Below are 60948 nucleotides of genomic sequence, written 5' to 3' on the forward strand. Positions count from 1 at the left end.
GCTTACTTTCTCTTGCAGCTCTGCAACATAAGAGCCTGTTCTTCCCACCAGTTCCACAAGCTGCAGAGGTGCTCTCACCTGGAGCTCTTACTCAGATGAGGTTCTGAATGCTGAGAGCAACTCGTTGTGTTGTTGGGGTGGCCGCAACTAAACATCATCTGACCATTGTTTAACTCAGACACTCATAGCTTAATTTGTGATCTTACCATGTTTAAGAGGCAGTTATTCTGAGAGCAGGGAGGTGAAACTGGATAACTTTCAGAGCCTGATCCTAGCTGATACAAAACTTCCCTGCGTTCCTTGCCTCTTTGGGCAAGTTCACTAGATTTTCCTGCCTTGATTCCTCTTGGCTAAAACAAAGATGATCAAGCTCTCAAGTTCACCTCTTTCCCCACAAATCGTCTTAGAAACAGCAGTCCGTTTTACCTGGGAGCTATGGAGGTGCAAGCAGATTAATCAGTTGTCCTGAAGGATCACCCTGACAGAATGGCTGTCAGTAAAAGGATTAGCATTCAAACAGTTAGCAGCTGTCAGACTTTGTTTAAAAGACTAAGGAAGCCAAATGTCAATGTATCCAATAGGTGCAGTTGTTAAAACAGACCTATTATTCTAGTGTTTTCATCAGCTGTGCAGCAAATGGCTACTGTCTTCCTTGCTCAGTTATCCATAGTCTTCTTTTGGGATTCCCTACTGCTTACTCTAAACCAACCTATCCCCCAACTTGTTCAATTTAACATTGTGTGCATCTTTGTCGTATTGTTTAACTTCTTTTTACCCTGCTCCAGCTCAGGGAACCATGAGATCACAATTCAGCTCTTGTATTGTTTTATTTTTATTTTTATTTTTATTTTTATTTTTATTTTTATTTTTATTTTTATTTTTATTTTTATTTTTATTTTTATTTTTATTTTTATTTTTATTTTTTCTTCCTTGGTCCCTCTTTACAAGCAAACTCTTCATAGAGGGCAGGCTTCATAGTCTGTCTGCCCCGGGAGCCTACACCCTGCCAGCCCCAGGAGCACTCCGTTTCTTTCTCTAGAGCAGCGAGAACAAGGCAGGGGCATGGGTGAGGGTCCAGGAACAGACAGAACAGTTTGCAGAGGGTTGGAGGGACAAAAAGGTCTATAATCAGCAGAGCAGCCTCTTAACACCTGAAACAACCCCCTTGGGCATTAAGTCATGTCGCCTTTGCTGCTGAGACCCTCAAAACACAAAGGCCTGCCTTTAAATATATGTATAAAAAAATAAAAGTAGCTTGAGTGGTTGATGAAAAAGAAGAGCACTGAGCAGCTCTTGTTTGCCAAGCAACTCCTGCAAAATTACTGGTTGCTGGCATTAGTTGTGACCTTTTGTGCATGTGCTGCTCCCGTTGCATAACCATACGCCGTACCCAGGTAAGCTTCGTGTCAGCATTCACCTCCACACTTGTATTTTTTAGTGCACGGCCACCCAAAACGTGCAACTCATCTTTTCCTCTGTGTCATCATAGATTGCTTTCCACTGCCTATACTCTCAACCTTTGATCACCTCTCTCTCTTCCTATTTAATAATGTTAGTGCCTTTTATCATCGCAAAAGACACCAATAAAATTACCTTTACCCTTCCTGACAAGATAATCTCAAGCGAAGTTAGCAGAAAGATAAGGTGCTCACCTTACACTTATTACATTACAGCAGAAGTATAAAATGAGTTGTGAAATCTGTTATCTTCTAACTTTTGTTAAATGTTTTCATGTGCTTTAATCACAACTCATAATTGAAAACCAAGTTTTTCACTGACCTTAAAGAGGCCCTTATCAGAGCTGAGAATGGAGGAATTTCCAGCTTTCTACTTTGTTTTTTTCCATACTCGGACTGCCTGTGGTAAAACCTGAAGGTTGGTGATTTGTAATATTGTGATTTCAAGAGCACCTGAATGAATGTACTGCAGTGCAGGCCACCTGCTGCCCCAGATGCTTCCCTTGCTAGGTAGGGGCACCTACGTTACAGGGGTATTGGTCTGAGACAGAGGTGGGGCTCAGAAAAGGAAATAAATTTGTAACAATAAACCCCATACATTCTACTGCCTTTGCATAAGATGTAAGTCAGGAAACTCTTAGGCACATCTTTAGGAATGCCCAGTTCTGCTCTGAAGAGGGTTCTATGTAAGCAAGTGATTTCTGGATTGAGACCTCCACAACTGTACACAGTAAAAAGGAAAGTCTTTGCTGCTAAATCTGATGTCTGCTTGACGATCACCACCTGACGGTACATTTTATCGCACAAATATCACAATAAATATTAAGTACCCGTCCAAAAGCATACCAGCTAGTGAAACTTGAAGCTAAATCAGGCCTACATTGATGTTTGCAAGATATATTTAGTAGACATTTCAGAGACATGGCAGACCCCAGACCAAGAGCGATGGCAGAAAAGGCCTCTGTCTGGTGAACAAGTGCTCCCAAGGAAGGGTGGATGAAGACTCTCGCTGCAGCCTGCCAGCTGGACATACAAAGACCACCATTTGTCCATGTGCTCCACCTGTTTTCAAATGTGTTGTCCATGCTTTTGGCACATGGATCTGCTCTTCGTGCGACAGATCTCACTCACCAAGACATCACCTTTACAGAGCCGCTACAGAAAACATTTTCCCGCAGGGTTCATTTGCTCTAGTAATTAAAATCTTTTCCACAGCAATTGACAGAGATACCTTACCAACTCAAAATATTTTATTTTCCAGTTTTGAAGCTTCTTCGACTCACAGCCAACCATTCCCAGTGCTGTTATGAAATAAAGTCTGTGAGAGCAACATTACAAACATATCTGCAGCCTAGAATACACTGATATAAGGCAAGATTAGGAATATGCTAATAGCCATAATGTTAAATTACATTAAGAAGATTTCTCATGTTAAGAAGATATTAGTTGATCCCAGTTAATTCTCCTGTCACACTCTAGAGCAGAGTGAAAAATTATCACCTAAATTATTTTTCAAAGAAAAATGCAGATTCACTCACATTAATGGAGTTCAGAAATCTGTATTAACTTCTCTGATTGTCTGCTTAGTAAAAAGCTAGGTATAAAAATTGTTACAACCACTTCAAACCAAAAATAATTCAATTTTTTCTAGTACAATGGAATCCTATTGTTAAAGAAAATAATATTTTTTACCTCAATCAGTAAGAAAATATTTTGTTTAATTCAACCCCCTTTTCTCCTCCCAGCTTGTTGACTAGACGAGGTTTTCAGAATATTTCATTTTCCACAGCCAACTCCCAAACTGAAAGTATTTCTGGAATTCCTTATAAAATACAAATAAAGCCCCACTATCTGCCTAGCTTCGCTCTGATGTAATGTTGTATTTGATACCTTACAGGTAAAGGACGTTATTTACATCTTTTCCAACATGAAGCATTTTCCCAGTCCACCATTCTTGCTATACAGATGAAGCATTTACTTCTAGGGGTCAGATTAGATGAGGAGAGACAAGTGCTAGCATATGGTGCTGTACCTCCTTTCCCAATAAACAGCATATCCAAATGCTTACTAAACATGGTATCATATTATAAATTACAGTGAGCTAAACCAAAGCAATTGGGTTCATCCAAGAACATCAGGATCATTTGGAAAAAATAAAACTAAAACCTGTTTTCAGCAGAATGGAGCAATGGGTGTGAATTCAAAAAATCTAGTAGTACTTTAAGTCTAACTGAACACCTGGGCAGGTCAGATTTAGGGTGAAGATGTTGGGGAAATAATGTTTTGAAAGAGTCCTGTCAACAGTGTTCACCCCCACAGGCACATTGAATGCAAGGATCCTGAGTATCATAGTTCCCATTTTCTACACAGAGAACCAAAGTACAACGTAACATCACAGAGCAGTTGCAGAACGCATCTCAGACCGGCTCCTACTTTCTTTTTCCAGACCAGTGACAGAGATCTCCCTTCTCTAAGAGGAGCATCAGCTAATGACATATTTAAAAACAGCAACTGTGTATTTACCAAGTTAGGAGGTGAATTTACAGGGAATGTAAAAAGTCTTCCCATAAATAAAAATTTCCATTTATGTAGTGGAGAGCTCATGGAGGTTTTGGGATTTAAGAACAAATTTGCAAATGTATTTACTGATCAGAATTAGCTACGGTGACCTTGTGACAGAGTGAGAGCTGATAAATTTTAATGGAGGAAGGATAGGAAAATGTGGTTTGGGACATATGACAGCAATCCAGGCTACCTGAAAGAGGATTAAAAGAATTCAAAATAGATGATACAAGAATGGCTCTGGGTTAACTCTAAATCACAGCAATTCTAATAGATAAAAAAAAATAAAAATCACATTATGAGACAGTTTGGCTACCATCCAGTACTCAATCACAGAATAAAAGAACATGGTGTGAAAACATTCACACCATGTATGTATCACTGGAGAATAAATAGGGTTATCATTCCACTCATTGGTCCTTTCAGTGTAGCACACATGCATTTATGTCAGAAGTTGTTCTGACATGGACAGTGGCTATTTGTGGTGAAAGAAGCTCCTGAAGCTGAGCTTCCAGCTCCTGCAGAACAGGAGCACTGGGGGCTTCTAAAAGCCTGGCAATCCATCTTCACTAACTGCACCATTCAGGATAATCTTAGGAGTCTGCTTGCTGTCCCCATCTTCTTCACAGGCACACTCTGGAGGCTCTAGTTCGTCGTATCTTCTCCGATAGACCACCCTTGACATTAGGGTTATCAGAAACATTTCCATGACGAGGAGCTGGTGGGTTATATCTGAAGAAAAAAAGAAAAAAGACCATCGGACAAGAAATAAATACCTATCTTATTCACCACGGTCTGTGCAAAAGGAACAAATGTAACCATTCTGCCTCCATAACAGATTGTCTCTCACACTGGGCAATAAAATCAGTTACAGAGTTACAGTACTGCCCATCAATAAGCACGCAGCTAATTAGGCATCCAAAACCCAAAAGATTTAACAGTGATCATGCATGTTGATTTCTTTTTCTTCAATTTCTGATCCCAACTAATGTTTTTCTCTGCAACTATGATGGCTATAAAAGTTGTCATTGTTTTTTAAATAAAAGCTGAGATTCTCCAAAAGCTACATAATCCCAGGAAACACATATTTTGGGAAAACATCAGATATTGCAGTTAGCAACTCTGAACTGACACCTTTATAAGTCAATGAAGAGCGTCCTTCCTGACAGAACTTACATGCTCCTCTTGCTGAAGAGGAGAGTGGTGGAGCACAGGGGATAATTCTTTGCATGGCCAAGATGTTGATAATAGCTGCTTGCAGGTGGTTCAGAATCAGGACAAACTGTGCCAGAAAGAGAAAGCAGATGCCTTAGCTACCAGGAAAAGGATTATTGTTCACACAAAGATTTTGCTTTCATCATAGACCCTCTTTCACCTCATTCCTCCTTTCTTGCCCTCCCTCTCCTCCATCTACCACCAGGCCACTTGCCATTCTGCAAAATTCATCTGTAGGTCAGGAAGATATTGCTCTGAATGTGGGCATTAAATTAAATCTCTGTTCTAAAAGTGTTTTCTCAACCCTTTATTTGGGAGAGAGCTCCCAGCTGGGATTTTAAGCAATACTGAGCTCTGAGTAGTAAGCAACAATGTCTTAAAAGCTTCCTGTTAATCTAACCATGAGCTATGCTGTCCCTTAGTGGGAGGAAGCATTCAAAGAATGTTTTTTTGGGGTTGTCTCATCTTTTTGCTGCAACAGGGAGGTGCGGTGCTCCCCAAAACATACACAAGTGCCTTCTTTGCCAAAGGGGCTGGAGGATCCTGCAGCTTGGGTTCAGCAATAACCACACATCACAGTGCCTGCTATTCACTGAGCTAGGCCTTCGGTGTCTCAGAGACATCAGAGTGTCTCTCTGGTGCAGCTGCCCGAGTATAAACCCTCACCTGCACAGAGTTTGCCACCTTAAACCCGGATTCACCTTGATGCAGCTTTGCATGTGCGACTATCCTGCTGATTGCTTTTATAAGGGTTTAATGATCTACTTATCAGAGCTCTTAGTGCAGCAGCTGTGCTCTGTGTCCTGTACTGGAAGACACTGTACTACCGTTCTATAGTACCCTCTTCTCTCTTCTGGGTGACGTGGGAGAGGGTGGCCTTGTCCCTGTCCCACAGCCTATCTGGGTCTGTTCCTTACTATGTAATGAGTCCCAGCCAGTATTTTCGTTATTATCTAACTCCGTAGTGAAGAATGGCCAAGAAAAATATTGTCAAAGCAGCACATTATGACATGCCGAAACAGTTCAAACAAAAGCCACCCACACAATGCTCCACATCCTCTCCTCGTTTCTAAAAGTACACACTAGCTTTTTAACATTGTGTTTCAGGATACGGCATCGAAAAAGCTTCCTTCAAGGTGCTGTTTTGATTTCAGCTGCCCAGAGATGAATGGATTTCACAAAGCTCTCACATCTCCAGCACTCCTGAAAGACTAGAGGTAAATTGGCTCAAACTGAAACTGAACAGCAGCCAAGGAAAGTGCTTCAAGGGGATGCAGCAGCATTTAATGGAAAAAAAAATACTATAATCTTTAAGCAAAGGGTCAAGAAACAGAGAGATGGTGTTGCATCAACAGCAAGAGAAATTCTTACCAGAAATATTAAAATTCTCACCTGATAAAGAGCAAATTTAGGGATGATCTTCTTACAGTTAAGGAGAACCCTGACTTGTTGAAACATGATTCCAACTGGCCACAGAGCAATAATGGTAAGGACAGCAACGAAGCAGCTAATCCATATCGCAGCTCCTTTAGGAGACAACTGAGAAGAAAATCAAACAAACGTACCAATAAAACTTTACAGTGCAGTTGTTACTATTTCCAGGCAGAAGCTGCAAACTGGATGATGCAGGCAATAAAATGTTTGTTTCTATCTCCATGAAAGCTGATGCCAACAGCGGTCGCTGGGGCTTGCATGGGGAAGCTGCACAGCCCTGACTGGAGTGCTACCACCGTGGAGCTGTAATGGATGACAAAGCCCCTCCATCTGACCCCAGCAGCTCTTGGGGATGCTCAGCAAGCTCGTGAGAGTGTACTCAGCATGACATCTCAGAGGGGTCACTTATTTTACTACCATGAAATAACAACTGCAAAAATACTACTGCTACTCTGAATTATCCAGGAGGTGCAAAATTATTAGCAGGTACAGACCTCTCCATCAGCTTGCAGCTTACACAGTACAAAGCAGAAGTACAGTACATGCTTCAGGGCCTCAAAAGAACATGGCAAGGACACACTTGGAAATGCTCCCAAATTCCAGACTTTCATTGTAGGCTAAGATACTAAAATCAAACCAAAAGCTGTGGACTTTGTGGACCATCTCTGTTTAAAACATTTACTTACATTAGAAAGGCTGTAATTGCCATTGGTCCAAAGCACTATTGACAGAAACATGAACACGGGTCGAAAGAAAGCAAACTGGAGGGTGCCCAGCTTTAGCCAAAAGAGGGTTTGCCTGGTAAAAGATAAAAATAAAATAAAAATCACATAGGCCAAAATCTTATTAGCAACCTTAATAACATTTTTGGATGCTGTTAAGCAGTGAAACTTCTCCACTCCTACTGCACATGGCTAAAATCTGGGGAGAAACAGCTTCAAGATTAAAAACTTTCCAAGAATTACCCAGATGTCTATTTAGCAAAGTCTCTCCAAAAGCAATACTTTTCTAACCACAGCACTGGTAGTAGCATACCCAGTTTCTGAACAACGCCACTTGCTCTTGCCTTGTTGCCTTGTTATTTCAGTTCTCTGTCAAAATTGGGCAGAGCAACCTTCAGCTGAAAGGCAAAGTACTAGAGAGCTTCGATCCCTGACACAGCCAGCCTGCCTTCAGCAGTGATGCTGTCAGACTCTACCTTCCTGCTCAGACAGGCCCGGTCTGCCAGTCCTGTGGCAGATCAAGACAAGGAATCACGCAGACCTCGGTGGAAGGACTAGCAATCTTTCAGTGCCTCATGAATACTGCCATGTAAGCATCTGGTTTTTCTCCTCTGTACAGAAAGAGGAGAAAGGGGCTAACTTTCACTTGGCAAGCTGGCAAAAAGCCAGCAGCACAGCTCATGATTTCCCTACTACTGTCTCTCGGTATACAGCCCCTACACAATGACCTGGCCTGCCAATGCTAAAGGTCACCAGAAAAGGGGCAGATGCCCTCGCAAACTGAGGACATGCAAGATGACTGACACAAACTCTCCCCCAGTCTTCACAGGACAAGCTGCGGCAGCTACTGCTGCTCATGTTTTAGTCCGCCGCTATGTACTTCCCACACTGTTAACGCTGTCTTCACTGTAGCGCCTTGGTCCCTTGAGAATGCCATCAGATGTGCCTCAGCAGACAACAGGCTGCCAGTTAGTGTGCTACGGGAAACAGACACGAACCAGGAATTGCATGAATTGCTCAATTAATAGAGCTAATAACCACAGAATTATGAAGAGCACAAACACATGCGGAAGGGCCTACCACTGGCTGGCCATTTAGTGCCTGTGCCTTTTCAAAGACCCGTTACTCCCGAAGGGCTTTGAAGAATAACATGACAAAGAGTGCAGTCCCTCCAATGCCAGGAGTTGTTTTCCTTGAAAGCGCAGGTCTGCCATTTCTTTTTTTTTACCATCAGACCTCTTCTGCCACATCTCTCTGCTGGACGGCTTGTCGCTTTGCCTTATCTGTCCTCTGTACCTTGTTAGCTTTCCCAGGACTACTCAGTAGTATATGACACACGGTCTGATTTTTTGGGTGGTCTTTTGGGGACCCAGGAGTTGGACTCGATGATCCTTGTGGGTCCCTTCCAACTCAGGTATTCTCTGATTCTATGATTTCTTTTAAAGTAACGAATCCCTCCCTTGGAGTAACTCTGTCTCCCCAGAAGGTATCTATGGGAGGAATATAAGACTGATCTTTCTCTGGCATAACTTACCCATTTTACATCATTGTATCACATCTATTTCTGGAGGTACATTTTATGTGTTTTTTTTTACTACATGTTCTTCTTGGTGTCCCCTCCATGTAAATGAATACTGTTATCCCATTAAAATAAATTCATGGTAATAAGAGTTAAAATTATAATACCAAATTAGGTAGTTTAAGGAAAAATTATTACAATAAAAATGAAGATTTTATCAAAAGCATACTGTAAGTTAAATTCTTCACATATTTTTCACTGCAGCTTATGCTCCATCAGTAAACCTCCCCTTCAGTCCCTTTCCCTCAGCACTGTTTCCTGCTCGTTCCAGGATCCCTCACAAACCACCGCACTGCTTTCCGTTTGCCACTTCCTTTTAACCAGACCAAAAAGTCCCTAAGATCCCTTCTGACATGAACGTCCAGACTCTCACAGAAACGTCTCCGTGTTGCACATTCAGCCGTTGAGATTTTGCTGTTAATGGGAGAAACGTTCTCATGCTCTGCGCCAGTAGGAAAGCCCTGGAACATACGAGGCTTTCGGGCTGTGGAACAGCATGTAAATAGCAGGGTCTGAGCTCCTGCCAGAAGAGGAGCCCCACCAGGCAGGCTTTATGTTACACTTGGTGATTCCCAGAGGTGCAGCTCTCCATCCTTACCGCGCTTCTCGAAGGTGCCTTGCTATTTAGTTTGGCAGAAGAAAATATTTGGTTTTCCCTCACCAGACAACGGCATTTCACTGAGATCAAAGCTCTCCAGGAATTACATTTATTTTTGTTTAAAAAAGTATTTTAATCTGAAGTAGTTTTAAAGACCGAATCAGAAAGAAACATTTCAATTTATCAAAGCAAAAGAATTTTTCTTTCAAGACAGACTCAATTTGATGATTTTGTTTGTGAAAAATACCCAGTCTGGAGACTTTTGTTCCCTCCTGGAATGAAAAGAAACCAAAATCCCAATTATCGGGTTTTCTAGAGTGGAAATTCCTCCTCCCACATACAACTGCTTACAGTACAAATGGTTTCTTGGAAAAGAACGGGATTAGCAGGGCAGATACCACAGTGCTCAACACGACTGCAGAGTGGGAACACCGCACTGGGTTAAAGTGAGTGATGTTGTGCTCTCGCCTCTCACGTGCAGCTCCGCGTTATAAAAATGAGAGAAATTAGCGGCGGCGTACAGCCCCGAGTGACAGCGGCCGTTTAAGAGACAGCTTGAGAGTGGCTTTCGGGAAGCAGGGAGGCCCTTTGCTGTAAGCCTGGCTCGCCAAGCTGGCTGAATTCCAGCTGCGGTTTTCCAGCTGGGAAATCTTAAAGGGCAACTCACCTAGTGATGCGCACGCCGGGGAGGCAAAGGCAGCAGCAGCAGCAGGGCCCCGTGCTGATCTTGAAGCGACCATTTTCAAACCGCCTGAGGAACAGCTTTTGGCCCCCGCACTCTTTAATCATCATCATCAGGAACTTGTGGATAACTATGGCAAAAAATCTAGGAGAGGAAGAAAAAGCCAGCTTGAACGGACTTCCTGCTTGCCTCTCGCACATGCCTGCGCAGGCCAGTCCTGTCCGGGTTTTTTAAACTTTCTGTCCAGGTTGTTTAAAGTTCGTGATTTGCAATCAACAGAAAGTCTGGCGCTTGCTGTGAAAAACCTTCAGGTTTTCCCCAAGGCACGCTGGTGGCAGTCAGTATCACAGGCTTTTTAGCCCAAGTCATTGCAGCCGTATTTTTCTATCAGTTATCCAGTCCTGACTGGTGCAACCTTTTCAAAACAGGTCCTATTCCTCCTCTTAAAAAAACAATAACAATAAAACACACAAAAGAAAAAAAGCAACAACACATGGCTAGGTTTATATATGCATTTAGCCAGCATCATGTGCTGCCCCAGTCAGGGTGCGGTTCCTCTGCAGCCGAAGCAGATCCAGACAGTGTCTGCTGCAGCCCCTCCTCTCCCTCCTTCACCAGCTGCACATTCTTAGCCCTTCCCAGGAACTACAGATTGTGCAGACACCCTGTCCTCCTGGCCCCACACAGATTTAGGGAACCGATTCACTGAAATCCAGCCACACCAAATAAGAGAGGTCCTCTCCAGCTGCACTGCCTCCTTGAAGGAGCTTGCTGACCAGCTGGAGAAGTGAGAGCAATGGAGCAAGGGAAGGGAGAGGAACCTGCAGCTTGGGCAAGGGAGGAGCGCGACTGAGATAGGCTCAACGTGCCATAGGACTGGATCCTGAGAAGTTTCTTGTAGCCTGCACTACCTGCATAAACTGCAGCATGCTAGAAGTCCCACTGCTTTGCTTTCCATCTCTTTTACTCTGCTCTCTTAGCAGATGCACTGTGACACGGGGTGGGGCAATTCACAAGACCGTGATAGTGTCCCGCAGTGGGTTCCAAAACCATCCCGGCCCTCCTGGTGTGCCCGTGGCCACAGCGTGCCCCCACCAGGCTCCGCCTCGAGGGCTGCCCCATCACCTCCAGAAAGCAGGGACTGCACTTCTTCACTCTCCTCTGTGCATGTCAGAGCTGCCATGCGTGCACGGAAAGTGCTTTTATCAGGACAAGTGCAGAACATTTTTACATTGATATACTCATTGGAGGTTCACTTGCCACCATTAATAATAGACCTATAGAGCTCATCATTAATGAAAGCACAGAGAAGGAGCCACAGGTCAGAATCTCATTCCACATGACACTCAGAGAGAGAAAAGAAAAGAGTGCTACTTCAAAGCTCCCGTCAGTCAAGGCGATCAATTACGTGCAAGTCACAGTTCTTTCATACTGACGTTCCCACACTAGGGGGCTGCAGCACTGGGAACTGCTTCAGCATTTTCCACCTCCCATAAAAGAGCTGCCAAGAGATTTCAACTCAAACCAAAAATTACTAAATTGTTAAATTTACAAAATGACTGTGTTTACCAAGACTAGCAGATGTTTAAAGGGAAGAAATGCAGGGTTTGGGGCAACATCTAGAACAAGCAGAATACTCACACTGCTGCTGTGAAATCTGTAAACATTGTTGAGCGAGGAATCCACATGCCAATGCATGAGGTAGTAGCAATCACCTACAGAGAAAGGGAGGAGGGCTGTGTGAAGGGCAGAGATAAAGCAGGCTCATGCAGATTGTCAGGGAAATGCTAATTTCAACATTCAGGTTCATGTCTTTTCCATAATACTTACTGGAGCTGCAGCATTTATCCAAATTAAGATTGATCTTTTGGAGGAGGGGATTTTCCTGTAGATGTAGATCACTTCCTCTATAAATACCAGATCAGCAATTAGCGTCATCAGAGTCAAGATTGCAAAAAGAAATCTACCAGCTAGGTCAAGGCCTGCAGAAAGCGAAAAGAAAACAAACAAACAAAAAATCTGATTCATGTCATCGGCACTCCAAACGTTTAATGTAAAAGGAGCATCTTGGAGAGAGGCATCTTAGTCCTGCTCCTGCAAAGCATTGCACTGAAGGGAGGGTGCAAAGAGGACGGAGCCAGGCTCTTCTCAGTGCTGCCCAGTGCCAGGACAAGAGGCCCTGGGCACAAACTGGAGCCCAGGAGGCTCCCTCTGAGCACCAGGCAGCACTTCTGTGCTGTGCGGGTGAGGAGCCCTGGCACAGGCTGCCCAGGGAGCTGTGGGGTCTCCTCCTTGGGGATCTCCAGAAGCTGCCTGGATGTGGTCCTGGGCAGCCTGCTCTGGGTGTCCCTGCTTGGGCAGGGGTCAGAGCAGGTGGCCTCCAGGGGTCCCTGCCAGCCTCAGCCACGCTGTGGTTCTGCGTGATTCATCCTTAGCTACACACAGGGACCACTGACTCCATGGGGTGATTCAAGTACTTAAATTTAAGTTCATAAATAAATCTTCTCGGGATCCTCAGGCAGCATATGGGAGGAATATGCCTCCATGTTCCCGAAGCATTCCACAGAAGTCCCCTTCAGAAAGGGAGGGATCTAGGACCAGCGAGATCAGATGGCTATAAATAAACAGAAGACAGAAACCAGAGGATGTTCTGGGAGCTTTACCAAGCACACTACAAGCAACGGTGTATTTGCTCGGAGTTAGTTCTTTGCTGCCGTCGCAGGTTCAAAGACGTGCCTGTCCCTAACCCCCCAGGCGTGCAAACATTCTCGGAGTCAGCTTGCGGGGTGTGCAAGCTCCTGATCTTTCACGCCTGATGCACACCGGGCGTGCAGGTCGGCATTCACCCCTGGCTGGGGTGGATTCTCTCCCCAGGAAGGCGCTTGCAGCGATGGAGGAAAGCACGGCGCTGAGGTCACGCTTCATTTCGGAACCGTTTGCGGCCAACCACCACCGGCAAGGCCCACGAAGAAACAAAGGCGTGCCGCCTTCCCGGCTCTTTGACCTCCCCAGCCCCACGGCCCGAAGCCAGGACCCCCCTTCCCTGCCTCTCCCCCTGCCCCCCATGCCCGAGGAGCCGCCGTGCTGGGCGCCCCGCCTCGGGGTGGGCGCCCCCCGGGGGTCGCCCCGCGCCCCCTGCCCGCCGCCGCCCCGCTCCCTCAGCCCCGAGGGCCCCGCGGCCCCTTCCCTGCCTCCCCGCCCGCCCCCTGCCTCCCTGCCCGGCACCCCCAGGCCACAAGGCGGCGGCGGGCAGCCCCCGGCACTCACTGCCCAGCAGCTCCCAGGCGAAGGGCGGCTCGCTGGCGCCGCAGGGCGGGGGGAGGGTCGCGTTCCCCTCGCCCTCCATGGCGCCGGGAGGGGGACGGGGAGCGGGGGATGGCCGCGGGTGGGAGCCCGGCCCTGGCGAGCGGCGGCCGGGCAGGGCCGAGGGGCGGCTAATGATTAGCCCGGGCCGGCGGGCGGCCTCCGAGCCTGGCCCGGCCTCCGCGCTGCCTCACGGCGCCGGGCGGCCCCGGGCACGCGGCGCTTCCCCGCCGGGCACCCCTCCTTAGCGGGAAGGGCTTCCCCTGGAGGAGCCTCGGATCTTCTCCTCGATGAGCCCGGCTGCACGGAGATGAGGCCCGCGCCACCTCGTGTGCCAGCAGACAAGAGGGCAGGGGTGCGCGGGGGGTTCTCTGCTCCCCGTGTTCGTTTCACCCGCTGGTAGGGTCCCTGTGGGATCTTCTCCGGGGTCTGTGCTGTGCGACGTCTTCAGGCTGTTCCCTGGGAAAAGGGAACGGGTGGTGGAGCCCGATGGCGTTTGGTGACGCTGCCTCAAGGCCAGGCTGGATGGGGCTTTGGGCAACCTGGCCTGGTGGGGGTGTCCCTGCCCGTGGCAGGGGGGTTGCAGCTCGCTGGTCTTTGAGGTCCGTGCCAGCCCAAAGCACCCTGTCCTTCTGTGATACTACCGGGCTGGGGACGGTCAGAGGGAAAGGCGGCTGCAAGAAGCAGCGGGAGGGCTGGTGCAGCGCCGGGCGGCCAAGCAGCAGGTGACACTCGGTGCCAATAATAAATGCGAGGTGGTGTTCAGGGAGGGGACGACAACTAGCTGCCTACACCGTGCTTAGCTATTGCCACTCAGGAGGAAGGTCTTGGAGCCGCTGCGAGTAGTCCTCAGAAATGACAGCCGAGGAATCAGCGTGGTTGAAAACACAACGTTAGGAAGGAAACCCGGAGGTTTCACAGGAAGGACAGGTTGGACGCTGGGATGCAAGAAACGGATCTGCTCAGTGGCTAAGTGCCAGCAGGTACTAGATCCAGAAAAGGCAGAGCCCTTCCACTGTGGCAGACTGGGGAGCCAGACAGACGAGGCTACCGACAGCCTCTTCTGTTGCTGTCAGGGGGGCTTGCCTTTAGGGCAGGACGATTTATTGCGAGTCCTCCCTACCATTGCTCTCATTTTCACTGCACTGAAACGTGCTTTGTAGTTTCACCAGGCGGGCTGCAGCAGCAGCTGACTGCTAGAGCGTGGTATCTGCGCAGCCTTCACGGGCTTTCCAGAGCGTCCCACACCACGAATATCTTCTGCCGTCCAGATGCTGAAAAGATGCAGGCAACATTTGTGAAGCACAGTTCCAGCACATTCCCTGTTTAGAAGCCCGTTCACTCATCCTGAAGAGACAGTTGCTAGTGGAGGGAGAAATACCCATTAGTAACCCTTAATACGCCATACTTTTTCTCCCTAGTTTGCTTGATTTTTTTTTTTAATTTAAATGTTTGAAGCTGATCGCGTTCTGAAACGTGACTGGGAGCTCAAGTTAGCCTTTGCTGAGATGGGCTAGATGGCTGAAGGTCTTTGAAGGTTCTCCCTGAGCAGAGACAACAGGATTCCCATCTGCTGCTATTTTATTTGCCAGCTTCTCTCATTCCCTGAAAGCTAAAAATAACTATTCTTTTCCTGGGAATCCTTTTTTTGAGTGAGGCAGGTTTGTCAATGCTTTTGCTAAAGAAACTCGCACATGAAGTATGGGAGTGACAGAACTCATGGCTATTTTATCATATTTAGAAGAAACCCAGAGCTTTGACTTCACGGTTCCTTGAAGAATTCATATGGTAACAGTTTTGGATTTGACTGTCATATTTTAGTCATTCAGCAACACCAGTTTGGATCAACTACTGCAGCATACACTAAACGTGGCATTAGAGAATTTCCTCTCATGAACCTATAGGGATGTAACTGGTGTAAATATAAAGGTTAAGGATTAATTATCAACTGCTACTGTGAGAGATCCATCCTCCTCTCTTCTGCTGGAGTCTCTAACACAGGATAGAGTCTAAAAACCACATATCTTCTGTAATTTCTTCTTGTTAGAAACACCATTTGCCGTGTTTGGGTCAATCATCTCTTCTTCACATTCTGGGCTCTTTCTTAAGAGAAAGACTTGCCTGACAGACCTTAAATTTAATAAATCAGGCTGAAGAGCACACCATGAAGCCTCAGCTCCCACAGCTGGAGGTCTGCTGCTCTGTGCATACTTCCTTAGCCCCAGCGCTTCATCAGTGCCCTCTCAGCACTGGCCTCTAAGACAAATGCTGGGCCTCGAGACCAATGCAAAACCCTTCAAATCCCCTCGAGCTGAAGTACATTTTGCTCCCGGCTCCACTATTCCCATTTTGTAGTTTAACCCTTTAGTTTAGTACATGGCACTTGCCACCAAAAAAAAAAAGAAGAAAAAAACAAACAAAAAACGACTTTAATTTCAGCAGCGGAGAGGCATTTATAGATCAGTCACCTATCCATTTAGATGCATCAAGAGATAAAAACCATCTGTGAATGCAGTTCCCCGTGTCTGTTTACTGGGGGCTTTCAAGTTCTCTGTGGCTCAGCGCCCTCCCAGGCACCATACTGCTCAGATTTCTTCCTTAAGGAACATGCCCCCTCGTTGCTACCAGCCTGCTCTTCTTTCAAAGGTCGGCCCAGATGTTTATCTTTCCTCCCTTTTGATGATGACTTTCGCTTTCACCTGCCTCACAGGAATAACAGCATTCCCTCCGCTCCCCTGAGCTGAGCACATCGTCGTGATCGCTGCCCTCCCAGTGCGCGGTCCCTATTGCCACCTGTGTTTCTCCCTGCCGGAGGCACGCTGGCCTGCAGAAGCTGACACGGCCCCTTTATTGCATGTTGGTGGGCCAAGCCCGTACACAGGTGTCCTGGCTCATGAATTGACCAGCAGGAGGTCCCGCAAGCTCTCAGAGGGCAAGCTCCAGGCTCCGTCGCACAGGATGTGCAGGATAGGATAGGGGATTTTCGTAGTAATGAAATCTAGCAGATGTCATTGTCATCAGTGCAGTCAAAGACCTTTTCTGGGGGACAAATTATGTTCAGTTGAGTTCAAGCTAATAAGAAAAGTGTGCATTAGGAAAATAAATCATCAATTTTTAGTGCCATAGGACTGTGCATCAGATTTCTCCCAAGCTGGGATACCCAACCAGCCAAGAAAAGTCAGCTAAAATTTTCCAGCTTCCAAAAGCCTGGACAAAGTCTAGTAATGAAATTAAACCAAAAGTCTAGTAATGAAATTAAACCTGATTTCTCAGCTACAGTATGCTATGCAGTTGAACTTAAATGTAACTTACCCTTTTCCACTATAAAGCCATCGACTTTTCACCTCCTGCCAGTAATAAGTTGGCAATTTCAGAAGGGGTGGCTCATTAATGTGAGATAAGACCTATATCACCATTAAATAAATTAATAACAGGATTTGCTTGTTATTTGGCTCCTGGCAGCAACTGTAAAAATCAAGAAGTACAGCGACTACAATGAAATAAATCGGGATAACAAAACAAAATTGTAATTTTCATGCCTATTCAGATGGACAGATTTCCACCAAAAAAAAAAAAAAAAGGTATCAGGCGTGCCAGAAGCTTTACATCCATGCTTTTAATAGGAAAGCTTAGACAAAGACTTTTATTCTACATCAGTACAGAAGTAGTGAAAGAGGAAAGAGAGGGGCTTTCATTAGAGGTGAAGATAAACAAGAGTTTTATCTCACTTGCAAAATAGTAAATCAGTTTCTGGCAGTCAATGTAGGTGAGAAATATAAAGATGCGCAATCAAACCCTTATTTTTGTAATATGTTGCTACACTTTTTCCCAGATATAAGTAATTATTGCTGTGTCTTACCTTTTTTTAAGTAACTTATGAGCCATTGGATGTGGTGGTAGAACAAGAGAAAGGAAATTCACAGCACTTCACAGTAGAACAAAGAGCTGAAAGAACCTTATAAAATTAGGACCCTAAATTGGTGGTGAGGGCGGGTAGCCAACAATCAGCATCCTGAGGTAGAATAGAGGCAGGAAGTGCATTTTCTCTGCCGTTGCTGTGATAAAGTACATATATTTGATTGCAGAGCTTTTCAGCACTGGGAGAAGTTTTTCTCCAAAGGAGTGTTGATGAGCAGTAAGACAAGTACGTCTTAAGGACCACGTAAGTGCCACTTTGTGAGCATCTCATATGTGTCCAAGGGCAGTGATGGGTAAAGACAAACCTCACGGACCTTCAGCATCAAAGAGAATAGACGAGGATTAAGAAGTTCTTTCACTAGGTTAAGTTTCTGTAGATTTTCTCCTTCCCAGTCTTGATTTATGATCCCCAAATTCCAGATGAGAGCTGACAAGAATTTTGAGATATTTTTTTGTGTGTCAAAAATGTCAGATCATCTGAACTGAAGCTTAGGAGGTGCAATTATTAAAAGATTTCTTGATGGGAAACTATTTTTTAACCTTGGATTATGTGGAAATATTTTGACTGGACGCTTCCTACATGAGCTGTTCTGTACCTGCTGTTCAAAAACAAATTTTGAAATCTCAAACATTTTGAAACCCCTTAAAATAAAAAAGTAAAAGTGATGGAAATCAAAGTGCAATGTTTCAAAATGCACACAAATTGGTTTATTTATTTCCTGTTTATTAAAGTTTCTGCTTTTCTGCTTGATTTGGGACAGCAGACCTTAACAAAAGCTAAGGACCTCTTTATGGAACAGGTTGTGTAGCATCAACACAGCTAAGCTCAAGTTCATGTTTTACAGCTGCTTCCTGGAGGGGAAAGTAGGGGTCTTTTTGGAAGGCAGCAATGTTATTCCGACTGGAAGATGTCATCAGGCACGCTGCAGTTAATGACTAAGTCTGCTTTTACCGCAACAGTGAGGTGCTGGGCAAGATAGGTCATGCATTTCTTCCCACAGGTTGTAACATGACAGAAATGTTTTTTGCTCCTTCTGTATTGCTATTACTGGGAGGGAAAAAAAAAAAGCAAAAAGCAAAAAAAAAAACCAACAACCAGCAACCAAAGCATACACACACAACACCGAAACTGTAATATAATAATAAATGGAACAAGACAGAACAGCCTTTAAAACTACAGTTATGTTGAATTCTGTAACAAGCAGACCACACACCAGAAAACAAGGGGAGACAAATACACACGTATGAATGCAAAACGTTGTCAGCCGCTGCCAGTGAGACTGCCTGTGCCAATAGCCTAAACACAAGCAAGAGCCTGGACAGTGTACGTACAAAACCAATGCTACATCCTGAAGCTCTGGTTTTTACCTTTATATAAGCACAGCCTGTGAAATTCCGAAGCTCGGTTTGTAAGTAATGTTACAAGTAAATGTTAGGGAAATTATGTTGAGTGTTTATAGTGTCTGTTTATTCCTCCTCCAGAATGAAGAACCTTGTTGGTTTCCAAGTAGTGTTGGAGATGAGCTCATAAGTCAGAAGAAAAATACTGTTTTCAGTTCGATGTTTTTGAAAGCTACCTCAATTTTACAGCTGTCCCTACAAGCAAGGGAAGTCCGTGGTTTTAAAAGCGTTGGAAACACACGGGCAATGTCTGAGTTTGCACTGAACTGTGAAGGTAAAAGGAGAGCAGAGACATGAAGTGTTTGGACCATGCTCTCAGACACATGGTCTGAGTTTTTGGGTGGTCCTTTGGGGACCCAGGAGTTGGGCTCGATGATGCTTGTGGGTCCCTTCCAACTCGGGATATTCTATGATACTGTGTTTCAAATGGCATTCAGTTCTGAATTTTTGTCTTGCAGTTCATACACAAACTGAGCCAACAGGAGCAGCAGGGGAGATTTTGGTAGAGATGCAAGACTGTCTGGAACATGGCTTGTCTGGAAAGGAAAAGTAAAACCAGTCAAATAAACATTAGGCACACATTTGTAATAGTTGAAAGATTTACTGTCTCCAGATGAGAACTGGAACTTAGGCTTCAGTTAAAAAACAAAACTCAACGGGAACAACTGGATGGCTTGAGAAATTATGAAATAATTCAGAGATCTTGGAAAACTAGAAAAAAACTATGAAATTGTTAGTAAGCATGGGGTGAGAGGCTGTGTAGATGTCTGTAGCACAGCCCTCTTTCTTCTGTGTGCAAACGGTGTCTGCACCTCTGGTCTCTGTGTGCTGGACAAATGCCCAGGGACATCTCCTGTCTTGAGGACAGACGGTCCATCCTCTCCAGGACCTTGTCAATTCTTTGTGTTTCTACAGAACAGAAAACACACCCGAAACACCAACTTGGAAAAGACCCTGTAGCTTTCTCCAGTGTACCACTACAAGTTTTTACAATGTGCAATGAGTTGTTGCAGCACGTGAGGGGTTTCAGCGTCTGGACTCGGTGCATAGGAGAAAGCTGCAAGGCCCTTTACAAGGGGATGGCCAATTTTTGTGTTTTCCAGTGTATGACAGGAAAATATTCACATCTTATTGGTATTGCCTTGATAATGAATAACCTGTACTGTTCTTGTTTGTCGGTTGGTTTGTTTAATGATGTTTTTCTCTTAAACATCCTTTGCATTAATGGGCTTGCACGCATACACACACACACACACACACAAAGAGCTGTAAATAAAAACCTCAGTTGAGATCTCCCCTACATACAAAACAGGAGAGCTGCCACTGTGTTGAGCACTACAAGTTGTCCTTAGGAACAACAGGTTAGACTGTAAATCCTTGCAGGCAGGAAATAAGTCCACGTGTTTTGTTGCCATTGCATCTGCATTTAGACATAAATATGGGTCTCGTGAATACAGTGAAGGAGATTCTGCGGTAACTGTGGTGTCTTTTTGGTTTTGGCAAGGACTTCTTCCATCCTATTGTAGAAGTCAAACAGCCAGTCTAAGTCTCAGTCTGTGTGGTGACAAAACTGTGCTTACCTAAAGAGCAGAGCAGTGAGCTGAGGAAACCTCTCAGCTGATGTTTGCAGTGCTTTGCAAAAGGACAGGAAACATTAAAATACTTCTTGATCGCCAAACTAGCGGGCAGGTGAATTCCTTTGACACTGTTGATACTTGTAAATTTGTTGTCTTTCAATAGTTCTTTAAAAAGCAGTCACCAAATTCAAATATTTAGATTTGTTAGGCAGATTGTTATGATTTATTCCAAAGTACAGGGTTAAAGGCCTCACTTACAGAGGGAGGGAGACACTGCATATGTGCATTATCTGGTATTTATAGTAGACAAAAATGGGTTCAGATCAGCTCATTTCTTTAACATAATGAACCTCAGTGACTGTGTATCGTAGCGGCTGTCAGGGGTTACAGCAAGAAACCTGTGACTGTCCAAAGAGAAAAATGGAGTCTGAAGTAATACAAAAAGTCATCATCAAATAACTGAAAGAACAGATTGATTCATGCCAGCCTTAAAAGAAATTGCACGGTTGTAGTGGGCATATATAAATATGTAGAGAGAGAAGTTTCAGTTTCTGTGTGCTTCTGTCCTCTAAAACCTTTACCTGAAATCTAATAGCCATCTTTTCATTCCTGATGCTTTAAACAAATATGCTATAAAAATGCCACCTTCTAATGCAGTTCTGCCTAAGCAGCACTGACTTCTCCTGACTTAACTCATGATTCACGGGTACAGAAGATGATGCATTAAGGAAATTAGAGAAGACTGCTAGAAATGAAAAACTATTTGAAGTAGAATATCTGTAATGATTATTGTCCTCTAATATCTACATATCTGGATTTTGTCTGAAGGCAGGTTTCTTCCACTCCTTGTACACTTTCATGCCACTTAGTTCAAAATGTCCATTTGTCATCCCCTTTCATTCTGAATACATGCAGACACACACCGTAGTCATCCCGACTTGAGACTAAGGCTCCTGAGTGGTTGTGAATAAAGGCTCCAATTTGCAGAGCCGAGTGGGACTTTCAGGACACCATAACTCGCTTAATGCAGAAGGGCTTCCAACACCTGTCCAGCTACGTGAAACTTGGGGAGTCTTTCCATAAGGAAGGAGAAGCAGAATCTGCCAGTAGGCAGCTTGGGAGTTCATGGTTAAATCTTTCCAGTTATGACAGAAATTCACACTCTAAATGTCAGAGTTTTGGTACTCCTGCGTTTCCAGAAGTTCCGCATCTGACCTGGTGGGGAAAAAAAATAACCATAAATGGCAGATGTCTCATTGAAGTGGCATCAGCTGGCCGAGGGCAAGCTCCTAACCTACGAGGAGGACATCACCCCCACATGGCACAGCACCCCCCGAGATGATATGAACATGGTTACTCACCTCGGTACGGGTGGGACAGGAAGGCTGAAGACAAGGAGCAGGAGGAGAGATGCCTGCCGTGCTCCCAGCAAGGGCTGGGACCTCGGGGCTGCAGGACTTGCATGGGGCTTGGGGCCAGCAGCCAGCAGCTGAGGGGCGGTGGAAGACTGGTCACATCCCTCCAAAGTCTCCCTGCTTTCAGGCTACTCTGCAGTTAGCAAGCTGATTTCCGTGGCATTCTGCTTGACTGAGGATAGCTGCTGCAGCAGATCCCAGATGCCCAGCTTGTTTTCATATCGGCAAAGCCATTTTTAATGCCTGTCCCAAGGCGTTATTCTCTGATTCTCCCAGACAAACCTGTCGATGTAAATGCACACACCCTAGCAAGGTGAATTTCATCAACATCTGTTTCAGGAAGGAGGGCGATGCTCTAGAGCATCTAGAAATAGCACTGCTTAAAGCTTCGATTTTGTTTCTTGAACAATTTTCAAGACAGCTGTTACATGTCCCTCTTGCCTTTCATCATCTCACTTCAGGACATGCAATAAATATATTCCAACGTTGCTACCAGAATTCCTGAGGGGGAAAAATCATTATGAAAAGATCACTAAAAAAAATGATACAAAGGAAAGAGGAAGAAAACCAGATGTTTTGCATGCTAGTGAGGCAAGGTTTGTAGGGAAAGATAATGGATGTTATTCGCCCAACTGAGGAAGCTAGGAAAAAATACAGGAAAGCTTTCAAATGTGAGAAACCTTCAGATCTGCGACAGCAGTGTGCTGGTGACATTTTAATAAATATATTTGCTTCCACAGGAAAATTTATGGCTCAAACACAGCAACCTTAGGCAGCTGTTTAACTGCAGGTAGGCTTAAAAGGCAGAAGTATTTATAACACTCTACGAGCTGGCCACTAGAGAAACCTTTTCTTACGTCTTTCTCTTGAGTTTGATGAATTCTAAATATTTTCAGACACTGCTTACATTCCCAGTGGCCTCCTTCTGTCATACCTCCACTTGCCTCTTGTATTATCTCCTCCTGCCACCAATTTCCTCTTTCCTAGCATTTGACTAGCTGACTAGCACCTTCATAGAGCAACTATCGCAGCTCCCCCAGCATCTCTGTCAACCTTGCTGACAGCCGAATAATGTGGTATCTGTCCTGTTTCAGAAACATCATTCCCACATAATAATTTTCAGAGAATAATTTATCTCATGCCCTTTGTTTCTTTCCTCTGTCCCCCCATTCTACACCGTCAGCTTCCAGATCCTCCAGTCTTTACTCCCCAGCAGTTCATTCTGACTTTGTAAGCAGAAGCTGAATGAGTTCCACCCGAATGCTGAGCTGTGTATTTTGGAGGGGGGAGATGTTCAAGTCCCCCAACAGAAAATGGTTATCTTGTCTGACTGACAGGTAATACTTAGGGTCGGATTTCTGCAGGGCAGACATAATTGCATGGTCTGAAAATAATTTATATAAACATTTGACAACATTTGCATGGTATTTACTATGGCTGAGAACATTAGTGTCAATAAAACTAATTCAGTGACATTGTTCTCTTTCTCAGGAAAGTATGGAAACTTCATAACACTTGGCTTTGATTTTTTTTTGTCTAATTTTCTGCAAGAATCTCAGATTTTCCTCAAAATAAATTTCCACTTTAAAAACATTTTTATGAGTTAAAAATATTGCAAATGTGATCTATACACTAAAGACCAAAAAAAAAAAAAAGAATAAAATAAAACACATATATGTCTTTTAAACTCATAATTCTGTGAACCAGTCTTGTAACAGCTTAACATTGAATACTGAAGAAAATATATTCAAATCAAAACTATGCTTTTAATGATTCTTGGGAAAATTTTTCCAACATTTGACAAACCTGTTCCCTTTTTAAAAGTCAGGTATAATGCCTCTGGTGCTTAAAAATAGACATAAAGCACGGCGTTGTTACATACTCAGTACAGTTCCCAAACGCATTAATGTGCTTCTGGTTCCTGCAGCGCTGGAAGAAGGGGTGTCTCCTCACTGTTATTTGCTTGCTGCCTGCAGTTCCTGCTGCCTGCAGCAGCCTTTGTGGAAGCTGTTTCTATCCCACTGGAAAGTTACTGACCAATATGCAACAGTGTGGAGCCAGCTGAAGGCCGTCTCTGGTAAGCCATGACACAGCAAAGGCAATACCCATTTCGGGAGCTTAAAGGTGTGCCTGTGCATGGGCAACTCACTGCCTTTGCTTGCCCATGGAGGACATCTATATCTCAGCTGTGTTCCAGTGCCTGTTCTCCATCCTCTCCTTTCACCCACGTGTAGGACACCCAGAAACCAGCAAGAGACGTTTTAGGGAAACACCAAGCTGTCAGCGTGGGTCAGACAGAGCTGCAGGATGGCAGAGGTGGGAGGGCTCCTCTGGTGATGGCCCAGTCCAACCCCTGCTCAGAGCAAGGTCAGCAAGAGCAGGTTGCTCAGGGCTGTGTCCAGATGGGTTTTGAAGATCTCCACAGATGGACACTCCACAGCCTTGCTGGGCAACCTGCCCCAGTGTCTGACCACCCTCGCAGCGAAAAAATAAATAAAAAATAAAAAAATCTCCCTATGCTTAAATGAAATTTCCTGTGTTTAATTTTGTGCCCATTGCCTCTCATCCTGTCACAGGGCACCACTGGGAAGGGGCTGGCTCCATCCTCTTTACTCCTCTTTAGCCATCAGGTATTTATATACATGGAGGAGATTCCCCCCCAGCCTTCCCTTCCCCAGGCTGAACAGCCCCCCCTCTCAGCCTCTCCTTGTACACGTGCTGCAATGCATACCCGCCAACCGTTTTACATGCTCAGATCATCCCTGGAATATTCTGGTTTCTAGTTCCCTTTTTATAGAACATGGGTACTTCTCTGATTCATGAGTGTATCTCTGTATGTTTTTTATGCTCAAATAATTTTAAAATGCCACTGTGGTCTTAGCTTTACATCTACATCAGACACATACTGGTCAACAAGAAGTAGGCTACAGCAGCGGAGTCTTCCTGTGTGCCTGAGAAAGGAAAGAAAAAGGGCTCATGTTGTATTTTGTGCATTTGATACAACATCGGTGGCAGAGGTCTAAAGCAAGAGTGAACCCTTCCTTACTCCACTCAGTTCCCCGAAAGGCTTTCAGAGGGGAAGGGAAACCTAAAAAAGAGGGAGACCCAACTGATGTGCCGTGGAGAAGAGAGGAGACAGAAGGGAAAGACGAGGCAGGCCTAAAATGTGTGAGCAGTGCTGATGCTGCTTCATGAGGCCTGAGAGAGGTTTCTGTTAGGAGTTGTTCCTTAGGGTGAAGCAAAGCTTTTAAGGGTGACAGGGCCAGGAGCCAGGCCAGCTGGCAGCCTGCACACCTGGCAGGGAGGGGAGAGCCCCAGCACTAGGGCATGGCAGCCACAACCAAGGAAGGAAGGAAGGAAGGAAGGGCTGAGGAAGGCTGGGGGTGCCCCTGCCAGCTGTGAGGAAATGGGTGGTTAAGCTGCTTATGTGATCTGAAAGATGAGAGAGGAGCTGAGGGAAGGGCCCTTTGCACGGCTGGGGCCAGCACAGTGAGAGCCAGCAGTCCCAAACACCCAGGCTAGCGTTGCTCCGGAGGGCACAGGGACAGCTGCCCCGCCAGAGGGGCAAAAAAAAAAGTGTAAAATAGCTATAGATATGCTTAGGAATAAGGAACTGAATGCTATCCTTTCCATCTACCTTGCAAATGTCTTCTTTTTGGTCGTCAGCTGAAATAATGTTGTTAAGGCAACTGATTTATGTTTGAGAATGAGTTGGGAAAATGAATTCGCTGAGCTGTAGGACGTTTCCTCATGGAGGGTGAGAAGAGGAGGAAGGGAGCTGAATGACACCGTTTTAATGTGGCCCTTCTTCCTCGCAGCCAGGTCCTGGTGGAGGGCTGGGAGGGAAAAGGAGGCACCTTTAGCTTGCATATCCTCGGCTATTAGCTCCGTTTTACTTTGGCAGGTCCCTTGGGTATTACAGGATGGAACCACTCCCTGCAATCAGGGCTGCTCTGACAAAATCATCATAAAGCCATTAATTGTACAATCGAGCCTATCTACTTCTTTGGGAGCATTGTTTCCCTGCGTTAAGGACGCGTGAACAAATATTGCCTATAGGTTGCACAACCTGGGTAAAGTCTCAAAACGAAAGACATCCTGTAAGGAGCGGCGAGGCTCAAAACCGGGGCTAGCGCCGTGCCAGTTCCGCATGGGGCTGTGCCTGCCCCAGTGGGAATTAAACCTTGGCTGAGGAGAAATGTGTCCTGATGCACCGGGTAGATCAGGGATGGAGTAACTCGTGCACATGCCTGGGCTGTTGGGCTTTGAGGATGACATGGGCAGTGTGAAGTGGGCCAACCACGCCCCCTCAGCTGAAGGAAATACTGTGCCACGAGGACAAGGCAGAACAAAGGGGACATTTCTCTCCCAGAGGTGGGCCGCTGGCCCTGAGGCTGCACAAAGGCCCCGCCGCGCCCAGGCCCTACGACATGGCAGCCACTGAATGCATGCAGGCAGAGCCAGGCTGCCTCCCACAAGGGGTGGCCATCACCCTCGTCACGGTGATTACGGCTTGTCACGGTGATCCATCATCATCATCGTGGTGGATGGTGCTCATTGTCCATGACCACAGCGGGCATGGGGTGGGGACGGATGGAGACAGGGAATTCGGCACCCCGCCATCCCCGGCTTGCTCACGCGCACACACACACACAAGGCACCCAGCTCCGAGGGCCCAGCACCAGGGCCCTCTCCTACTTCTTGCTGATGGAGAGGCCCTGGGGCTCTTCTGAGAACACAGAGAGGGGAGGCTCTCGCTCCACCTAACCACAGTGAAGCCCAAGAAACAGGCACAGAAGAGTTGTCACTAGCAAGTTAGTGCCACACTGAAGATCTCCCTGGGAAACCCAGGCCCGGTTCTTGCTAACAACAGGAGTACCCTTCAGCCCGCACAGGGCCTCGATGAAGCCATGTTCACCAGCAAAGGGGAAATGCCTCACGCTATGTAGGTGTTGCCAAAGGCAGTGCTCTGCATTGCCATACACTGTTATCACTCTTTGCCTCCTGGTTTCAGTCCTATGTGCACATTTACAGAATGACAAGAGTAGCTTTTTTTTTTTTTTTTTTCACATTTCTCTCATTTTCCTTCCCCTAGTTAAGCATGTTGGCATTTCATACACCCATGCCCGTACTGCATATACTGTATGTCCTTGAAGAGTACTTCTGTCTAATCACATTTCCAAGATCTCTTTCTTCTCTAATCCAAAATTAAACCTGGACAGTAAATGTTTCTCTCTGTCTCATAAAAACGTTTTGTTATTAAAAAAAAAAAAAAGTTGTTTTTTTTCAAGCTTTAGAAAATGAATGTCTTTGAAAGCAAAGCTGAGGACAGAAAAATTAGGTAGAAGACAAGTAGGGAGAGGCTGCATGCAGGCTTTGCACAAAGCAAAAGCTACACTGAAGCTGAAAAACTGGCTTGTTCCCATGAGAAGTTTTCATTTTAACAAATGTGCAGCTTTTGTGATGACAAAATTGTTAAGTAAAATGTCCTAACCACGTGTGCCCTGGATTCCCTTGTTCTATAACTATGCTGTACCTTTATTTCATTTGTCCTCAGAATACCAGTATATTTGTCTACTTGTTCTCCCTTTCTTAAAAAAGAAATGAAGCAAAATAATATTCACAGCTCTGTAAAGAATATTACTTTTGATCCTATTCCCTTGCATATCATTTTTGTAAGGGTCAGCCATAAATCAATCTCTAGTGCTGCACTTTTTCTTTGCAGCAAAGTGGTAGGATGTGGAGTGCTTTGTAGTTAGAAAAGTAATTGTGTAGACCTGAAAATCATATCCACAACCATCATCAGGTGCTTATCTCAAGATGTGTCTCTGTGTCCTTCGGAGCAACAGCTGTAGCAACTGAGAATGGGACAGAGATGGCTTAAATGTTATGAGTCAGTTATTTCTAGCACGTCTAACACACTTCAGAGAAACCACAGTGGTCATAACATAAGGTACACTCCGATGTATTGGAGAAGCTCTAAAACCTTTAAAATAAAACCCAAACCATTAGAGCTGTTCAAATATTCTTCAACTTCTCATTTAAGACACAGACACCAAAGATTGCAGTTGTGTTACTCTGTCTGAAGTCTAGTAATTGTTTTAAAATAAAAAGGCCGTGCTGTCAGGTTGCCCCTAACATAGGAGTAAGAAAAAATCAGCTAAGTTGAGCAACATATTTTTGTGATGAGATTTAAAATATTCATACTAGTTAGTTCATTTATGATGTTAAGCCCTTTTTAAACATGAAATAGAAGTAAGTTCTTTCCTCTTGAAGCCAAAGGATTTTATTCGACTCCAAAAGATAAGAAGCATAACGTGCATGGTGAAGTTGAAGATCAGGAAGAGGTGTTTGCTGAAGGAGTGCCAGCCTGTGCCCAGCACAGGAGGAAAGGACCAGAGGTACAGGAAGACGATTTTGAGACTGGACAGGTGGGAAAGGAGAAGATGCCTGGCCAGCCTGGTACAGGCACTAACTACAGCTGCTGCACAGAGCTTACAAGGAGTGTTTTTGTTGTTGCTGTTGTTTTTAAGTAGTTTAGGAACTGGATGTAATTTTCATGTGTGGTCTGCAACATGGATGGAGTCTCTTCTCCTGCAAAATACTTTATAAAGGATTTAAAATATGTATATAAACAGAATGTGAGACACATGAAGTGCACCATACACAGCACATTTCTGAAAGGTAGCCTGTATAGCTGTAGACAAAGATCTGTATGAACACCCAATAAAGTGGACAGTTCTTACAAGCTGTCTTGAGGTGGGCAAATCAGAGTCCTTCAGGAACAGGATGAATGTCTTTTCATGGGTATATGCTGAGAAACGATGGCTTCTGCTTATGCAACACTGCCCATTTTTATGGTGGAGATAAGAGGTTTTCAAAGATGGATGGACTCCTCTGGCAGATCATTCCTTTAAGTCTCTTAATACGACAATGAAAACTGTCACACGGCATGGAAAAAAGATCCCTGAATCAGGTATTATTTTTCACTAGAAAGCTATACTGTAGTTAAAATTAGCAAGGTGTTTCTGAACCCTTATTTAAAATGTGTTTGCACTGACATCCCAAGAAAAGAGTTTCTTTATTTAATTGCACTGTCAGTGCCGATGCTTTCAGCTAAAACCATTTGGAATTAGACCTTTTAATAGAAAGTGACAATTTAAATTGCCACGATAGCAGCATAAATGGTGCTTGAAGTCATTACCGACCTGATGCTGCAGTTGGCTCCAGACCAGTTTATTAAAGCAAAAGCAAGCTGAAAAGAGTAGGAGAAGAGGAAATTAAGTGGTGAATCATTAATTCCTTTAGTACTCGCTGTAACAACATTAGCTGCGATGAACACATTTGTCTGTATGATGGAGACAATGTATAATCTCACCCTTGCTTTGCATTAACCAACATCCCTTGACAGTGAATCGGTGATCATAGGATCGTCAGGGTTGGAAAAGCCCTCCAAGCTCACCTGGTCCAACCATCGCCCTACCACCACTGTCACCCACCGAACCATGTCCCTAAGCACCACGTCCAACCTCTCCTTGAACACCCCCAGGGACGGTGACTCCACCACCTCCCTGGGCAATCCGTCCCAATGCCTGACTGCTCTTTCTGAGAAGAAATGTCTCCTCATTTCCAGCCTGAACCTCCCCTGGTGCAACTTGAGGCCGAGCTGCCACCCCCCCTCCCTCCTGCAGGCCGGGGGCACCGTGTGAGGGGCCCGAGGCCCCGGGAGGCCGCCTGCCGTCCCCGGCCCTGCCCGGCATTGCCACCTAGCGATGAGGCCTCCCCGGGCCGGCTGGGGGCCGGGGGGACCGCTGGGGGTCCGGGTCCTGGTCCGGAGCCAGAAGCGCCCGGGGGTGGGCAGGCACCGGGCTGGAGGCAGGGCGGGGCGGGGGGACACAGCCCAGCCGGGAGACCCCCGAGCCGCAGCCCCCGCCCCAGCGAGACCACCGCCGCCCCTGCGGGTGCTCGCCGTGCCCTTCGGCGGTGATTGCGGGGCTTGTGCTGCCGGAGAGCCCGGGGGGGCTGCCGGGGCTCCGGGAGCAGCAGCAGCAGCAGCAGGAGCAGGAGGAGCTGCTCCTGCGAGCTCTGCGGGCAGGGGGCCCCCCAGCGCCGCTGAAGCGGTGCCCGCGTCCCTGGATCCCACAGCCCTGCCTCCGCCGGGGGGACAGGGCCCGAGCCCAGCCTGGACGAGGTGGGCGATGATTTCTCCAGGCGACTCCTCGCTTTCAGTAAAGGTGTGTTGTTTTTTTCCCCTGAGAGCAGCCCCTGGGTGTGATCGGGGGGCAGGGTGCCTCAGGCAGGGCTGGGTGAGGAGGCGCTTCCCACAGCAAGAGCCTGGTGGGTCGGGAGCACCACCAGCTTCTGGGTGCACGTCTGCTAGGAGTGCTGGACCATTTGCTTGTTTGGGGTCGCTCCTCAACACCTTTCCCCAGAGATTTCAAAGTATCGGGGTGAGGAGAGGGGGTTTGGTTGGTTGGTTTGGTGTTCAGACCTCGTCCCTGCAGCCAGAAACTTCACACACCTGTGGCAAGGGAAGCAGAGTTGTGCACTCCTCAGAAAGCTCAGTTGTGTCATCATTTGGTCAGTCACCAGGGTTTAGCCTGACTTTTGCCAGGCAAACTGAAAAATGAAGAGATAACAGCCCCTAGTGATTTCTGTCTGTCCCTTGAACCAAGCAGTGCTAACAGACAACAGGGCTCCTGAGGCTCAAGGAAGCTGCAAGACCCCCCCCCAAAAAAACACAAAGCGGTTCAGCCTCCCCTCAGAGCTGCTTTCCAAAGCCAGCAGGGCTCCTGCAGCAGGGGTGTCCCCTCTGGGGAGACCCCACCTCAGTGGCACAGCCTCCCTTACCCCAAGGCCACAGCTCTGCCACACGTTCAGCTCTTCCTACGGCCATGTTTCCCTGAGCCAGCTCCCTCAGGGCCACGCTGCAAGCAATCACACCAGTCACGGCTGCAGGGACAAGGCTACAGGACACCAGCTCTTTTCCTACAAGGAACATCCTCTCCCTGACACAGTCACTAAGCACTTGCCACTGCTGGTCCCACTAAAGGGATCACCAATTAAGGGCTCTCAAGCCTCTTAGTGCTAACGAGCTAAGCATGGTTAGGTCTGATGAGGATTTGGATACAGGAATTTACTTAAGCCTGAGATGGGGAAGAAAAGCCTAATGTGTGTGCCTAGGGATTGCTGGCACAGCATACAGCATGTGGCTCTGGATTCCCCTCTTCGTGAGGTTTCAGGGGCAGAAGAGGTGTCCCCAGCTCTGCAGGCTGGGCAGGGGCTTTTGCAGTGAGTCCCCCACACCCCCAGCACCTCGCCCAGCTCCTGCGGCTGCTTTCGCAGCACCAGAGCCGAGGCCTGCCAGGGAAAAGCGAACCTGGAAGGCGCAGACTAGGGGTGACCCTGACGGGCATCCAGGCTGAAAAGTACAAAACCCGTTAAACTGAGTACAGGGTGGACACTGCACCCTCACCACTGACCTTTTGCCTTTGCAGGTCCACTTGTAGCAACCCAGCCTGCTGGTTAAGGTAGGTAGAGCCTTTAGGACTAGTTACATGGTACCTGCCATATGCATTACTGTAGCTCATTGTAGGGTCTTCAAAAAATTAAAATAAAAAGGAAAAGAAATGCTATTTTTAGGCACTTGAATCTCAAATCTAAGAAGCTCCTGTCTAAGCCAAAATTGTTTTCATGTTTCAGAGTCTAGATCAAGTTAGTTTAATTTTCTTTCAAGTAAACTCTGTGACACACTGAACAGACCTGACTTGCTAATTTTTTATTTTTTTAACCTCAAACACTGATGTGTTTCATGGGATTGTGTGTGCTCTAAGGGACATCTCTTTTGCCTCTTGTGTGAATTTATAGAGGCAGAGAGTCAAGCCCTTCCCCTCTCCGGAGAGCTGAGGGAGGTTTCTCTGTGCTGGGAATGCACCTTCTGTGCCGGGAAATGCAGTGCAGCTGGTGCCTAATTGCTGATTTCCCCTCCCAAGCCACTGTCTCCTTGTTTGCCTACAGCAGGAAGGAAATCTCCCTTATCCCTGTGGGTGCCCAAGTAGATCCTTACATTGCATTAATTTGCCTGCAGGTCATTTCAGAAGCTCTCAATGGCAAAAGGGACATATAGTGAAACAAGGGATTGCCCTTCAGCTTTCTAATTCTTCCTGTCTTCGTGCCAGCCCTGTAGCTGTCCTTCCAGGCCAGAGCAGGGGATCAGGCTAGTTCTTTCCCCACAAGCGGCCATCAGGAGGGCCCACCACCTGGCACAGCCATTGCGACAAGTGGGACCGTGGCCAAGCGGGGATCCTGCTTGCTGGCTGCACCGCAGCAGGCGTTTCACACCCACGTTATGGGGCAGGTTTGGGTCCGCCTCTGTGGATGAGACTGCACCAGATTGCTGGTGCCTATTTACAAGGTATACATTGGATGATGCAAAGGTCTGTTGAATGGCCACGTAGATGTATATGTTTCCCACGTACGTGTCAGCTTTATTGTGATACTGTTGAAGTGCCCAGTGAGGTGCCAGCTTTGGGTGCTGCTGAAAGGGGGCTCAGTGGGACTGGTCAAGTACCAGCATTGCTCCCAGTGGCCACAAAGAATTCGAACCTTGTCAGAGGCTGGCTAACAGCTAAGGAAAAATACTCTGTTAGTAGGTCCATGATAGATATGCAAAATGGTATTCATAATACCATAATTATGGTTTAAAGTATGGTAAAAATATATTGTACACATAAATTTCCTCAGGTTCAAGTATTTCTTTCCTCTTCAGTCTCTCTGCCTCTGCCAATCATTTGACCTGCTGTAATACCCCAGCTCCCATACCTGTGAGTACTTGTTGAGAATGATTCATCATTTCTGACGGATATAATCCTCACATTCCTTGCTTTCCTGGGCTATGTCAGACATAACTTGTCCCAGTTTTCTTAAAGCTACCTTGACAGTATCAGCTTTAACAAAGTTCTTGATTCATGCCAGTGCAAGAGAAAAATGAGGTCTGTTATCTTGTCTTTGGCATGCCATCTAAGTGTCACTTCATCCATACGTTTTTCAAAGGACTCATCTTGCCATCAGATGTGAGTCGGAAACATCACTGGAATGTGTGGCTACACTGCCGTAAGCTCCACATGCGGTGGGAGGAGGTCTGGCTCCCGGCCACCATGCCGCCTGGGTGCTGGTCTCCCCTGGGTCCTGCACAGCACCCAGCCGCCCCGTGTCACCATACATGTAGGGTGTTCCCTGAGCTTCCAACCAGCGTGGTAGACTTTGGTTGAAAAATCTGAAAACGAGCACTTTGTGTGGCTTTACGTTTCCTAATACATGAAGAACCCGTGGTCCCTGCAGGCAATGCCCTCATCAGTGCCGGTGCTCTCAGGTGACTTCTTTTGGTGTTTGGTCCATTTTCAATCTCCTTATAGTGTTCTTAATTACTGATGCTAAGTTTTTCAGTCAAAAACCTAATTTCAAGCACTTGCCTTCTCAAACTAGATTCCAGGATGCCCAGTCAGGCACCAGCATGGGGGCATTTGGCACCTCAGGGCAGTGGGCCAGACAGGCCAGCCCCCGAGCACGGGGCAAGCAGAGGAAAACACCGCCCTGGGAGGCTGGTTGGAGAAGCTGCCTGTCCTGAAGCTCACAACGTCCCACTCTTAGCTCCATGGTGCTGGCTTAAATCAGCCTAAATCGACAGTTGAACCACAGCTGAAGCTTAATTTCTGTCTTCAAAGCATTTTGGGAGAGGTTCATAACCTCCAGACCCTGCCTGAGGGCTTCCAGCTCTCAGCCTGGGGCCAGGCCTCACTTCTGGGCTGCATGGGGTGGAGAAGGGGCTTCTGCTCACACGGCTGCCCTGCAGAGGGCACGGACAGAGTTGCCTTCCATACCATGGCAGTATTTTTCCAGACTTGTGGAGCTTCTCTGGAATTCCAGTAAATATTACAAATATTACAGACACCTACATGCTACACGGCCCCTGAACTGGTTTGTGCACAAGGCGTCTGTGCTTGCTGTTGGAGCTGGGCTCGATGCTCCTTGTGGGTCCCTTCCAACCCGGGCTGTTCTATGATTATATGATTCTGTGACTATAAAATGCTTGTTGCCTACAGAAATGAATTGCATTCTTGATTGCCACAGGTCTGGAGAAGACATCCCCTGCTTCTTTTGATACACAACACTTCTGCTACGTTTAGAAAACAAAAAAATACTGAAACTCTTCCTTTTTCTGCATCGGCATTTAAAAGAAACCAAAAAAAAAACCAACAACAACAACAACAAAAACTACCTCTATGCTTTTCCATTTAGTGCAAAGCTTTTAGTGTGTATATTGGTGTGTGTGTATTGTACATTTAATGTATACTGGTGGCTGATTCCTTGCTCCGAACCACTCTGTTGACTTATTGCTTATTGGCGTCCAGACATCCACACCTTGATCAGTCCTCTCCCTGTCCTAATTGTTAACATATTGTTTCTTGGTAATTATATGTAATTTAATTTTAATTACTACCTTTAATAAGGCAGTGAACCACAGTGACCTGTTAGCTGGCTTATTTTCCTAATGAGAGTGAGGCAGCCTTTTGGCTCGCAAATAAGGCTTTCAAAGAACTCTTCAGTCGCCACCCAGGCTCTTCTGTGCCCTGACACCCACCGGGTGCCTGCCTTTGCCTAGCGAGGGAGAGGTCACCCATGCGAGTAGTGGACACCTAACCAAGCTGGGAAGTCTTCGGCAGAGTCTGGCAGCAGAGCAGCGAGGCTTTCACAGCTAGGTAAATCGGAGATGAGGGTAGGGTTTGGTAGTCTGCAGGAGCAAGAGGAAGCGGTGACCACTCCTGCCTCTTCCTCACAGCGGCCAGAAAGAGATGCGTTTATTCTCCCGTGCCCTGAATATCTCTGGTACTCGACACACGGCTTCACGACAAGCCGCTGAGGAACACCAGGTCGACGGAGAACACAGAACGAAAAGCAGACTGCGGGCAGCTCAGCGACAGCTTCTTATTAGGAAGGGTTGCCCAACGCAAGTCTCGCTGCCTAATACGCCGAGGTTAGGAGTGGATGAGCAAGCGTTTCCCAAAGTCCCTGGAGATACCTGGCCGGCAGCCGCCACCTCCACGCCCCAGCTCCTCCCGTCTCAGCCGGGCGGGGAGGGCAGGGACACCCCGCGCAGCTCTGCCATCAGGGCTGGGGGGTGACGGGCAACACCAGGTTACACCTGCCAGTAGAGCAGGCTGACCTTCGCTGCGGGAGCTGTTGCCAAAATAGTTCCCACGCGCGCAGGTTAATTTAGCTGGGTTTAGGCGGAAAGGGAGCAGTGGGAAAACACGTTTTGGCAGCCACGAGCCCTCTCCATCCCCAGTGCCGGTCAGCGCCAGCCCTGCAAGGAGCAGCGGGCCGAGGAGCCGGGCACAGCCATGAGGAGATGTGGAGGATGGAGGGAGAAGGTGGCTCCAGGCAGAGCCACCAGGCTCCGGCCGGGCCCTGTCCCAGCCCCGAGTGTGAGGGAGGCAGAAGGAAGAGATGCTGGGAAATAGCTTATTAACGTGACAGTGGTACACCTCCTCTGGCCCGAGGTTTGTGGTTTTGTTTGTTTGGTTTTTGGACAGTGTAGTAGCACTTAGTAGGCAGCCACCTTGCTGAAAAAGATTAAGGCGTTACAAGAAGTTTATCAGACATTAAACCTTCAGTATAAGAACAAGCACGAAGATGGACTTCAAAGACCTACGCCTTTCGCTTCCGTAGACTTGCTCGTAAGCGCGCGTTTCACCAAACGAGGGTTTAATCGCCTGTACCCCGGTACTACACAAAATGAGCTGAAAAAGTGGGGGAGTCGAAAAATAAGCTAAAGTGCAGCAGATTTCAGGACGAACATGTCCCTCAGAACAACACTTAGTCTCAGTACTGGCATCAAATAGACTGAACGTTAACAGGAAAATACTTTGAATTTTATTTTTTCACGTTATTATCAAGTACACAATTACAATAATGTCACACATCCCTATATGATTCTATGTATTTTGTTTTTTTCTTTTGTCTTTTTTACAAAGTGTACAGAGGGAAGGACGTATACAATATTTAACAGGGTATTTTCTACAGAACAATAATTTATATTATGTCCTTGTAAAAATCTGTACCTTTTTTAAACATTAAACTGAAACATCCATTTCATAGCATTTGCTAAGCAAATTTAAGAATTAAAACTAACCTGTAACTAATGTCAGTACATTAACAATAACTATATTTTCATTTTCTCTTTATACAGACAAATACATTTTACAAAATCCACTTGACCAAACCCTTAGTAATTAAAAAAAAAAAAGTTTCAACATTGTGCTTTAAAAAAAAAAAAAAAGCGTGGGTATGATTCCAAGCTACATAAGAGAAAGAAAACGTGTAAAATTGTGTTCTTTGTCTTTCAGCTTATTTAAAAAAATAAAGTTAAAAATGGCTAAAGTCCTCAGCAACGCTATGGGAATTAATGCAGATCTTGTATACATTTCAGGTTTCCAGTTAGAAAATGCTTGAAACGTAAGGGGGAAAAGAAGTCGAACGAGGATACTCGGTGAGACGCGCGTGGAGAACCTCTACCGCGTTTGAACGCATCAGATTTGGCAATCGGTAGGCAGCGGCCAGCCAGCTACGGCCGCGTAGAAAATCCACTGGCTCCACCGTGGGTTTCAGCGAAGGCAGGGAGCAGCGCATCTCCGCGGTACGCAATAAAGGAGGGTCACTAGCAGGGCTGCGCGAGCAAGCAGGCATCGGAAGAAAAAAAACATTGCAGGGCAGCGCAGGGTAGTGGCATGGCATCGGGCTCTCCTGAACTGGTGAAAGCGAACTAAACACAACCATTTAAGCTTACAGTGAAACGGAAGGGCTGAGCAAACCGGTGCAGGGCTCAGTAACAAAACCAAATACAGAATGTTTGGATGATGCACATCTGAGAGGAAACCTTTGTCCCTTTATGGCCCCAAACCTGCAATCATTACTGCAATTCCTGTTGGACAGGACAGGACGGACGGTCACCTGCCTAGACAGGAGAGAAAGCACCGGGACAGGCTCTGAGCCTTTTCCATTAGGGAGCTGCTGGTTACAAACCTATCCTCATCTGACTGTCAGTCGGGTGGGTCCGAAAGCTGCAATCCACAGCCAACTAGTGGCTTCGGGGGGAACTTGAGACAGGGGAGCGGGGCCAGGTCCTACGAGCTGGCATTAGTCGTATGAGGTTCTTTGCCCAACAGTTGCTGTTAACGTACATGACTTCATGTGTCGTACATTTATTCTGCAATTAGCAAATGATACAGCACTACTTTATAATAGACTTCAGGTGGCAAAATTGCATATAATAATTGTAATGTTCTCCCAGCTGTTTATAAACAGATTAAAAGAACTGGGTTAATTCTGGATACTGTACTAATTAATAAACAGCAGCTTAACACAGCTGCTAATGGCTCAGGAAAAACATTCAATTTAGAAACAGTTCTGTTACTATCATAAGGGTATGCTACTATCGTTAGGGGTATCTACATTAAAACATCTCTACTCCTCATGAACGCAGCTGCTCCATTCCACCCCCGCCGAAGCTCTCAGCGTAAATATCTAGTTTCCAAAATCGAGGCACCTCTTGGTCTCAAATTTTATTCTAAATCAACTCAGAATAAAAATGTGACTTGAACCACAAACTGTTCTTTCAAAGAAATACTAATATACATAAAACCATTACATCTGAGGTACGTTTACCGGCACGTACAGACAGCTGTGATCTATTAACTCTGCAAATGGAACGACAGTATTTTATGTTTCCAACATCAAGTAAATTGAAAAGAAAAACCAACTCATTTGTAACACACGAAACCTTTCAAAGACAAAGAAGCACAGAACAATAAACATATCTGAGCATACTTTTAAATTTGTCAAAGATAAAAAATGCCCCAAACCATTTTTTTTTAATTTTATCTTTGAAACCTGAATTAAAACGCAGAATAGTTTTCCGCAATAAAGTTAGACGTGTAACTCCTTAAACGTAAAATAGTTAACTTGCCACAGTCTGTATAGTCAAAACAAGACAATTAGGTGGGCCCTAGTGACTTTATCTTCAGCATCACAATTCCCCATTTTATACACACCTCTGACAATTTTAGCAAGAGAAATTTAATATTTTTAAAATTCACGACAAAGCTGCATTAACATGGACACTGTGAGTATCAACGAGGTCAGTAAGATAAATATACTTAAATAAACCATTACGGTTGAAAAATTCATTAAGAGACGGGGTTTACTTTATTAAATGCAACTTTATTGTTGCCATCTTTTCTTCATTTATTAAACAAACTGAATAGAATTCAGAACACGCTATTGAACAAAAGGTATAAAAGTCAACTAGAAGCAATAATCCTATTTTTATACAGCAACAAATCAAATGCACAGTATGTTTTTTTTTTGTTATTTTTTTTGTTTGTTTTTGTGGGTGGGTGGGTGGGTGATCGCAGGTGATTGGCTTTAAAATAAGCTAACTGCCTGAAAGGCAAAATTCCTTTACAATTCCAGCCATAAGTCTGTGAAAGAGACTTTAAGGCAGCCCAACATCTTTATGATGCCGCATAATGTGCTGGTTCTTCTCTGAAGGCCTTCGGAAACCTTTCTTGCAATACTCACAACGGTGAGGGTAGTCTTTTGTATGAATGGAAATAACATGCCGTTTGAAGCCTGAGGCGTCTGTAGTGCTATACTCACAGTACTCACATTGATAAACTTTCCTGCCACTGTGTGTTTTCATGTGTTTTTTCAGCTCGTTTTGTTGCCTAAAGCCCTTTCTACATCTCTTGCACCTGAATGGAAGATCCTTTGTGTGAACTGAGAGTATGTGGCGACTCAGAATAAACGGATCTGCAATCTTAAAGTCACAATGTCTGCATTGGTGCAATTTTTTACCCTTGTGAGCTGCCACGTGTTTTTTCAGTTCCGAAGGCCTATGAAAGCCTTTATCGCACATATCACACTTATGAGGATAGTCTTTTGTGTGGACTGAAATTATGTGTCGTTTCAGATCACTCGAGTTTGAGCTCTTATGGTCACAATGCAAACACTGATGTGTTTTACTTTCTTGATGCATAAGTGTATGCTGCTGTAGCTCTTTGGTATCTGTAAAAGTCTGGAAACAAATATCGCACTTGGACGACGTTTCCTTACTGTGTTTAGTCTTTACGTGAGTTTTCAAGTTAGAAGAGTCGGCAGATCGGTATTCACAATATTGGCACTGGTAGGGTTTTTCACCAGTGTGGATTCGCATGTGCTTCTTGAGCTCCGACGGATGACGAAATCCCTTGCCACACTCTACGCAAATGTGAGGAAAGTTCTTGCTGTGGACAGCTAGAAGGTGATGATTCAGTAATCCTTGTTCTGCGGTCTCATAGTCGCAGAATTTGCACTTGTGCATTTTATTGACTCCTTTGTCCCTGTGCACCATCTTGTGTGTAAATAAAGCTCCTGCGTGAGAGAAGCTTTTCCCACACTCATCACGCTCAATAAGCTTTTCTGTTTTGTTGGTCAGCTTATGACTCTCCAAGTGGTTATGTAAACTTATTTTCTTATTCGTAGTGTAATCACAGTCTGTGCATCTGTATTTTTTCTTAGTAAGAAGGTGCTCCGGGTGGTTTTTCATGTGCCTTTTCAAGAAACCTCTAGACTTGAATTTCTTTCCACAAATCATGCAGGGGTAGACTGTCAATGGATGACCATCGGGGCCAATGATTATTGCTGGAAAACAAACAAAAAAACCCCACTTTCATCAATATTATACTTCAGTGAATTTTTTATTTCAACCTTAACTCTAAGCTGAATTGCTACATGAGATCAAGTCAGACACGAACACTATACTATGTAATAACCAAGCTTGTCACTGGGCTAGGTAGAAAAAATGAAGAGAATTAGTATTTTAATTTATCATCATCATCAGGAGAAAGAAAATACTGATTTTAGATGGAGACAACCAAAGCATCACCCAACTGTTCTTCACCTCAAGTAATTCTACTTTAAAGAATTCTGAGTTCACACAAGGAATTCATGCAGAAACCTATGCTAGCACAAAGAATGCTTGTTGAGTATTATATAGTAAGCATACCACATCATCATCTCTGCCTTCCCATGCATCTGCAGATCAAGTTTGATTTGGCAGTTTAACCACCTATCCCTGACTACAATTCACATGTCCCCAAACTAACACCTCCTTCTTGTGCCATCTGTCACAGTTACAATCTGAAGAGGTATCAAGCAGGCATCAATGAGAACACATTTCACACACACAGACACCTCAAAGCCTTGGAACTTGTTTGTACTGATCCATCAGCCTGTTTTGTTTATCCTGAATTTGTCTAGGCATGCTAAAAAGCTCTCTTATCCAAAAATGTTTTAGGAGAACTGAGTAGGTAGCTGGAAATAGAAAAAGCAAACTTTAAAATTAAAATTTGCCAACTTTAAAATTAAAATTTGCCAGGTTTACTAGTTCAGAGCTAGACAAAACAGAACTCCTACGGTTAAGTCATGATTTGGAAATAAACTTTTAGTATAATTTAAAACAGGGCTATTAAAAAAAAATCATGTGTTTTTTCAACTTTATCAGACCAAATAAATCCTTCAGACCGTAACACAGTAACAGCAGAAACCAAATAATGCCAAAACAGCGTATCTGCTCCTGTGGATGCAAGCGAGAACACTGGAGTGAACATCAAGACAATTTGTTTCACAATTAAAACACGAAAGGGCATAGAATTTACATTGGCTCATGTAAACATCTAACATTCAGATTTTCCAGTCACTAGTTGAGCTGGTATAATGAAATATATTGTTCTGTGTAATTCAATAAAGACAAAAAGTTTTTTTTAAAGTACTATTACAGAGTCCTGTTAATCTGTCTAACCTTACCTTTAAAAAAGTTACATTAAACAAACATTAAAATTAGTGTAGCAAGTCAAGTTTAACAGTTTTTAACCTTTTGCTGTGACACTGGGGTTTTTCTTGTCCCTTGACACAGTTTCCCTAAGAAGCAAACAGCAAAAACAACCCTACACCCACAATCCACACCAACTATATTTAAATTTTTTTGAATTTTTACACACATTTATGATGTAAAAGTGTTGCCAACAAAGTAATCTGCAAAATATTTTTTAAAATAAACTGCACACCCTCTCAGCAAACCACATTTGTTTATGGGTAAGTGCCTACATGAATGAGAACGCAGACAGCTACTACTCACCTGTTTGATACTGCCTAGACTCAGGCCTCCTTTTCTTCTTTGGTTTTTGCTTAGCCAGTCTCCCAAGTCCAGCTGACTCATCTATGTGCAAAAGAGCACTTGCAGTGCCATTCCGACTTTCAATGCCATCACTATTATTACCTAACAAGATAAGTTAAAAAGTTACCCCCTGTCATCACAATGGAGATTATTTGAGCAACAAACTCTGCAATGATAATTAAAAAACTGGTAAACAATTGCCCTGACATTTAATCAAACCATAACAACATACAGGATGAGTCAAAAAACTGCTCTGTATGGAACTTATGATTTTGTTATAATTCCACATAATTGGTATTACGAACCCTGAAGCCTTGGCTTTGTAAAAATAATTTACAGGAGTACCCAATTTATAGGAGTAAATGGGTTTTCTATTTCACAAAGAGTTTAAGTGCAGCACTTTTTGCATTCCTTTGATTGATAATTGTGCCCAAAGTGTCTAACATCAATAAACAAAAATGTCATGGTATTTCTGGTGCCTGATGGTCTTCTCAGTCCTGAAATACATTCCTGTGTGCTCTCAGTCGCTTCTGGGCATCTGAATCCCCCTTACCAAAGCTCCTCACACACCAAATTTCAAATCAGGAACCGTGATCAATGAGTTCTTCTCAACAGCCCATAAACTTGCACACAAATACTATACACTACATACTATTTGCACACCTAAAATTTTAACACAAATTATTTCCTCTGGTAACAAAGAACATGCTTGGTATTGTCTAACACAAAGAAGGAAACAATCTTTACCCCACAGAGCTTTGTGTTTAATACACAAATGGTATCACAGGACATAAAACAAACACAACAATTCCAAGTAAATATATGCATATACTTGGGAAGGTACTTACTGGCAATTAGTTTAACATTAGTGGTTTAAGAGCCTAAGTAAATTTTAACACCAAATGTTGTGGACAAGTATTTACTTGAATCAATAGAAGACAACAGCTCCTAGTCAAAGAAGGGCACACAAACGAGACAGAAGACTCAAGTGGAAGACAGCGCAAGAAGCTCAATAGCTGTTCCCTTTGTAGAGCGCTGTGAATGAATATTCATGCTTGAATATAAGAAGAGTCAGAGCCAGGAACAGACATGTGCAGAGCCTGGAGATTCTGATCTACGTGCTAGCTCAAGTGTTGAACAGTAAACATGGTGAGTGACATAAATGTTGAAAACAAAAAGAAATTTCACGTCTTACACAGAGCAGTTACAATTTGCAACAGATGCATGAAGAGTCCTTCTAAGTGCAACACAGAACAGGCCTGAAACATTTTCTAATACTGGAATAAAATGGCAGAACTTGCTGGAATATAAAGCACAGTGGAATGGGGCTTTGCTACAATATAGCAACAAAACACATTCAACATTTAAGATCCCATTTGTTATCAGCCTTTAATACCTCTTGAAGTGCAGGAGAGTTCTGACAAGTGCAAATAACAAACCTCTGTCAAACTTCTGCCATTATCATGCCTTCATTGCTTCATTATTTCTTCCCTTCCCCACCATCTCTCATGCTGCACGGTAGGTTGCTTACTTCTGATAACACAATCACTCTACTGTTTCCCACATTCTTAAATTCCACTTGCAATTCCACCTCTTTGTTCTTAGTAGCCTGCTCCATTTTATCCTCCTTCTCCACAGTCACCGAACGCTCTGTCTACAACCGTTCTCTTAATTTTGTGTTCCTACTCAACCTGGCTTCTGTCCTTTCCTCTACACTGAAGCTATGCTCACCAGTATATGGCCAAAGGCAAGGCTCTGGCTGTTAATATCCATCCCCTAAGCAACTTTCAACACACACTGCTCCTTGAGATCTTGCCCTCCCTTGACTTATGCCTATGATTTGAGACCCATGATGCATTCTCAGCACTTCCCTGTCATTTGTTCACTGGCACCGTTACCAAAATTCACATCATACAGACACACAACCTGAGTTCTGTCCCCCACTCCAGTATTTCTTCTGCTTTACTTACTCAAAGTACGCTTTGGAGGATGGGGGCAATACAGAAACATTTTCTAAGATGAGATTTTGCTCTACCATCTTATGTAAGTTTTTAAGCTTACGTAAGTTTTGGAAATCAGTTTGTGCACCAGTTGGTGCCCAGATACTAATGCTCACGAAAAACAGTTCTGCATACTAGAAATATTCTCAAGGTTCTTCTATAATTTTGAGATCTATCCCTCCAGCTTATTTTTCATTAATTAGTTATTTCCATCAGTGAAAACTCATATGTATATGTTCCTCCTAGAAAACACTTAAATCAAGCTAGAGGCCAGTGTTGCTTTTCACTGTTACACTGAATCCTACATATTCCCATCTGCTTTTTCCTTTCCAAATAAAAATATTCAGCTCTATTCCCTAGCCAACTCTTTCTGTGTCCTGAAACTGTGAAGGACAAATGTACTTGAGATGCAATTTTTCAGCTGAATTCTTGTGTACCTCCCCTTCCACATCTTGACACTATGAAGGAAAATGCCTATTAAAATAGCAATAAAAAGAAGCCTGCTTTACAGCTTCTCACCTCTTCTCTTTTCAATTTTAAGGCTCATTATGCCAAGAAACCATTCTTAAACAAGAAGCACAAGCACAAAAAGCACAGATACTCCTCTACCCTCCAAAACCAAAACCCAACACTCTGCTGTAGTGTTGCCAGGAAGAATTCTTTGAATGTTACTTACCATAAGCTGCTGCCCATGCTATGGGCATGAAAGTTTTAATTTCGTTGTCATCAATTTGCTGTTCATGGGCCACTGCTGCATCCTCCTCTCCTACAATCACTTCCATATAAACCTCATCAGCTATTTCCGCAACATCTAAGAAAAAAAGAAATCAAGAAAAAATTAGTAAGAACACTGCACTGTTGAAAGTGAAAATCCCCGTTCCCAAATGAAAGCCACCTACTTACTTAAATCTTCGTCTTCGTGCTGAGAATCATTTACAGTCATGTAAACCATTTTCTCCCTCGGAATACGAATACTGCTATTTTGATCAAGTAAGCCAACTGCGTGATCATTCTCTGGCTCACTCTCGACAACATCTACTGTGCCCCCTAATTAGGAAAACCAGAACAGAGTATTTTAATACATTTTGTTCAAATTCTATTCTAAATTGCAAAAACCAAAAGGTTGCAAATCTTGAACGTTTAGACCCACAGCTCCTTACAGATGACTTGAGAGAAACCACTATCTCTACTTATGCAAGATTTCAAGTATCAGGTTGGAGTATTCTAAAATGAGCACGTCTTACCTAAATCATCTTCTCCAGGATCTGCTTTGAATATGTAGACCTTGATGACTTCTGGACAAATGCCATCCACTTTACAAGAGCCGCTTTCTGACTCTGCCTCCATGGTAATTTCGGCAGAACCTTCGTGTTCTATCTTACTGGCATCATCCACTACAAAAACAAGTTATTACAATTACCCAGTCGTATACAGACAGACTCATGAAAGACTTTATTACTTTATTACTCAAAGTTGGAAGCAGTTTGAAGTTACATTGTGATAAAGAACCTACCCATAAATACTTTTTTCGTATCACTGACATCAACAATAAACACATAAAACTCAAGCCGTATCTTCTAGTTAAGGGGGAAGTGCAGGAGTGCTGCAGTGATGTGACTAGAAGCACGAGCACCACACCAGGCAACACTAATAGGGAAACAGTGATCTGCAGCAAGACGGTGGTAGCAAGAAACAGCACGTTAGTACTTACTCTGTGGCATAATTTTACTTGTTCTCAGTTTTAGGTGCTTTCTCCTTCACATCTAACAAGACGTTATCTGCTTCTTTTCAAAAGCATTATCTGTTGTTGAACCCTGTCTCTAATGCAAGTGGCACTATTTCCGCCAGGCCAACCTGGTTCCTTGCAAGGTGATGTTACTAGTGCTTTTTTCTACCAACTAGAGGGGAAACCCAGATGAAAAACCTCCACCTCTTCTCATCCACTCAGTTTCAAAGCACTGCCATGACGTTGCAGCACTGGTGAACCTAATTAATTGCTCACAGCACCCTTACCAACAGGGACTTGCACTACATTTTATAGTGTAGCCACATACATTCTCCTGACTATCATCTCCAATTTTGTTCTCTTCCTCTCAGCAGTGCTCTGACACCCAACTTCAGTTTGAATTGCCGTAACTTGCCTGGGCCTCCCACGTAAGCGTGGCTAACAGCCAGTTTTCTAAGGAACGCATTTCTGATTTATAAGACACATTCTACATAGGCACGTGCACATACACACACACCATCTTATTTTACCAAGCCTGGGTTTTCAAGAAAAAATACTAAATATGCACTGACAAAATCAATTCCAGTATTTCAAAACCTTTACAGAATCTTCCAACTCCAAAAGCTCCAGAATTTTCTCACAGTGTTGAGATTATTTAAGAATTCGTAATGTGACAACACACTTTCGAAATCTGTCACTTTATTGTTCTTTCTTTAAGTTACTTTTGGAGGCTGGTATGGCTCCATCAGAGCCACATTTAACTTTGATTCATAATAACAACGTGTCCAATTTATTCTAAAGAGAAGTGTAAGAACCACTGTCCAATAAATGCTGCGGCATTTTTGACTACCATGCCTAGCACATACAAAATCAACAACGCAGTAGGCTCACTGTACTGGCACTCACAAAACTACCCTCATAACTACATCACAGCTTGTATAACTCAGTACCTCGGCAACTCCTCTATTTACTTGAGGATCTACCTAAAAATAAAATAAAATATGCAAGCTCAGAACATTATTACAATTGCTTTCCTGCCAGGAAGTCCATAAACTAGCCTTTAAATTAGATAAGCTAGCATGTGCTCTGTCTCGTGGCTGAAACGCAACTGTACTTAAGTATCATTTCCCAATGAGGCATCATTATTCATGAAGAAATATGAACAACATTAAACGAATTCATGAACACTAAAATAAATTAGTCTCCCTCTCCTCACAAAAACGGCAGCAGAAAAACCTTCAATGTTCTTATTCCAAGTTCACGATCAATGGCCACTGTACAGAATGTATGAAGTAGTACAATGTTTAAAGAAGGATTTTGTGGCAAGGGACACCATAACATCCTGTAGCTGAACCCCGAAGTATTTCAAAAGTAAAACCCTTAAGATGTTATTCTGAATCACATTAACATTGCTTTACAGTACACATATTCAGTTATTGAGCAGACTTTTATAAGTTCTTTGGCACAGGCATGAAACGCCAAACGTCACTGGAACTCTGACAAAAAGAAAACTTGCTCTGGTTCCTGCACTAGGTGTATGTAGTTGTTCTCCTTCGACTTGGCTGTTCCCAGTGTCACGCACGTGTACTTGGAAGGCTTTCAAATCAGCGTAGACTGATTTTACACTGCTGAAGCCAAAGGGGAAGTCTGCCGCCAAGTTCAACTGATGCTGGAACAGGCTCAAGGAAGGAAAATTACGGCTGAAGCAATTAAAGACAAAACAAACCTACACGCACCATATGAAACGGGCTGGTTTCTTTCAACAAAAACAGAGTATGTATGGAAGTATCCATTGATAACATTCACACAACAGAAGAATTCTAGATCTTAAAAATACGCTCCAGCCTTTGAAATAAGTTCTCCAAGATTCAAAGTCACCTTTTAAACATGATTAAAAAAAAATCCTTATACAATTTCTAGTTTGTTTATCCCTGAGTTCCCTCTATATCCAACTGTACTTTCAAAACTAGTTTAAATACTCTTTAATGGCACCGTTAAATTATGATGGAATTGATTTGTACAAGCACTAGGCCAACTTTCCTCATACAAAAGGGAAAAAAAAATAAAGTCCTTGAAGGACTCAAAAAGGTAGTAGTATTTGCACAGTATAGTAGCAAATAGGTAGCAGGAAGAAAAATGGGGTGGAAAGAAAAAGGAAGAACAGAGATAAGAAGAGATAGATGAGGTAAAAGAAAAGGGGTATCTATCACACAAAGCACTACTTCCATAGTATTTTATCCTATGGATATATGAGCATTTATCTCTATTGATTCATTTATGCTCTGGCAGCATTTATGAAACCTGATTTCTGTTTAACACTTTCCCTATGTTTCTGCGTTCTCCACATATCTCATTCTCACAACCAGAGAAAATGATTCACAAATAACTGACTGATCAGTGTTTGAAACTGAAACTCTGGTGATGTTCAAATTTTTCATTCAAATTCACAGCCCATGAAGGGACGCCACAGAAACCCATCTCACCCATGCACAACTGGTATTTTCTTAAATTCTTGGTCTTGGAAACTACAAAACACGCAAAAAAAACCCAACCTGACCAACCTTAAAAGTATTAGTTTAGCTTATAAGAGGCCATTACTTTTCAAGTACTAGAAAAAAAAAATCCGACTAGCATTATTCCAATATACTTGTCTGCATAGAAAAGAAACAACCCTATTTAGCCATTCTTAATGAGAAAGGACACCGCTTAGTATCCTGTTTTTGCCAAAATAGATTAAAAGCATGCTGTATTCCCCAGACAAACTGCTCAGTTATCTGTGATGCAAACATTTTACTTGTACTTCACTTGATTGCAAAGAATTCCTAGTACACTAAAGAAGTTATTTTTACTGACCAGTTATTTCTTTAATGGCCAAGCAGGTTTCCTAACCTGTGGGAAAACAGAAATCTGTTCTATTTTGATTTTAATGCCATTCCCATTACAGAGGGAATGCCCCTCAGGGTAGCAATCAGTGGAGCATTTCCTTAGTGTTTAACACCCATCCTTCTCATTCTGCTCTCCCCAGACCACACAAGGGACCAAGCTCTGAGAGCAGCTCATTCCCAGACCAAGGGAACTCTCCTCTCCCTCGCCTCTCATGGTGACTGCCTGAGCAGTTTTGGCTGCACTAACTGTTGGTGCCCTTCTGATGGTTGAGCAGAAGGCACAGCAACAAGTTCTGCCTCACATAAAGAAAAATGTGATTTCCTGCATCTTTAAGAACCTCCAGGGAAAAAGAGTGAGGTATTTACTTACGCTAAAAGAGCAAACAAAAACATTTTCTTTTCCTGACTAAAAGTCTACTGTATAGCAGTAACACAGGCATGAACATTATGGCTTTGCTGGTCAGATCCGATGCTTTCAACTTAATCAAGTTATCCAAGGACGAGGACAGATATGTTTCATCTAGACCTATGAAAAGACTATTATAATTATACCTCTTTGAGTAGCCCAGGTTTTGACTCCTGTAATGGAAAGTGTCAGTTCAGGTCCAACAAGGACAGACATGTTTAACTCAGTCAAAGTAAGGCTATGGACATGGCATATCCCCTGTGTCTGGAAACCGCATAACTTCCTAAAACTTCAGCTTGAACTTTGCCAGGCTACCCTTCCCTCTCTCCAGGCTCCACTTATCAAACCTCCTTTGTGCCTCACTGTTTTTACTTCAATTAATACAAGTACACCAGAGTACAACTTCTTTGTCTTATGGAACTAGTTCATGCCAGAGGATACATCTCATTTTGCCAAACTGAAAAAAATCAGACAAGCAAAAACCTTAGTTTCCATCATATGGCACTACTCTCCTTCATTAGCGAGTTCTGTTTTTTCCTGGTTTTGCTAAACATTAGCTAATCTCACCGTTACCGTTTCACTTAGGGAGAGATGATTTTACAAACCTTAAGATTTGCTACCCAGCATTTGGGAACAGTATGAGCCAGAACACAATTCATCATTTCCTGACCAAACGTTACGGGCAATCCCCATGAACTGGCTTGTTATGCCTTACGTGAAAGAAGAACCAATTTATCAAACCTCCTTCAAACCTTTTCAAGCTACTAATTAGTAGCAGTTTGCATTCTCTGTTGAATGAACAAATACCCGCCTCAGCCCTGCTCTAAGTGTCCCAAATCCACCACAGACCACAAAAAGAAGCTTGAGGGCAAAGACAAAGTATGCATGAAAAAAGGTGTTTCAAATGACAAGTGATAATATAAGCTGTGCCAAGAAACAGTATCTTGAGAATGAAAAGAAAAAAAAGAAACAAAGATACAGAAATGTAGAAACTAAATTAAATCTGAACAGGAAAAGGAACATCAAACTACCGAGTTTCTTGAAGGAAAGTCCCAGCATGGAACTCAAAGGGACGGTACTCACTGAAGAGACCAAACAGTGTGAAACCAAGAAAGGAGGCAGAAAGACAACATTTAAGAAAGCAGATATATATTAGTCATTTCAAAACAGGTATTTGCAGGATAAAAATACAGAAATGATCCTATTTGAAAAAAAAATCTGTGTAGGCTCCACACATCAGGAACAGAAATGCAAACTTTTAAATAAAGCCAAAAGATAGGAAGAAGAAAGCAAAAAGGTTTTGCCTAATTTCCACAGGAGAATACAGGCTGAGTAACCTATGGCCACAGAAAGAATGTGAAGTGTCATCGCCTGCTTTCCAAGTGACAAGATAAAAGAAGACAGGCAAAAACATCCTGAAGAGCAGAGTCTAAGTCCCGGATCTGGGAAGCAGCTACATGTGGGTGCTGTAATGGCAGACAGAAGTACACTCCAACATCCGCCCCAGCAGTCACAGGAGCTCTGCCAGAACCGAGCATGAGCGTACAGGTTAAGATGGAAAAATCAAAACCAGTGTTGATTTTACTTCCTTTTAAAAACCACCTACTACTGAGGGCAACTGAAGAACCGAGACAGTCAACAGAAAAGATCAATAAACACACATACTGCTGATGCAAAAAAAATGGAAATGAATTCAGATGATATTTTCCACACAACGAAGGGACTATTTGGAAAGACTGTCTCTGCTTGACAGGAAGGCACTAGCCTCTGACTTCGCAACTAGAAGAACTCGTTATGCAGGCTTTAAACACAGTAGGTGGTAATAGGGAACTTCCCTTTCAAATGAACTGTAGCACATATTTAACATTTTAAACACAAATAACGAAGATGCATGTTTGGTAATAAAATGAACGTTTTAAATGCTGGCTTGCTTAAGGTCCTGAATCTAGAGAAAGTACTTTGCAAGACTATCAGGAGGAGTTTAATGCTAAGTAAGGTATCAAACTGCAGAAATCCATACGCAGGAACACGTGACTGAAAACGGAGACTCTCCCAGCACAACTGAACAATCACTTTCTCGTGTTTTCTGTCAGTTACCACCTGTTGGCAGCAGGTACGACGTCTAAGAAGACTCCCTAGCTGGCTGGGCCTTTTAGGGATCATGCAACATGGCGTCTACCACAGCTTCAGTCCTCATCCCTCTGCAAGAGGCTGCGCTGGCAACGGCTAAAGGGGCCGCGCATCTACCCCGCTCTCTCCCTTAAATTTATGCAGACCACAGTTTGCGAAGGGATCCTGCGACAGCGGCTCGCTGCTGTCGGGGCTGCAGGATGCTAACCTGCAGGGGGAGGGTGAGCAGAGAAGCAGGAGCAACAGCATTTTAAAGAGCTACAGTCAAGGATAAGAAACAGGTTAAGGATCACCAGCAGAGCCCTTACACAGTCAGGTCTCAATTCCATGGGTGGATTATCCACTTTGTTGCCTAACTATGCTGCAGGTGCTTGCAGGTATTTGAGCTGCTTTCATCTGACCTAAGTGGGGACCAGAATTAAAAAGTTACAGATGTACCAAACTGCACAGAGAGCATTTATTAGTTTGAATAAATATCACTTCAGGGAGCAGCATCCCTGATCCCTCCTCTGTCTATTTCATCTCAGTATGTTCCTACAGCTTAGTTTTACAATATTTTGTGTTATCCATATTTCGCATTATCCCATTTCATTGTTTTCCCAGATAATAGAGAATTAACTGTACCTCATATAAACTCAAAACATGGCTGCACAAGGTTACGCAAGGAACTCAAGAGATGATAAATTAAGAAATGCAGTGATCCTAGGTAAGGAGAAGCAACATTAAAATCCATAAGCACAGATTATAAAATTAAAACAAATTAAACAAATTATCATACATTTCAAAAGAAGTGTCCAAAGCAAAACATGGGGGGGAAAAAAAAAATAGGTAACTGAAGCAGAGCATAAAGTATGCCTCATCAATGGAGTCATTTAATGCTAGACAAAACTGAAGTGCCTGAAATGGCAATTAAACAAATCAGCCTAACAAAGCTTTTCTATTTCTATGACAAACAAATGTTCAGCAGTGACACTCTGATGTTCCCAAGTGCTGCACCAAGTAAACATTACAATAGGTAACATGCTTCAAATATGTAACACACTTAGAATAAGCTCCACTTCACACTAATGGATATCCTCAGTAGAAAAAGGATTGATAATAAATATGCTGTGTTTTTTCCCCACGCTCTACTTTAAGCCTTCTGAAATAGGATTCAAACGAATTGTGCCAGTGTTTCTAGGGAAGACTAAGATATTCACAATTGCTTCTCAGCTACAAGCAGCAACGGCTACTCTTTTTATTAGCAGCATACCTCTGTCCTTTACTTAATCAAGAAAAGAAGAGAAAACATCTTAAAAAGCAAAGAAAAATATACTGTTGTCTGTATCTATGAGGGGGGCGAAATAAGACAAAGACAACCAATTGTCGTTTAGGCTTCCAAAAAACAATTTTCTGACTCCTTTTTCCATGAAGTAAGCATTTGGTTTTCTTAATGGCTTGGCAGTAATTTTAGTAACCTGCATAAAAATGCATTTTCATACAATGTCACATTTATTTTCTTTCACTTCTTAGTAAGTATATGGCATTTACTTTACTGGAATTCTTACTCTGTTATTTATACGCCACAAAATGCTACAGAAATAGCTTATAATCAGACGTGCATTTGCCAGTAGTTCTCTCCATTAGCTTCACCAGGATTTTTAGCTGGTACACATTCCTAAAGATACCCCCATTTGAGTACATTTGTGAGACCGGCACTTCACTAAATATAGAAACCTGGTTTTTGTTCTGTTGTAAGCCTTCGCTCAGGTATTTCAAGCATCACCCAAACCCGTATTGTAAGGATTTCGATGGCTTTACCCAGACACTTACAAGAAATCATCAGGTAATCTTCACAGTTGCCCTTCTCGTCTTGATGTTCCACAGGGATTCCATTGGCATCAATCACTGCTTCTGATGCACAGTCTGCCACCAAGACTTCTTCAGAAACAACATCTGTTCCCAGAGTATCAGTGACAATATCTGTTTCCTCAACATTATCATGAACTACATGTTCTACATGTCCAACTTCAGGTACATGCATTGACTCGCTTGTCAGTACATGTTCTGGTATTGACATTGCTTCTGCTGTTATGTCAGAAGCTAGAACATCATCTGGGACAGTGCAATGAGCCAAAGAAACCTCTTCAGCTACGTCTGTGTCCAGCACTTGTTCAGGAATAATGACAGTTTCAGATACGTCTGGCTCCTCCATAATATCTGGGCACTGAACATCCTCGATAACAACATCCTCAATGACATCTTGGATTACTACAGAATCTGGATCATCAGGAACAAAATTATGTACGGTTATATCTGAGTCGACTACATCTGAAACAAATACTGTTTCCTGTACTTCCACAACAATCTGATCTCCATCCATATGTGCTGCATCAGCTCCTGAAAAACATAATTAAAACAATGCTTAAACTGTAAAACTAACTCACGTGAAGTGGTTAATATTGAAATTACATCTATTTTACTTCAACTTTTACACTATGCAGCCATTTAGCAAAACCACCGTAATAGCCTATAAGCAATTAAGACAGGCAGATAAACAGGAGCTGATAAAGCACGTTGTCAGTAGATACTAACAAGATGAACAACGTAATGAACAAAAGGCTACCAGTTTTTAGGATCTCCCCCAGTATTCAAATAACTATTACTTCACAGAATGGTAGCTCATTTATATTGCTCTGAGTAATGAAAACAGCCGAAAATCTCAAGTGACTACTCTATACAAAAAGCATTGATACATAAGCATAGCACCTTTAAACAAAGACGACATAAACTACAGTCAACAGCATCTCATGTGTACAGTCTTATCTACATATTATCTCCTGACAGACCTGTTGGATCAAAAAACGCATTTGGCTCATGTGGCTGCAATTCAAGCCCATCTTCATCCATGGCCTTTAACTCTCATCAGTCACAGTGTCTGTAGAAGGTAAAGAAGAAAGGTTATTTAGCTCACAAGTATTATGCTAAGAAGGTTGCCTCTGCCTGTACAATACTCATTGTAGGAAAAGCTGGAACTTGGGGCATATGGAAGTGAACAGAGGACACCTCTTGACTTGAAGATGGCCCAGATATCACTCAGAGTAAACCCACTTGGGATTCAAGAAATACTACTCTAAACCACCAAACACCCATGGCAAAGTATGAGGAGTATAACCTCTGACTATCCCAGGCCACTTGTCAAAACACCAGAAATACAGAAAACACAGAAAAAGCTGATAAAGGAAAATGTGATTGGAAATGGAAATGTGATTTCCTTACAAAGAAAAAAAATATATGACAACGTCTAGGCAAGTTCACACTCAAGTCTTTTGGGATGGCAGGGGATACAGCGTTCTCAAAACAACAAAGCTTGAGAAGGTTAAGTTAAAGGCAGGCAGCTAGCACTCTGAAACGCACACCACTTTTGATGCCCCTGTGTTCATAAACTTGGACAGCCAGGAGGAAGTTACTCCTATGCCACTTGAGGGATTGAAATCATTAATGCAAACTGGTTCCAGAATATAACACCATGGGTTTTCAAATCTCATGCGCGTGAATATTTAAAAAACCATCAACCTCAAGACAAAGTACCTATTTGTTTTTATATTTAAAATATCACCAGTTCTCAAAAATTACCAAATCATCAAATTCTACCAAGTTTCTATGGACAGAATGTCAACTTTTCTTCAAAGCATCAAGGCTTTCAATCTTCTTAACAAAAGAACCAAACGATACTACAAAGTCAAAATACCAAGTAGATCTGAAACCCCAATCTAGATTTTGCTGTTTATATAAAAGTATTATCATTAGGATAAGGCAAACCTACTTTGGTAAAATGTGAGCTAAGGTGAACTTGGACTAGTCCCCTGCACTAAAGACAACTAGCTATTAAGTGCTGAACCAGCAAGAGGCAACAACAGCTTGCTGCTCTATGCTTCTGCCCAAGTTTCTGTACAAGCAGACGATACAGACTTCAGCAATTCTCCTTCCTCTAACCATTTTTCAGTGACAGAAATCTCCCCATGTCTGTGATACCTTCATAAAAGGCCTAGAAAAACGATTAAGATTCTGGCCAAGGTTTTCACAAGAATCATACCCTTTTCAAAATTGTGTCAACTGACATTTGCATTATTTTTTATGGGGATAATTGCTATATACAAAAGAAATAAAAAAACCCTACTCCAAAATGCAAAGCTACAACTGTAATCTGTAGCAAATATTTTCTAGACTTCATCGTTCTTCTAGCTCGACTTCTCAACTCTTCACAGTTAACCACCTAATTTAGGTGTGAGAAGGTGAATTTTCAAAAAGTGATCATGAAATATAGCCAGATATTGAACTACAGGAAAAACAGCCACAGTATAAGAATTTTCCAAGGATTTCCGTATTTGTGTGACGTTCACTTGGAAGGCCCCTGTACTCTAAAGACAGTGGTGCTAACAGGTCGCTGTGGTGTCCAGCTGGACATAAATCACCTTGCGATTATTCTGGATGTCAACCTTTTCTGTCAGAGACACTCACTATTATGAACAGGAATATCTATTCATGCAGACGCCTTTTTTTTTTTTTTTTTTAAGGATTAAGAGCAGAAAGTAAGTGTTTCTTAGCCTGAGACATAAGATATAGCTTGACTGATGGCGATCAACTTCTGCCAGGCCAAAGGAAAAAGAACAGAGTAAGAAGGATTCATACAGTCATTTAAGCAAGAATTATTCATGCCCAAATTTGTTTACTTCTATCTACTCAGTACACGCCTTGTCAACCGTTACAAATTTCTTTTCTAATCATGTTGTCTTTTGAGTTGTTTTCACTGTTTAGCTTTTCTGTTACTCCTTCTCCAACTTCTTGCATCTCTGTACCTGTATGACATTCATTACCTTCTCACCCACTCATTTAATCTTTCCAGTTACAACTACAAAACACTCTCATCATTTACACAAGACCGTGCTACTCCAAAATTTGTAGCTAAGATTATAGCAGCGTTTCGCAGATTTTTTGGGAGAGACTGGGGGGACTGACTAAGGGTTGGTGGAAACACACCGCCCCTCTCCTCAGGCCCACATCAGAAGCTAGCGCTCGCTGTCCAGGTTCCTGGGAAAAGTCAGGACGCTCTTTCTGACTGCTTTTGAGGACTGTATTATCATACGTGTTGGCCTCTGATCAGCTGGAACCCAACCAGCCTGAAGTGTCAGTTCACCACGAGCCACTGGAGGAACTGGCATTCGTTTTCTCTGTTTCCTGCTTTCATCACCCACCTGACCAGCACGCCACCACAAATTCCTACTTCTTATGATTCATGCATGCACTTTCTCTACCCTAACCTCTCCCCAAATTCCTCACTCTCCCTATTACTGAGGCTCTCCCTCGTCTTCCTTTTGTCTCTCTCTTCCTCCGTGAGACCCAGAGGCTGCCACCACTACGTCCCAGCTTCCAGAAGGAGCCCACTGACACCATTTCTTCGCTGCTGCCCAGATTCCAGGCGCCAGCTGCTAACACCAGCAAGTCTCTGTGGTGCTCGTGGTGGTGCAACTTCATAAAGAGGCTGCCACCAGCAGAGACAGCCCAGCAGAGCTTCAACTGCATATTCTGCATACCAGCATGGTCTCTTCTGTATTAGCCAGCTCTTTTCACCTACAGGGGCATAATGTTATGCAAAACGAAGGCTCATGTTCTCCAAAAATTACCGGAGAAGCTTCCCAGGCAAGTGAGTTTTCAAGAGTGAGTCTTTAAAAGGCCACAGATTTATGCTTTGGTAGTTGTTCAAAAGAAGGAAAAGAAAAAAAATCTGAATGAGTTTCTTCCTAAGTAAGGTTTCTCATAACAAACTTTGGTACCCAGTTCCAGCCAAAAAAAATCATGTACATAAAGCTCTACACATGTGCAGAGCCGTAAAACTGCTCCACTAGGGCACAGACCCTCTCCCTCATACAGAAATGTAATTTGGGAAGAAGACCAAAAGAGGTAGGCACTTAAAGAACAATTTAAGTAAACTGTTTAAATTGATAAAAAGGTGCCTAAATCAAAATCCGCAGTCTAAGAATGCATTAGGGCATTTGTCTGTGGATGGAAAAAAATAATCTCTAAACATTTCCTGAAAGCATTTCAGGGTTTGAACTTTCTAAGCAGCAAATGAGAAAACACTGTATCTCTTCCTGCTTGCTCTTCTGATCAGTGGACCAGCACAGCGGCCCCAGATTCAGCCACACAAAGGAAGTTATCCCCAGTGGCTCTGCACCAGCCAGCAGCTCTGCGATGAAGCCACTCTTCTGCAACTCAAGAAACACCAAAGCTTCTCACTTCTCACAAAACGTCTTCAAATTCCTTGGCAAGCGCCCTAGGCTCTGTAATATCATGAGGTTAAGAAGCAATAGCAGCAGTTTGTTTTCCTGCAAGATTTCAAGAAGGGCAGAAACTCCTCTCAGTTCTTCCAAAATATTCCAGTGGACACTTACCTCAGGAGCAGGTTCTGGCAATGAAGCAGACAGAAGCAATTTCCAGTTCTCGTTTGGGAACTGAACCTCTTGAAGAGAAGCAGGTGCCCAGAAGGACTACGCTTAGTCCTTCTCAATGGCCAAATCTACATGGCTCTTTGTTCAAATTGCTGTAACTCGGGAACTGCTCTTCTAACTGCCACTAGAATGGGAAAAGCCAAGGCACCTGTCCCCTGAGTTTCTTATCTCTGTAAAGAACTAAGCACCTACATCTTTTACTTGGCTTGGGTCTGTCAGCTTCACGTGGATTTAAAATTAATACAACCCTGAAATACACCCAATTCAATTTGTAAAGGTAGCTCTTACAAATTGATTTTTATGTATTTATTCAGGGACTTGGCTGGTTTTGATTTCACGAACGTCAAGGCAATATTTTTAAGTGGAAGGACAAATATATACATACATATATATATACATATATATATATGTACGTATTTGTGGAAGAAATAGCATGAAGCCATTAGCAATAGAGCAACCTCCCAAAATAAAATAGGGTATTTTCCATAAATTTGATCTTGAGTACAATCAGTCAAGAAAAGCAATGCAGACATTGGAAACAGTCTTGCCACACAAATATCCTTGACTTAACAGGCCTAGCAAGGTAATCAAGATGAAATAAGAAGAAACGGATGAGCTGTTACATTTTAAAGAGAGAGCAACTTTAAAAATAGTTACTTAAGAGAAAGATCTTTAATATGCCACAGAAATTATCGCTTTTTCTGCTTTCTCACAAAAAAAGGGGGGGGAAAAAGGAATGAAAAAAAGGGGAAACCTCAGAAAAGCCATCCTTTTGATAAAGAAATATACTCCCCCTGCCTAAAGAAAGAACAGTGTATGTGTTCATTTGCAATCAGAGGCAAAAAACAAGTACCCGCACAGCAAACTCTCACCCATCCCAGAAAAAGGCAAAGAACAGCGAAATTTCCCATTTTCGCCCAGCAGCCCCAGCCCCTACCTCCACTAAAAACACCGACGAGCACAGCTACAGCCGGGCCCCCCCTCGTGCTTTGCCACACCACATTAAGGATTGCAGCACGCCTCGTATGTCCCAACTGGGCTGGAGCCTCGAGCTACCCAAAGCTTTGTGGTGGTTTAGGAGCGAGGCTGCTGTGGGTTCAGCCTCCATCACTGCTGCAGTGTCATAACTCTCCCTACATGACCCACTTCTGGAGAATGCAGTGTACACACACGCTCTCAATCACACACACGTGAAAGGTTAAAAATTATCCTCCTGCAGCGCCTGGCCCTCATCTTGGAAATGACCCCCACCATTATCCGGTGAACAAATGGAAGAATAAAAACAATGTTACAAATGCGACGGTGTAATCAGTTAGCCGTTTATTTCTTTACGCGTCTCCCTCTGTTTTGGCAGGAGGATCAGCACTGCTGGTTTCACTGCGATTTGGGAAAAGTGATAAAAAAAAAAATCAAGTCTTTTTTTTCTCTTTGTTGTAGTTCAGTGGCGCGGGTATTCGCAGAAACTGGTTAGAAAAAAAGAAAAGAGGCCTTCTCCGGATTTCATAGAGATGTCGGGCACCAGGTGACGCCTAAGCTACAGCTCGACAAAACCTAAATTAGGGAATAACCGGCCCCGGGAGCCCCTCAGAAACTCCTTCCCGCCCTGCAGCTGAGGGACAGCCGGCACTGAGGAGGCCAGGCGGGCACCCGGGGGTGCTCCGGAGGCGCCTTCTCGCGGGGCGAGGGGCACCGAGGGCTGCCGCCCGCCCTCCCTCCCTCCCTCCCTCCGTCGCGGTCCCGCTGCGGCCGGCTCCCGGAGGAGCAGGCTGCCGCGGAGCGAGCTCGGCGGGCGCCGTCCCGGCCGGGAGCCCCGGCGCTGCAGCAGCGCAGGCAGCCGCCGCGGGCCGGAAAGCGCCGAGCTCCGCCGCGAGGAGGCAGAGGCGGAGGAGCGGGGGGGGAGGCGGGGGTGGGCAGCCCGGCGGCTGTCCCTCGGCGGAGCCCGCGGCCCGGCGCCGCGACGAGCGGGGCCAGGGGCTCCCCCCTCCGGCCCGGCCCGGCCTGCGCCAGGCGCGGGCTGTGGCGAGCGATTAATTCAAGATGGCGCCCGGCGCCCTCCGCCTCCCCCCCCCCCGCGCGGCCGCCATTTTGTCTCCTCCTCCAGCCGCTCTCCGAGCCCCCCTCGGCCGGGCCCGGGGCCCGGCGCCCACCTCGCCCGCCTCCCCCCGGGCCCGCGGCCGCCCCCCGCCGCTTCCGCCGCCCTCGCGCCGCCGCCCCCCGCTCCCGGGGCCGCGCCGGGCGCCCGGAGCCCGGCGGCCGGGGCCCTGCGGCCCGCTCGGTTGCCGGAGCCCTGTCGCGGCCTACCTGCGGCCTCCTCGGGGCCTGCGCCGCGGCCTGCTGCGGGCAGGGGAAGGCCCGGGCCGGGCCGGGCGGCGGGGCCGGGCCGCGGGCTGCTTACCGTGCGGGTGGCGGGCGGCGGCGCTGGGCGCGGCGCGGCCTCTCTCGGCGCGACTGGGCCGAGCGCGGCGGCGGCAGCAGCGGCAGCGGCGGCGGCGGCGGCTGCGGCGGGGCGGGCGGGCGGGAGGGGAGGGAGGGGCCGAGCTCGGAGCTGAGTGGAAGCGGCCAAGCTCCCCGGGCCGGGCCGGGCCCGCCGTCAGCACGTCACGTCACTGCCCGAGAGAGACCCAGGAAAAGGCGGAAGGCAGCGCGACGCCGCCGCCCGCCGCCGCCCCGCCGCCTCGGGACGGCCGCCCGCCGGGGACGGGGCCGCCGGGCGGGCCGGGGGCCTCCGCCGGGCGAGGCGGGGGGGGAGGCGAGGCGAGGCGGCGCGGCCGCGCTCCGCTCCCCGCGGCTCCTCCTGCCGCCGCCTCCGCCGCCGGGCCGAGCCCCGCGCCCCCCGAGCGGAGCGGCGGCCCCGGGGACCCCGCTGCCTGCCCCCCGGCCCGGCACGGCCCGGCCCGGCCCGGCCCCTCCATGCCGAGCCTCCCCGCCCGCGGCCTCCCGCGGCCGACAGGCCCCGGCCCGGCCTCGGGGTGCGGGCCCGGGGGCTGCGGGCTCCGCGCTGCGGGCTCGGGGGGCGCCCGGCGAGAAGCCTTTGGGGGGGACGGGGCCTCGGGCATGGGGGGCGCGGGGCCCGGGGTCGCCCCAGCGCGGGGTGCGGCTGCAGGCCGCCGTTATCACTGACAGCAACAACAACAGCAGTAATAACTACAGCAGTAATAATAGCGATAACAAAGCAGCGGGGCCGGGTGGGCGCAGCCCGAGCCCCAGATTTTCGGCGAGGAAAAGTGGCTCCCGCACACGTGATGGGAACGGCGCTTCCCCCAGGGCTGCTGGCGCTTATGTAAGAGGCCGCCATGGCGCCCCGGCCCGCCCGGCGCGGCTCCTGCCGAGGAAACAAAAAAAGCGAAAAAAATAAGGCGGGGGGGGAGAGGTCTCCTTTCATAGACTGTACAGAATTGGAAAGGAGGTACTGTCACATCCAGCGCGCTTGGCTGGCAGCGTCTTCTAGTCCTTACCCTAAAACTTAACCCCATTTTATTATTTTTTTTTTAAAGAAAATAATCACCGTTGACCCATGAGACATGCAACCTAAAGCGTTGAAGGCACCAGAATTTACGTACCATGAGCAACCTCATGGCGATGAGTAGGTACATTCAGTTTGGTTGGAGCTCTCACGTAATTGTGGGGTCAGGGCTCGAGGGGGCTACTTCTTGTGCTGTTTTAGCCATTTAAGTAAACTGGAAGTAAACGGACTGTTGCACTTATCAACTCAGGCAAATGTGACTTATCTGGCCCTGAACAGCACCCGTGCAGTGTTTATGCTGAGAATGAGCCTTGGGGTTCAGTTTTGACTCAGCTGCAATTTTACACACTAGTTTCCCATCTTAGCACACAAGCTTAAAAAGTAGTTTGGTTGATGCTTGTGAAACGCTTATAGTTTATTTTGGTGTAGTATATGGTAAACATGTATCCTGAACAGTGCAAATTTTGACCACAATACTTCAAAAGTTAACTTATTTCATTTTATGAAGGTCATAGTTTAACTACTGTAGAATCAGCCCAATCTGTATCGCAGGAGAGGTTCCTAAAATATTTACCTTAAAAACGGTTGTTAATCTTGACCATAAGTATGATATTACTATAAAATAAGTTAATATTCTTGTTAGAATGGAAGAAGCCAAAGGAACAAGAGCAGAAAAATATCTTAATTAATTCATAATCAACAGCAAGGTAGATC

General features: G+C 44.8%; 2 protein-coding genes and 2 long non-coding RNA genes across 7 annotated transcripts; 1 reads left to right on the top strand and 3 right to left on the bottom strand.

Moving 5' to 3' along the window:
- Positions 1-2688: 2688 nt before the first annotated feature.
- On the bottom strand, positions 2689-16503 carry LOC308176555 (organic solute transporter subunit alpha-like). 3 transcript variants are annotated; one of them, XM_080552468.1, is made up of 8 exons: positions 13517-16503; positions 12080-12231; positions 11891-11964; positions 10235-10393; positions 7355-7466; positions 6627-6773; positions 5196-5301; positions 2689-4751 (listed from the first exon to the last, which is right to left on the bottom strand). In XM_080552468.1, exons 1-8 carry the CDS (start codon positions 13593-13595, stop codon positions 4564-4566), a joined length of 1017 nt encoding a protein of 338 aa, XP_080408594.1. In that variant the 5' UTR covers positions 13596-16503; the 3' UTR covers positions 2689-4563. The 3 variants fall into 3 exon arrangements, with proteins under 3 accessions (XP_080408594.1, XP_080408595.1, XP_080408596.1); XM_080552469.1 differs by lacking the exon at positions 13517-16503 and adding an exon at positions 13014-13382; XM_080552470.1 differs by lacking the exon at positions 13517-16503 and adding an exon at positions 12913-13382.
- Positions 16504-27704: 11201 nt separating this feature from the next.
- On the top strand, positions 27705-33956 carry LOC308193233. The gene is made up of 3 exons (XR_013949477.1): positions 27705-30097; positions 31361-31393; positions 32632-33956. It is a non-coding gene; the product is annotated as an uncharacterized lncRNA (long non-coding RNA).
- On the bottom strand, positions 30189-31327 carry LOC308193220. The gene is made up of 2 exons (XR_013949470.1): positions 30714-31327; positions 30189-30482 (listed from the first exon to the last, which is right to left on the bottom strand). It is a non-coding gene; the product is annotated as an uncharacterized lncRNA (long non-coding RNA).
- Positions 33957-38120: 4164 nt separating the features above from the next.
- Positions 38121-59317, bottom strand: ZFX (zinc finger protein X-linked). Of its 2 annotated transcripts, none has more exons than XM_080587507.1 (8): positions 59167-59317; positions 53112-53200; positions 52096-52662; positions 44381-44530; positions 44040-44183; positions 43813-43947; positions 41098-41238; positions 38121-39602 (listed from the first exon to the last, which is right to left on the bottom strand). In XM_080587507.1, exons 2-8 carry the CDS (start codon positions 53170-53172, stop codon positions 38416-38418), a joined length of 2385 nt encoding a protein of 794 aa, XP_080443633.1. In that variant the 5' UTR covers positions 53173-53200; positions 59167-59317; the 3' UTR covers positions 38121-38415. The 2 variants fall into 2 exon arrangements, with proteins under 2 accessions (XP_080443633.1, XP_080443634.1); XM_080587508.1 differs by having other exon boundaries at positions 53112-58234; positions 59167-59281.
- Positions 59318-60948: the final 1631 nt, after the last annotated feature.

The sequence above is a fragment of the Anser brachyrhynchus genome (assembly GCF_964034855.1).
Source record: "Anser brachyrhynchus genome assembly, chromosome: 1".
Classification (NCBI taxonomy): domain Eukaryota; kingdom Metazoa; phylum Chordata; class Aves; order Anseriformes; family Anatidae; genus Anser; species Anser brachyrhynchus.

Coding starts and splice junctions, on each gene's coding strand:
- ZFX (XM_080587507.1), bottom strand. CDS start 53,172: ATGGATGAAGATGGGCTTGAATTGCAGCCACATGAGCCAAATGCGTTT. Junction 44,184..44,380: donor TCCTGGAGAAGATGATTTAG/GTAAGACGTGCT, acceptor TTTCCTAATTAG/GGGGCACAGTAGATGTTGTC. Junction 41,239..43,812: donor AGCATGGGCAGCAGCTTATG/GTAAGTAACATT, acceptor TTATCTTGTTAG/GTAATAATAGTGATGGCATT.
- LOC308176555 (XM_080552468.1), bottom strand. CDS start 13,595: ATGGAGGGCGAGGGGAACGCGACCCTCCCCCCGCCCTGCGGCGCCAGC. Junction 11,965..12,079: donor GGATAAATGCTGCAGCTCCA/GTAAGTATTATG, acceptor CTTTCTCTGTAG/GTGATTGCTACTACCTCATG. Junction 7,467..10,234: donor CCCGGCGTGCGCATCACTAG/GTGAGTTGCCCT, acceptor ATCTTTTACCAG/GCAAACCCTCTTTTGGCTAA.